The 72,089-nt window shown below is 44.5% G+C and overlaps 2 protein-coding genes across 3 annotated transcripts; one reads left to right on the top strand and one right to left on the bottom strand.

Annotated features, from left to right (window-relative positions):
* Positions 1 to 9,647: 9,647 nt before the first annotated feature.
* LOC127003687 (ribonuclease P/MRP protein subunit POP5-like) lies at positions 9,648 to 22,083 on the top strand. The gene is made up of 5 exons (XM_050870620.1): positions 9,648 to 9,789; positions 15,155 to 15,338; positions 18,451 to 18,584; positions 20,222 to 20,391; positions 21,932 to 22,083. Exons 2-5 carry the CDS (start codon positions 15,319 to 15,321, stop codon positions 22,013 to 22,015), a joined length of 408 nt encoding a protein of 135 aa, XP_050726577.1. The 5' UTR covers positions 9,648 to 9,789; positions 15,155 to 15,318; the 3' UTR covers positions 22,016 to 22,083.
* Positions 22,084 to 25,513: 3,430 nt separating this feature from the next.
* LOC127003685 (uncharacterized) lies at positions 25,514 to 57,878 on the bottom strand. Of its 2 annotated transcripts, XM_050870611.1 has the most exons (9): positions 57,526 to 57,862; positions 48,952 to 49,113; positions 42,092 to 42,250; positions 41,069 to 41,206; positions 38,472 to 38,695; positions 36,041 to 36,113; positions 33,564 to 33,642; positions 31,406 to 31,541; positions 25,514 to 27,359 (listed from the first exon to the last, which is right to left on the bottom strand). In XM_050870611.1, the coding sequence occupies exons 1-9, from the start codon at positions 57,607 to 57,609 to the stop codon at positions 25,907 to 25,909; spliced, it is 2,508 nt and encodes an 835-aa protein (XP_050726568.1). In that variant the 5' UTR covers positions 57,610 to 57,862; the 3' UTR covers positions 25,514 to 25,906. The 2 variants fall into 2 exon arrangements, with proteins under 2 accessions (XP_050726568.1, XP_050726569.1); XM_050870612.1 differs by lacking the exon at positions 48,952 to 49,113 and having other exon boundaries at positions 57,526 to 57,878.
* Between the last annotated feature and the right edge of the window lie 14,211 nt (positions 57,879 to 72,089).

The following is a 72,089-nucleotide window of genomic DNA, read 5'->3' on the forward strand; positions in this document are numbered from 1 at the left end:
CAAACATGGTTTTGAATGCCCTGCCTTAATTTATTAGGCTATTATTATTATTATATTATCCCCATCCATCGCTTACTATTCCAGCCAGACAAATTCAGAGACAACCACTGAAAAGCAGAAAACAAACTTGCTGACAATAATTATTATTATTATCATCATTCTTATTATTATAATTCTTCTTCAGTTCTTCTTCTTCTTATCATTATTGTTATTACTATTATATATCTGCGTGATACTTCAGTCACTTAACGATGATTTCGGTGTTCTACATGAAATGATAATAATAATTAAGAAAATAATAATAATAATAATAATAATAATAATAATAATAATAATAATAATAATAATAAAAATAATAGTTATTGTTATTATGATAATAATACAAAAGCATACGACATAGATGTTTCCATGACGAGCTTGTTTTGTTTCCGTCACGCACTTAGGCGTCTCCCCTCTCACCTACCTACTATACCGTTCAGCGAGATTCATGCTACAACAAACACTTAGGCGTCTCCACTCTCACCTACCTACGATACCGTTCAGCGAGATTCATGCTACAACAAACACTTAGGCGTCTCCACTCTCACCTACCTACTATACCGTTCAGCGAGATTCATGCTACAACAAACACTTAGGCGTCTCCACTCTCACCTACCTACGATACCGTTCAGCGAGATTCATGCTACAACAAACACTTACATTCAAGTTTTTAACATCACATGATAGAGTACAGTTTTTTAGCCTCAACATTATGCAAAAATATTGTTATGCCGGACGTGTTACGTGGGTTCCGTGTCGCCGTCAGGAGACTCCGTGGGAGGGAGATATGTAAACACTTTGCACAGCTTCTGTAGTTTAATATTCTTCTTTAGTAGTACACTTCACTCGGACTCTTCACTTACCACTAGCTTACTATGACTGGGACTGGCCCTCTCTCGCCCTCTTCTCCTATATATATCCAGAACAGTACAGTCTAGAATATTACAGTATATTTCAGATCATACAAGAACATGTAGCAAAAATATATGCGAGTTGGCAACACTTCCCGCCTGAGTGCCTGGCCGCCCTGTGGGCGCGGACGGCCTGCCCTGCTCTCCGCCCCTTTGCTCGTTTCTCCGGGAGCCTTCTAGAGGCTCATGGTCGCCGGGGAAGCTTCCAGCACAACACTATCCCCTTTCTTAATGGTGATCGTCCAGATCACACACTTAACTCTGTACAAACATAAGAGAATGAATCAAAAACATAATAATAGTCGTATCGCTGTGGACGCCTGCGTTGTCTCTGTCTTCTGTTCGTTGCCTCCTGCGCGTCTGTCTCTTGGTGCGCCTCGTCGTCGTCCGCTTCTGGGGTGTCCTGGAACATCTGCCGAAGCCGGGAGGTTATCTCCTCGGCTGAAAGGGGCCAGAGGCCTACGTCGTCGTCGACCTCCTCTCGGTCCTGGACGTCCCTTGCGTTTTCGTCGGCTGCTGGGTGTCTGTAGTTGTTCCAGGTGTAGTTTCCCGGACCGTGGTACCTCCATAGGTGGGTTGACGTGGACAACTTTCGCTTGGCTCTTTTCCGTTCTCCGGATTCGGTAAGTCACGTCGGAGAGGCGTTCTAGCACAGTGTAAGGCCTTCCCAGGGCTCTGTAACTTCGGAGACTGTCCTTTCTTCCTCTGCGGGTTGTAAAGCCAGACTCGGTCTCCTTCCTTGAAGTCAACGTGGCTTGCCCTCATATTGTAACCTGCGCTTCATGGCCTCCCCGGAGAACTTCAAGGCACTCGACTTGATGGTGCACCCTTCCAGCCGTTCCTCTAGTTGACGGGCAAAACTGAGGCGTCCTTGAAGGCTTTCCCCAGGCGGCCTTCCTGTCAGTAGGTCCACCGGCAATCGCAGCTCACGTCCAAACATCAGCTTTAACCGGGGAATACCCGTAGTCTCATGGGCGGTAGACCTGTAGGCGCAGGCAGCTTCTGATCCCATGAAGACTGATCATTGTTGCACTTGCTTGGCCAACTCCTGGCCCAACGTCCAATTAAACCTCTCCACCATTCCATCTGACTGTGGGTGCAGAGGGTGGTCCGGGTCTTTGATACCCAGAAGCTTGCAGCACTCAGCAAGGACTGTTGACTCAAAATTCCTTCCCTGGTCGGAATGGAGCCTGTTAGGCACACCGAAGCGACAGAAGAACTCCTCCACCAAAACCTTGGCGATGGTAGTGGCTTCCTGGTCAGGGGATGGCGTAGGCTTCGGCCACTTGGTGAAGTAATCCATTGTGACACAGATGTACCTATTTCCGTTCGTCGTCAGAGGCAAGGGTCCTGCTATATCCACTGCCACCCGTTCCATGGGGCTCCAACCTGGTATAGTTGCAGTGGGGCACGGTGACGCTTCTGGGGCCCTTCTTTGCACAGCACACCTCACACGCGTGACACCATTCTTCCACGTCCTTCCTCATGCCAACCCAGTAGAACCTTTGGCGCAGGCGACTCAGTGTCTTTACCCTCAGGTGTCCGCTGGTGATGCTGTCGTGCATTTCTTTCAAGACGCTCTTCCTGGGACTTCACAGGTAACACCGTGGACCAGTAGTGGTCAAGACCATCATGAGAGACCCAGCGTCGCTGCAACACCCGTCGTTCATCCGAAGAGTGTCCCACTGAGTCCAGTAATTTTGGTGGTAGGGCTTTCTCGAGATTACTTCCCACCCAGGTCGCGTTGACGACTGACTCAGCTACCCATAATTGGTCTCAGATCTCGGTCCTCCTGCTGCAGTTTTCCCAAGTCTTCCCATGGCACCTCCGCTGTCTGTTCCACTGTGGTGCGGCGGCACATATTCTGGACGCTTTCCTCTGGAGGCAATGTTGACACTCCGGTAGGCAGGGGCGCCGGCTCAAGCTGTCCGCGTTACCGTGTTAGTCCAGATCGGTGCACAATAGCATAGTGATGCTGCTCTAGTTTACCTATCCAGCGAGCAAGCTGGCCCTCAGGGTTTTTCAGTGACTTCAGCCACCGCAATGCAGCGTGATCCGTGTGGATGGTGAAAGTTGCACTGTACAGGTAAGCATGGAAAAGTCAAGGCTCTTGACTACTGCCAGGAGTTCTTTCCGTCACACAATAGTTTTTCTCGGCTAGGGTGAGCTTCTTGCTGAAGTAGGCCACAACCCGTTCCATGTCGGCACATGCCTGGGACAGCACTCCACCAATCCCCTCATCACTGGCATCACAATCCAGTATAAAAGGCTTAGAGGGGTCTGGGTAGGTGAGTACGGGCGAGCTGATGAGGGCCTCCCTGAGCTTCTCAGCAACCTGAGTTTCCGCTGTCCACTCAAACTTGCGCCCCTTCTTCGTCAGGAGGTGCAGTGGTGCAGCAATCGTAGGATTGAGGAGCCTTTCACAAACCTGCGGTAGTATGAGCACAACCCGAGGAAGCTCCGCAGCTCCTTCACGTTGGTGGGTGTCGGCCAGTCCCTTACCGCAGCCACCTTCTCAGGATCAGTGCGTACTCCAGCCTCGCTCACGATGTGTCCCAAGTATTGGACCTCCTTTTGGAACAGACAGCATTTCTTCGGGCTGAGCTTAAGGTGTGCAGCTCTAAACCGGGCGAAAACCTCTGATAGCCTTTCCATCTCCTGCTCGAAGGTCTGGCCAAAGACAATCACGTCGTCGAGGTAGATGAGTGCCGTCTTCCAGTGAAGTCCCTCCAGCACCCTCTCCATCAGTTGCTCAAACGTGGCCGGCGCGTTGCACAGGCCAAAGGCATGACCTTAAACTGCCACAGGCCTTGGACCGTAGGAGAAGGCTGTTTTCTTTGTCCTGTTCCGCCATTTTGACTTGGTGATACCCAGACTTCATATCCAGTGTTGAAACCACTTGGAGCCCACCAAGGCGTCGAGCGTGTCGTCGATCCGTGGAGTGGGTATGTATCCTTGATGGTGAGATCGTTGAGGGCTCGGTAGTCCACGCAGCACCTGAGGGAACCGTCCTTTTTCCTGACGAGCACTACAGCAGACGCCCACGGGCTGCTGGACCGCTCGATTAACCCTGTTGCCGGAGATCATCCATTACCTCATCCATCTCTCTTGCGACGGGCTGGTGCCATCCTTCGAGGAGCTTGTTTCACTGGCGGTGGCTACCTGTGTCGATGTGGTGCTCTACCAGGTCCGTACACCCCAAGTCCAGGTCTCCTGTGGAAAACACATCTGCATTTCTCACGAGAAGCTCCCTGAGCTGTTCCACTTTGGGGTTCCTCTAGACACTTGGAGCTCCTGTCAAACAGATCGCGCAGGTAGTCAGGCAGCTCCTCCTGGGCTTCGTCAGGTTCTCCTGCAGACACAGGTTCTTGGTTTCTGGTCGATCTCTTGGCACAACCTCACCATGGTCCCTTGTTTTATTTTCTTTGGGCTGAAGGAGACATTGGCCACGACGACAGGCACTTCCGCTGCAGCAGGGTCTACCAAAGTACTGCCTACAATCACCCTGTTTTCTACCGGGCATCGACTTCCACTCTCTACCACACACAGGCTAGCCGGGGCACCTGTAATTTGACAGGGTAACAGCATCTCCGACCTCGGAGGAATAATGGTGGTGCGCTTGACCGTCACTGGCAGGTCTTCCTTGTTCACAGTCGTCAGTGGCACCCTCCTTCCTCTTACAGTCAGCTGCTTAGCGCGGAAGTCCAGCCTGCACCTGTGGGAGACAAGATAATCCATACCTAGGGATGCAGGGGTCATCAATGTCGGCCACGCACACAGAGAGGAACTCTTCCTTTCCTCCGAGCTCAAACTTCACGTCCACTGGGCCTCTGAGCTCTGCGTAGTGTCCTGTTACTCCGCACAGTCGATGCGGCGTCTTAGGAAGCCGACGATGACTCACCACGTCAGGCCGCACCAATGTGCGTTCCGAGCCTGTGTCGATGACCACAGGCCACAACACTCCGTCAACCTTGCCCTCCACTTTGGCAGCTTGTCATGGTGGTTCTCCTGCACACTGATATCTTCGGGGAATGTACGGGACAGAATGGTCTTTGCCCCCGTTAACCAGTCCTTCTAAGTTTCCCGAGTGATGGTCACTAGTTGGGGGCACATTTTTCAGACACTCATTCTTACAGTGCCCTTTTCTCCACAGGTCCAGCACTTGGTCCTTCCCTGGGCTTCTTCTTAGCGGCACCTTCATATTCCTTCTTCCTCTTATAGCATTCTTTCTCCTTGTGACCAACCTTCTCTCAGTTCCAGGACTTTCCTTGAACCTGTCTGTGTTGCTGACAGCGCCCTTTTCGTGCCCTAAAGCCAGAAGTCGAGTCGTCCCTGAAGCTTGGACAAGCTAGGACCTAACAAAGGACTCAAACTCCATGGCACGTGCCAGAGCTTCCTGCATTGATGTTGGCTTAGCTTGTTCACTTGTATCTTCAGCTGAGGGCTGTCCAAGGCATCGATGAATTGATCACGCAGCAAAACCGTCAGCAGGTCAGGGTGGCACCTGGTATGCCTTGTGCGCCATGCTCTCAAGGTCCTGAGCGAGTTCCTGAAGAGACTCGCCGCGCCTCCTGTTGCGGGTTCTGAACCTAACCATGAAGAGCTCGTTCTGGTGCTTGGTCCCATATCGTTGCTCCAGCGTCTTTGCCAGCCCGCTGTAGCTGCCCTTTGTCGCATTGTCGAGCTGAGCAAGGACCTCCAGCGCCGCCCCTGTCCGGCGAGGGGCCAGCGGGCCCGCGCACTCTTGGTCATCCCATCCGTTCCGAGCTGCCAACAGCTCAACCTGAGCGCGGGAAGCCTCCCAGGAGACCTTGCCATCAAACTCCTGAGGCTTTTTCTAACAGGCGAACCCAGCAGACCCATGGGGCTGGCGGAACTTCTGCGGGATAAACTCTGGCGAAACAGGGCTCAAACTACCCCGGTCTTTCGTAGGAGAAGCATCTTGGGTACAAATTGCCCATGCAGGCACTGTCTGTTCTTTTACAGCTAAGCAGTCTTCAAGGGCCTTCACTCTGTCATTTACGTCACAAACTGCCTGTTCAGTACGGTTCACCTTTCCTTGCACTTCTAATATTTCTTTGTGTGTCGTCTCCGTACCACCTCCATCTCTTGTTGAAGATTTGTGTTCTTTCTCCACTTCTATCAGGCGTTGTCCCAAGTTCGTGGTTACATCAGTCATTTCTCTTCGCACTGACTACTTCCATCTTGTACTGCTTTTAAGCTGTAGCTGTAATCCTGTGAAGGATCTTCTAGCTGTTCTTTGAGTTCTTGGAGTGTTCCTTCTTGTTGTTGCTGTGCTTTTCTTGTTGTTGCTGTGCTCTTTCTTGTTGTTCTTTGAGTTCTTGGTGTGCTCTTTCTTGTTGTTCTTGAGTTCTTGGAGTGCTCTTCTTGTTTCTCCCCTGTAGTCTCAAGGCTTCCAAAAGTTCAGTCAACATGTCGTCCCTCTGGGCAGCTTGGAACGAGTCTCCATGGCGAAAACAAATGCCTACACTCCTGACACCAGTGTTATGCCGGACGTGTTACGTGGTTCCGTGTCGCCTTCAGGAGACTCCGAGTGAGGGAGATATGTAAACACTTTGCACAGCTTCTGTAGTTTAATATTCTTCTTTAGTAGTACACTTCACTCGGACTCTTCACTTACCACTAGCTTACTATGACTGGGACTGGCCCTCTCTCGCCCTCTTCTCCTATATATATCCAGAACAGTACAGTCTAGAATATTACAGTATATTTCAGATCATACAAGAACATGTAGCAAAAATATATGCGAGTTGGCAACACTTCCCGCCTGGCGCCTGGCCGCGCCCCGTGGGGCGCGGACGGCTCGCCCTGCTCTCCGCCCCTTTGCTCGTTTCTCCGGGAGCCTTCTAGAGGCCTATGGTCGCCGGGGGAAGCTTCCAGCACAACAATATGTTCTTTATAGTATGCAAATAACATCTTTGCTACAAGCACGGCAATTCATCTGCTACAGTCATATGAAACACAAGGCGCCGTCACTCACGCGTGGCTGGAGCTGATAATCAAAACTCCATCATTATCCACAGCGGCATTATATATGCCGGCATGGCTGGAGAACTGGGGGGAGCGGGCCCGGGGGTCTTGTTTCCTTGTGGGGTTCCCCCCACACACTTCTACAAATGAGTATGGCAACAAATGGGGCTCCCAAATAGACCATTTGGGGGGGCGGCGGGCCCCTTTGTTGGGGGCCTGGGGAAGGCGTCATTTTATATGACCCCAACACCCCTTCCCTTAGCTACGTCACTGAAATTAGCCATTAGACTTGAGCCTGTATCATGGTGCCCCCGTCAAGCTGTCACCCGGGGCGGACCGCCCCCCTTACTACGCCACTGCGTGTGGGCCCTGTATTTACCGCGTGATGGACGACGCGGGTTTGAATCCCCACGCTACCACCTGTGATTTTTCAGTCACCGCCGAGTGGCTTAAAACTACCCACATGCTGTCCTGAAGACCACCCATCAACCCGGACTCTAGAGGAAACCGTCCAAGTGAATCAAGAACGAGTTCCGGGGGACAGCATGAGCCAAGAGAAGATGGCGCCACTATAAACACTTGCCTGCGCCATGACGGGCTGGGGCAGAATACCATCCAGGCCCCTCAAGAGAGCCTACGGCGCAATAGGCGTAGACGTAAAAAAAAGAAAAGAAAATAAAGTGGAAACAAACCAGGATTTATGCAATAAGAATCATTAAATAAAAGAAATTGATTTTAAAAAAATCCGATTTAAGTCAAATAAATCGATTTCTTTTTTTTAGAAAAATCATGATTTTTCACCCCTGATATATATATATATATATATATATATATATATATATATATATATATATATATATATATATATATATATATATATATATATATATATATATATCAAAAGCAAAAAGTCAGCTGAGGGATATATGTAGCTATATACTCTCATTTAAGCAATTAAGAAACTTTTGGACCATACCTTAATAGGTCAGGTGAGGGGGAGTATATAGATTAATTACGGCGCCTTAATTGGGCCCAGCTGTCCGTGCCCCGCCCGTCTGCAGCCGCGTAATTCTTCTCTAATGATGTCTTCGAGTGACTGATATGTCTTCTGTCCTAAATCTGATACCAGTTCATGATGGCTTGTATCGCTGGACTGCAGGGCTTGTCTTGTCTTTATATCTGCTCCACCATTCTTCTAATGATGTCTTGGTATGTTGATCATATGTTCTCGATGTCTTTCTTCTCTGGTGCCAGTACATGATGTACATGGATGCTATCGCTGGACGCTTGTCAGGCTTGTCTTGTCTGCCCCTCCTTCCTTCTCTTTCTTGACACAAGTTCTTCTCTTGGAGTGGTCATATCGATATGTTGTTCTTTCTAAAAATTGATACAGTTCATGATGGCTTGTATCGGTGGACTGCAGGGCTTGTCTTGTCTGCTCCACCCTCCTTCTTAATTCTTCTTTTCCGCTTTGTATCAATGTCTTTTTATTTTCCATATAGGTCCTTCCTTATTTTTAATTGGTACTTATTTACACTTCCATACTCCGCACACTTAATACTCCACTGGGCACACTTATTATGTACTTCACTTTGCTGTTTCTTTTCTTTAATTGCAATCAACATTCAAGAGGTTAATTGAGGAAAAAGCAATAATTTTACGTAAAAGAGTTAAATTAAGACCTCTTAGGCTTCCGATTAGGGCTGACAAGATAGCTGAAAAAAACCCGGTCACTTTAATTAAGATGTCGTTGGTTATTATATAAGAAATTAAGGTTAAAGGAGCTAGTTTTTGGGTTGGCGAGACCGAGCTTGTGGCCAAGAAGACTTTGCCCGGCCGGTATTTCGTTGTCAAGGCAACAGGTTCGGCAAACAAAAACCAATGATTAACCATTTAAACGATAATCATATATATGAAAGCAGTTTTGGGGGCAAAACGTAAGAGCAAGAAGTACGACAATCCAACGTTACCAGATTATCGTACTATCGTATATACCAGTTTCTAGGCCATAGCTATTGCCAAAAAACACCAATAATTAACCATTTAAACGATCATCATATACAAAGGCAGTTATTTGGGTGATGAAAGCAGTTTTGGGGTCGGAAATCGGCAAACGTAAAGAGGCAGAGTACGACAATCCAACCTTACCAGATTATCGTACTATCGTATATACCAGTTTCTAGGCCATAGCTATTGCCAAAAAACACCAATAATTAACCTTTAAAACGATACTCATATATAAAGGCAGTTATTTGGGTGATGAAAGCAGTTTTGGGGTCGGAAATCGGCAAACATAAGAGGCAGAGTACGACAATCCAACGTTACCAGATTATCGTACTCAGAGCCTCGTATATACCAGTTTCTAAGCCATAGCTATTACCAAAAAACACCAATAATTAACCATTTAAACAATAATCATATATAAAGGCAGTTATTTGGGCGATGACAGCAGTTTTGGGGTCGGAAATCGGCAAACATAAGAGGCAGAGTACGACAATCTGGCAACGTTGACTGTGAGAGGAAGAAATGTACCATCTCAGCCTGTTTCTGTTTGGATTTCCTAGGATGAAAAATGTTAATCATATTCCCTAACAACATTAACACAAAAACCCAGCCTCCTTCCCAACATAGTGTATAGTATTTAGTAATTTTAGCATTGTTTATAGGGCGTAAAGTTTTTGATGAGTGCGGGAGTGCCATGACAGGCTGGTGTGGGTGTGTCCCGGGGCCAGGACGGTCGGGGAGGACAGGGCCTGGCACGAGCAGCGTTGAGGGGGCCTTGCAGCGTTATCCTGGCGGCACCCTGACTCTGAGGCACTCTGAAGAAGTACTTGGAGCTCTTTAACAGGTATGAGGTCCTTGCCGGGCAGGGGGGGAACTCAGCACCCTTGCTAAACAGAGGGGGCCTGGATCTTACCTAGACGGGGTCCAGGAGAAGGGAACCCCACAGGCGGCAACACGCCAGCAGAATGTATATTTGCGTAATTACTCTTAGCACTAAAACTATTAAGCCACTGCTGAAAGGATATTTGCGTAATTACTCTTAGCACTAAAACTATTAAGCCGCTGCTGAAAGGATATTTGCGTAATTACTCTTAGGACTAAAACTATTAAGCCGCTGCTGAAAGGATATTTGCGTAATTACTCTTAGGACTAAAACTATTAAGCCGCTGCTGAAAGGATATTTGCGTAATTACTCTAAGGACTAAAACTATTAAGCCGCTGCTGAAAGGATATTTGCGTAATTACTCTTAGGACTAAAACTATTAAGCCGGTGCTGAAAGGATATTTGCGTAATTACTCTTAGCAATAAAATTATTAAGCCGCTGCTGAAAGGATATTTGCGTAATTACTCTTAGCACTAAAACTATTAAGCCGCTGCTGAAAGGATATTTGCGTAATTACTCTTAGGACTAAAACTATTAAGCCGCTGCTGAAAGGATATTTGCGTAATTACTCTTAGGACTAAAACTATTAAGCCGCTGCTGAAAGGATATTTGCGTAATTACTCTTAGGACTAAAACTATTAAGCCACTGCTGAAAGGATATTTGCGTAATTACTCTTAGCACTAAAACTATTAAGCCGCTGCTGAAAGGATATTTGCGTAATTACTCTTAGGACTAAAACTATTAAGCCGGTGCTGAAAGGATATTTGCGTAATTACTCTTAGCAATAAAATTATTAAGCCGCTGCTGAAAGGATATTTGCGTAATTACTCTTAGCACTAAAACTATTAAGCCGCTGCTGAAAGGATATTTGCATAATTACTCTGAGGACTAAAACTATTAAGCCGCAGCTGAAAGGATATTTGCGTAATTACTCTTAGCACTAAAACTATTAAGCCGCTGCAGAATGTATAGGGTAAGGTAACCAGTAGGTACGCAAAAAATCGGCGATTTTTTTACACTCTGACCTGTACCCGCTATACTATTTAAGCAAACTACATCAATTATTGTTTGCAAATAAAGGAATGGCTATAGTTTCATGTGGTACAAGCATTTTTCGAATAAGATTTAACTGTACAGAAAAAATGGTGTATAAAGTTATGTAAATGCGTTTAGGCCTACCCCTACCCATTAGGTACTCACCCTTGTCCAGTAGGTACTCATTAATTTATAACTAAAAAACTACAACAGCTAGAAGAGTCTCCTTTGGATATTTTATTCATTCAACCTCCCTTTATATGTTAGTTTATTTGTTTTTGGTCATAGCGTTTTTCTGAAAACCTAGTTTTTTTGCACATTATGCTAAAAAAAAGGCCAGACTATTCGTCCTAGAACAACGATATGCATATCACTGGAAAGAGCTTGATTTGCGCTACAATGTTTAGGGATTAGATTTTCTATTTTCCATTTCATTCATCTACAATTAGTCTGTGAAAAATTAATTTACCGAAATTAGTGCGTTGCAAATTTTGCACTAACTTTTAATGGCCCTAATTCGACTAATTAGAACTCATTCAAAAATTTGCCTCCTAAATCTTTTAGAGAAAATCAAGCCCTTTCCACTGATATATATATTTTTGTCATAGGATAAAATGTGTAGTCTGTTTTTAGGTTTAAGGAAAGTTTGTTTAGTTTCGCACTAATTTGGCTCTAATTCGATAACTAATTGCCCAATTCTAATGAAATTTTATGGGTACATACAGTGTAGGGTACCCTATAACTGTGCCACATTTCAGTTGAATCGGATAATAAATACGGAATTACTAATCGGCAACCAGCCGGTTCCCTTAATCAAGTGAAATGTATATTGTAAAGGAAAAACTTTAGTTTTAGTGAATAAGAATATAGGACTTCCTTCAAACAAAATAGCAGTTATCACTTTACAATTTGAAGTGGGAGATAAGTATTTCCTTTATAGAAGTAGTAAATGCAAATCCATGAACACGGCCCCTGCACTCTGGATTTGGGGGTTCTAGTACAGCTAGCTCACATGCTCTGTGAGGATATGATAGTTCCGCGTAGTCTGGGACGACGAGAGTACCTACTGGACAACATGCACTGCGTACCTACTGGACAGCCAGTGGGGTAAGTTTGATGAGGTGGCACACAGACAGTTTTCACAGGACAGTGCTTCTTGTTCTCATATGCCATAGAGCTTGAGTTGTATTGCTGTGGATTGTGGCATACGTCTCTAGCAGTCATTTGAAAAAATGCGTACCTACTGGTCAAGTCTTGATTTCCTTGTCCAGTAGGTACGCACCTTTTTTCCAGTTTATAGATATGTACTGGAATAAAACCAACACCTATTTCTTGAAGTTTACCCTCCCAAATCAACCTGCAAAAAGGAAAAAGAAAAAAAAAATACACCGGAAACAAGGCAGACAACAAAAACGAAATTTGCAATCCTTAGCATTTCCCTAAGAAAACTACCACATTTCCTAATTGCATTCTTTTAGGGTACATAGTTTTTATGATATACATGTTATTTGTGGGATACTTCTGTATATGATGGAGGGATGGTTGAAGTATAATATGATATGAAGTTTGTTGATTTTGCTTTGGTCTTTTTTTGTGGGGACATTTTTAAATGCCAAATGCGTACGTACTGGACCACTGCGTACCTACTGGTTACCTTACCCTATTTGTGTAATCACTCTTAGGACTAAAACTATGAAGCCGCTGCTGAAAGGATATTTACGTAATTACTCTTAGGACTAAAACTATGAAGCCGCTGCTGAAAGGATATTTGCGTAATTACTCTTAGCACTAAAACTATTAAGCCGCTGCTGAAAGGATATTTGCGTAATTACTCTTAGCACTAAAACTATTAAGCCGCTGCTGAGAGGATATTTGCGTAATTACTCTTAGCACTAAAACTATTAAGCCGCTGCTGAGAGGATATTTGCGTAATTACTCTTAGCACTAAAACTATTAAGCCGCTGCTGAGAGGATATTTGCGTAATTACTCTTAGCACTAAAACTATTAAGCCGCTGCTGAGAGGTGTGTTGATTGCATTAAGTAAAGACTATTCATAAAATATTTGACATGTATATAAGTGAAATAAGTATTTATATTTCTGTAAGTAGAATAAAGTAATTTAGAGTTGATATTTTCAGTGACAAGAGTGTTTAGGAACTATAGTTAAAAATGACATCATATGAAATTATATATGAGGATACATTGGTATTAGTATGTAGGGGTTAATATCCGTATAGTCTTTGACCAAGGTACTCTGCTAGTTTTCTCTTTAATACAGTTAAGGGTGTTGACAGGATAACTGAGTCTGGCAGGCCAGAAATCGGTTCTTTTGGGTGGGGGAGCATATTTAAACCACTCTAACCGAACTTTATTTAACGTAACCTCTAACGGGGGGCTTCGATCCCTTTGACCCTCCAGCTAACCAGGGGGGCTGTGCCTCCCCCTGGACCCCCCCCACATGTATGATGCACCGGTAAAACTAGAGAAGTACAGTGGTATGTGACCTTAGAAAGGTTATTATTCTCGTGGGGCAATATTGGAGGTGCGTGGTGAATGTCCATATTTACTCAATAATGTAAGTGTTAACTATGAAAGAGGCGCCTAGGTCCCTTTCTTCAACATTAGCCATTATGACGGTAAATGCAGTCACGTCCACACGTTACGCACACTACGGGACGAGGTAGAACACCGTGATACCAAAGAATTTTCAACGCTTCTTTGTCGTCTTTGTACGCTTTATTAATCAATGCATACTCAGTGAGGAAACAAGCTGAACATAAAGACTCACAATGGATATTTCACAGTCTCATCAAGGCCACAGTCTAATAGACTGGATGTGTTACAAGAGTTTAATGAAAAGAAGCTAGCTTTTAGTGAGTCATACTTGTCTTGGTAAAACTCTAGAATCACACCCAACTCACTCTAAAAGTTAACACATTATTTGTTTAGATTGTATTTGCTAATCATCACTCTGGTAACCGTTTCCATAATTAGTATTTGTTTCTGAGATTTTGAAATGTGGGGAAATTTTACTATTTCAGCAGTGATAGGTTAGGTTACTTCTTTTTTTTTTTTTTACATCAGAGGACATGGCTCAAGACCCTTCTCTCTCTCTCTCTCTCAACCTATCCACTCTAGTACCCCCTCTGGTCCATGAGCAGGGTCCCATCCGTGAGCTTTTGTTCACGGTTGGGGCCTACTTTTTTTTTGTACTCTTGTTGCCCTTGAGCCATGTCCTTTGATGTAAAAACAAAACAAAAGTAACCTAACCTATCACCGCTGAAATAGTAATATTTCCCCGCATTTCAAAATCTCAGAAACGAATACTAATAATGGAAACTGTTACCAGAGTGATGATTAGCAAATACAATCTAAACAAATAATGTGTTAAATTTTAGAGTGAGTTGGGTGTGATTCTAGAGTTTTACCAAGACAGGTATGGCTCACCAGAAGCTAGCTTCTGTTCATTAAACTCTTGAAACACGACCAGTCTGTTAGACTGTGGCCTTCATGAGACTGTGAAATATCCATTGTGAGTCTTTATGTTCAGCTTGTTTAGTCACTGAGTATGCATTGATTAGTAAAGCGTACAAAGGCGACGAAGAATGCACAGTGGGGCAATACAGAACAGCAAAAACATTAATTTGCCTGGTTTTGTTCTAGTTTGTCCACTTGTGATCTCTGTGAGCTGTGAGTGAAATATAGAAACTGAGCATGTTGAACCAGATCTCTGTGAACAATTTTTCGGCTGCGGCGGCAGGTGCAAAAGCAGCATTGAAAAGTCAATCATTTAGTGATTTCAGGAGAAAAATACTGTCTTCTTAATAAACTGCATCAGATTTTGTCCAGAAATAAGCAGTCAGCATCTCAAAATTATTAGGCTACCCTCTCGTGAATAATCCCCGATGAATAGATATAGGGAGCTTCTTGGTAGGTTCAGGGGCTTCGTGGTGCAGTGGTTAGCACACTCGCCTCACAACCGAGAGATCCCAGGTTCGATTCCCGGGCGGAGTGTAAAAATTTGGGCGGCTTTTCCGATACCCTACGCCCCTGTCCACCCAGCAGTGTACCAGGTATTAATCGGGGGTTGTGTCCCGTCTCCTTGGATCTGTTCCCTTCAATAATTCCTTCCTCTTCTGTCTCTCTCCGGCATATGACCACAGATGTTGCGCCGACTAAACAAAACTTTCCAACTTTTCCCCTTCTCCTATAATTCCTTCCCCTCCTGTCTCTCCGGCATATGACCACAGATGTTGCGCTGACTAAACCAAACTTTCCAACTTTCTAGTTTGATGTTGAACCTTGGACCTGAGGTGATGCCTGGCTAGACTCCCTGCTCCGTGGCCCCAGCTATCATCACTTGGTTGGACGCTGCCACCAGGGCGAGTAGCATCTCCCAGGCCATCACAGCCCACCACCAACACCTTCAGTACCGACAACGACAGCAACAACATGGTCAGGTTTAAGAGAAGGTGCGTTTTCCCAGTTTCTGATTTTTTTCTTTCCTGAGAGAGCTGCATGAAGATTCTTTTTCTATTCTCTCTGAATATATCACGTCTTCTGTAATTGAAAACCAAAGGCCAAGGTTTTGACAAGAATATGTGGAAGTTATGCCCTTTTCCTGAACAACTAACAAATACCTAGAGTGAATTGATACCATAAATTCAGGTCTGGTTTTCAATTACAGAAGACATTATGGGTCGTATTACAAGACATTTCCCCGCCCAAGAACACATATTTGCCAAGGCTTTCGTAGGAGCTGTGGGCATTTCCAGGGGTAGTTTTATGACCCTGGTGGTAGTGTGACCCTTCCTCTGTACCATGAACTTAAAGAAACACATATTTGCCAAGGCTTTCGTAGGAGCTGTGGGCATTTCCAGGGGTAGTTTTATGACCCTGGTGGTAGTGTGACCCTTCTTCTGTACCATGAACCTAAAGAAACACATATTTGCCAAGGCTTTCGTAGGAGTTGTGGGCATTTCCAGGGGTAGTTTTATGACCCTGGTGGTAGTGTGACCCTTCCTCTGTACCATGAACTTAAAGAACCACTCATTAAAACCCGATTGATCCCCTCTTTGACCTTTAGAAATAGCTGATGTGATATTGCAAAGTGTCTTGTAATACCAGCCTATATATTCAGAGAGAATAGAAAAAGCGTCTTCATGCAGCTCTCTCAGTACTGCATACTCTGATGTGGATTTTGTGTTGAATTCAACACGGTCAGCCGAGTTAATGTATGATTTATGACAGCTATGATGATACAATACTTCTGTGGCAGGAAAATTAATACCACTTATTTTTGCCAACATAGCATCATCCTTCAGAATGATTGCAGCATCTTTAACCCGGTAGCAGCGACGGGCCAAATTTGTGGCTTTACTGTGTTGCAGCGACGGGCCAAATTTGTGGCTTTACTGTGTTGCAGCGACGGGCCAAATTTGTGGCTTTACCGTGTAGCAGCGACAGGCCAAATTTGTGGCTTTACCGTGTAGCAGTGACGGGCCAAATTTGTGGCTTTACCGTGTAGCAGCGACGGGCCAAATTTGTGGCTTTACCGTGTAGCAGTGACGGGCCAAATTTGTGGCTTTACTGTGTAGCAGCGACGGGCCAAATTTGTGGCTGTACCGTGTTGCAGCGACGGGCCAAATTTGTGGCTTTACCGTGTAGCAGCGACGGGCCAAATTTGTGGCTTTACCATGTAGCAGCGACGGGCCAAATTTGTGCCACGATATAAACCCCCCAAAATAGATGATACATAATCTGATCACAAATGCTTTGATATATATTATGAAATGGTTTGTGTGAGGGTGATTTTTTCTCATTTTTCTCGCTTGGAGGGACCATTAAGAAACATGATCCCCGCTGCTACCACCACCACCGGGTTGAGGATAGATTTTCTGCTGTTTCTGTTAAGCTAGCTCCCAACTCTTCCTTTTTCCCTTTTGCTCTCTTTTGAACATGTCCACAAAACAAACATGATCTTTGAAAACCCCCAGTTGGGGAGGTACTCTGATGATGAACATTGGAGTGCAGTACACTGTGAAATGTTGACCCTGCTCTTTCAGTCTCACTGTCTCCTGATTTATGGAGTCTCGTTGTACTAGCTGTTTTTGTTCTTTTCCAGGTTTCATTATCAAAAGACTTTACTTCTTCCTTGTTCTGATGACCGATGTGTAAAATGCAGGACCTTATCTTCTGGTTGCTTGTCATCTTTGGCATCACAATACAGTAATTCGCCATGCATAGGAAGGATTGGCGTTGAGTTATGTGGATATCTCCATTACTCCATCACACCTGCAATAAATGAAACTCAAAATTAAATTTATTCTGTGTAAAGTAGTTTACAACAACAAGCATATTGAAGCACAATACTCCTGTAATAGTAATTACAACAAATAGGTCACACATTTACTGTCCTTTTCTTCATTTTCTCTAAGTTTTTAAATTTCATTTACTCTTTTATTCCTTCTCCTCAAACCTGGATGTAACTGTGACCATAGTTTTGATTTCTTTCTTAGACCATCAAGTAAATAATCATATCAGAAGGTTGTATAAGGAAACACCATTCGAGGAGGAGCCTTTATTGTGACAACGTTTCGCCTCTCTTGGCTTTATCAAGTGAGAAGCCTTTATTGTGACAACGTTTTGCCTCTTGGCTTTATCAAGTGAGAAGCCTTTATTGTGACAATGTTTTGGCTCTCTTGGCTTTATCAAATGAGAAGCCTTTATTGTGACAATGTTTTGGCTCTCTTGGCTTTATCAAATGAGAAGCCTTTATTGTGACAATGTTTTGCCTCTCTTGGCTTTATCAAATGAGAAGCCTTTATTGTGACAACGTTTTGCCTCTCTTGGCTTTATCAAGTGAGAAGCCTTTATTGTGACAACGTTTTGCCTCTCTTGGCTTTATCAAGTGATAAAGCCAAGAGAGGAGAGACATTGTCACAATAAAGGCTTCTCCTCAAATAGTGTTTCCTTATACAACCTGTTGGCTAGTCCTGCCTGTTCACATTAGAAAGTTATTCAGTTTTGTTTTTATGTATAGCACGAAGCATGGGAGTTCTGGAGTCTCTAAGCCTCGGGTGTTAGTAGCCTGACTTGTTTGTATTATAAAAGTTTTGATCTAAATTTTAAGAAATTTTTCAAGTGCTGGTGAAAAAATGTGCTTCAGAACAACAATATATTTAATTACTCCAAATTTTATTTTACTCAGGAAACCCAAGACACATTTAGGTAACTACATATATTGGCATCATCCAGGTGAAATTTGACCACTGTTGGTCCATTAGTTAGGTTACAGTGGGCCAAAACGTGGGAGTCAAATATTTCCCTCACTGCACCGCATGGTCCAACATATATGCCCCTGCCACAACATGTTGGCCGGGCTGTGACCAGTAAGAAACAGGTTTCTTATACTCTCATGGGATGTACTTTTCAAAAATACCATCAAACCTTTTGGCCTCAGAAGGGTGATTAAAACCCCCCCTAGCTTTCTATTTAAGTGTCTATTCATCATGTGTTGGTGTGTGTAGTGATTCTGTCTGTGGTTGGGTTTGCGTGTGTTCATGTGTGTGTGTCTCGCTGCAGGTACCTGGTGGTCGAGGTGGTGCCGGAGGGGGACGGAAAGGTGAGGATCAGCAATCTGCAGGAGGCGGTGCTTCAGGCTGTCAAGCGGATACATGGGGACTATGGGGTTGGTGCCGTCACTGCTGGGTTAAGCGGTGAGACTCTTCCATTCATTGTTTTTTTGGGGGGCTTCGTGGTGCAGTGGTTAGCACACTCGGCTCACAACCGAGAGAGCCCGGGTTCGATTCCCGGGCGGAGTGGAAAAATTTGGGTGGCTTTTCCGATACCCTATGCCCCTGTCCACCCAGCAGTGTACCAGGTATTAATCGGGGGTTGTGTCCCTTCTCCTATAATTCCTTCCCCTTCTGTCTCTCTCCGGCATATGACCACAGATGTTGCGCCCACTAAACAAAACTTTCCAACTTTCATTGTTTTTGGTCTGTGGTGACTACAGGAGGAGGGTATCAGGGCACCTCTCCTCCCAAAATTGACCTATCTTTCAGCCACTCCTCTAACTCTTTTCAGAAACAGTGAGTAGCGGGCTTTTTTTTTTTTTTTTAACATTTGTTGCCTTTTTTATGCCCTTGAACTGACTCCTCTGCTGTAAAAAAAAAAAAAAAAAAAAAAAAAAAAAACCTACTTGAGGCTAGCCCTAATAAATCACTTCAGGTTGATAGTTTGTAACGCGCTCTATTCATGAATGATCTTACGTCTACGCCTATAGCGCCAGTAGGCTCTCTTGAGGGGCCTGGATGGTAGTCGGCCCCAGCCCGTCATGGCGCAGGCAGGTGTTTATAGTGGCGCCATCTTCTCTTGGCTCATGCTGCCCCCCGGAACTCCTTCTTGATTCACTTGGACGGTTTCCTCTAGATTCCGGGTTGATGGGTGGTCTTCAGGACAGCATGTGGGTAGTTTTAAGCCACTCGGCGGTGACTGAAAAATCCCAGGTGGTAGCGTGGGGATTCAAACCCGCGTTGTCCATCACGTGGTGAATATGGGCCCAGCACGCTACCACTCAGCCACAGCCTGTATTTAGGGTTCACAGCAAGGAATGAGGCCAGCAAGCTAGACCCTTAGTTAATTTCTGAAGGCTGTTAACCCTCTCGTGCACGAAGATGCGTTTCACGTCATCAAGGGTAAAAGGTCCTGGCGCACGATGACGCAGAACGCGTCATAACAGTTTAAAAATTTGATTAAAAATTAAGTTTTCAGTGAAAGTGCGTCAAATTTGGGAGCGTCATTTGTTAGGATAAGTTTCTTTATGGTAACATATGGCAACCTTTCTGAGGAGCGTAGATGAGGAGTGGATGGAGGAGGGGTCGGTCACCTCAAAAAAAATAGTTTTCTTGGTGTAACTCAGGAACTAATTGGCGTATGAGGATTTTGAGGATACCATAAGAATCATCACTAAATTCTGCTTCGAAACATATATTCGGCTAAAAAAGTTGGCCCACAAAATTTCGAGCTAGCTAGCGAGGGAAGAGTTGGTACTTAGGATTTATTGTCTATAATACTCTATACAGAGACTTGAAACGAGTTTGTATTGTTTATTTTCCTCTGTTTTTATTTGCGCATGTTCTGGTACAAGTCTTAATGAAGCCATTGATACCAAATTTATTGGGGTACGATATATCTGTGAGGGTAAAGTACAGCCAGGAATGTAGAGTATCGCGGCGGCATGTGGGTAGTTTTAAGCCACTCGGCAACAAAACACTATTACTATTAAGTCAACCTTTACTAACAAGAAAGTACGTCCCTTAGGCTTAGATGTCTCATTGTTACTGTTTTCCAGTGAAGTACCTCAACCCTGAGACGGGCGCAGCCTTCATCAGCTCTGGCCGAGGTCCTCACCGCCTGGTGGCCTCGGCCCTCCCCTTCGTCACACAGGTGGGCGGCAAGGCGGCCACCGTGCGCTCCCTGCACCACGCTGCCTCCATGCGCCACGGCTTCATCTTCCTCAAGGTTTGTTGCTGGCCATGTGCTTCACACCTTGCTTTCTATTAACCCGGTGGTGGTGGTAGCAGCGGGGATCATGTTTCTTAACCCCTTCAACACGAAGACGCGTATACTGTGTCCTTGCGTGCCCTGTACCATATCCAAGGACGCTCATACTGTGTCCTGGCGCACTTTAGCCAATATACAAGTCATTTTATCTCTATATTTATGCTTACATCTCAAAACTAGCAATTAATTTATGTTTCTTTATGTGCATCATTTAATTCTGCATGTTTTCATATATAATACATGATGATTGTGTTGAGTTTATGGCTGAAAACTTGTTATATTCAATAGTGACATCTGAAATTTGGCGCGCGCGGTGATCTCGGATGCGGCACGGGGCGCTGTTTTGGCCCAGCCGTAGTGAAGGGGTTAACCCGGTAGCAACAACGGGCCAAATTTGTGGCTTCACCGTGTAGCAGCGACAGGCCAAATTTGTGGCTTTACCGTGTAGCAGCGATGGGCCAAATTTGTGGCTTCACCGTGTAGCAGTGACGGGCCAAATTTGTGGCTTTACCGTGTAGCAGCGACGGGCCAAATTTGTGCCATGATATAAACCCCCCAAAATAGATGATACATAATCTGATCACAAATGCTTTGATATATATTATGAAATGGTTTGTGTGAGGGTGATTTTTTCTCGTTTTTCTCGCTTGGAGGGACCATTAAGAAACATGATCCCCGCTGCTACCACCAACACCGGGTTAATGATATTCTAAAAACCTGGTGTCTCTTCTAACTTGCCATTATTGTTGAAAAGTATTTTGGAAGTCATTAGTGACATTATCCAACTGTACTTCAATTTGTTTTCTACCTTCATATATATGTTTCATAAGAGGAGAGTTTCCACACCCTGGCTTAGGTTGTGCTGGCAAGGACTTGTACAGGTAACTCTCGATTTACGCGAGTTTTGTGTCCTTGAAGAGGTCATTGTGTAAATCCAAAACAATGTAGTAAATCCAACAAGAGGTAGGTTTGTACCTTTATTGCCTACTGTATCACTCTGACTCCTCTCCCTCCCGTGGTTCCTCCTCTGGCTGCCCTTCCCCTCGTGGTAGCACAGCAGTGAGGGTGTTGTTGTTGTTGTTGTTGAGTAGCATGGGTACTGTATTGTTGTTCAAGTGGCGCGCAGGAAGAACTGAGCTCAGCTGTGTGGCCGTGTGAGTCCAGTTGCGTGAGACATCTGGTGGACACTCCATAAAATATCGTATATAAGTGAAAAAAATGTGTAAATTAAACATTTATTTGGATTTTGGACCACGCGTTATTTAAAAAATGCGTAAACCAAACTTGCGTAAATTGAGAGTTACCTGTATCTCTTTTCCTGTGTGTGTGTGTGTGTGTGTGTGTGTGTGTGTGTGTGTTACCTGCAATAATGTTTCCTTTCATGTGGTGTAATTCAGTGTCATGTTTCTTAGTAGGTATTATTATTAAAACTCGCGTAAATCGAGAGTTACCTGTATATCATTTGTCTGAACAAGTTGCGTCTTTCCTCCTGCCACAGAAGTACAATGAAGACAAGCTGAAAGAGATGGAACAGAAGCTGCCCGCCGCGGAGAGGGAGCGCTGGACCCTGGCTGTGAGCTGACACATACAAGCAGGTGGTAGACAGTCATGTAGGATCTTCCATTTTCAGTAAATCATCGCTCAATATTACGCTGAGGCCATTCTTTAAGTCTTTACCTTCTTCCAAACTGTGATTTGGTGTAACTTATTCCTAATCCAAAAGATTATTGTTTTTATGCTACCAAGGTGCCTTGGTAGCATAGTTCAGTACAATGGGGAGTTTTGCCAGGAAGTCTTACGGTGGACCCTCAAACTCTCGTAACCTACACAAATAACGATGGGAAATTAAAAGTTATCATTAACCCTTTCAGTACGGTGACGCCGACGTCAGCATCATCATATGGAAAGGGTTAGTCCTCTTCTAAACCTCTTAATCCTTTTCCATTTCCTCTTAATCCTCTTCTACACCTCTTAAGAGGAAATGGAAGAGGATTAAGAGGTTTAGAAGAGGATTAATCCTCTTCCATTTCCTCTTAACCCTTTCCATACTGTGACACCGATGTCTGCGTCACTGTATTGAAAGGGTTAAGACTGTTATTCATTGATGTTTCTTTCTTTTTCTTTTTTTTTTTATTTTTTTTTACAGCAGAGACAGCACAAGGGCCCCAAAAAAGGTAACAATTATAAAAAAAACCGCTACTCGCTGCTCCTGTAAAGAATCCAAAGAGGTGGCTGAAAGAGTAGTCAATTATGTTAGAACTGTTGTCATCGGTCGGAAACTACAAAAAAATGCAATGCGGTGAGTACGCTAGTTTGGCAACACTGCGCTCAGCCGTGGCATCATTGTTTACTGATCCCTTGAAAGGTACCTGTGTAGTGCGGCGACTATGCCTGATGAACGAGCCTCCCATAACCCACTTAGCCAGTGGGGTATCTCTTTGGCCGACTCGGTAAGGAGTGGCTCTCCCGTCACGCTGGTCGCGGGTTCAATCCCAGGCAGCCGGGGAATACCCTCTCCTGGTCTTGATTAATTTCTCGTGTGTTTCGGTACACGCAGAGGACGTGTTGGGAAATAGAAAGGAAAATAAGCTCTCGGGGCATGACATGCAGCACTGCTCGTCTTCCACCCCGCCATCAAGTATTAGTGAATTCTCGACTCTCCCCTTTGTGTTAATATTCATATGTATATCCATATACATCCAGTATATTATTGATTAATTTGAGTGTTTGCCGGGCCCTTGGAAGGCCTGTTTGTGGCTGTTCCCAGCGGTACACACGTACAAACTTTATACCCATTACCCCTCTGCCAGTCTCCACCATGTTTGTTTACTCCTCAAAGCAGTAGCCTCGAGTCTCTAAGGAGGACCAGTTCTGGCAGGTCACAGTAAGTATCAAGCATTTTAAATGTAAAATATTGGGATTTAGGGCCGCTTTCACAGTCACTTTTGTTTGTTTTGATCATTACCAATGGCGGCGATCGCCGCTATAGTATTTCCACTTGAAACTGGACGATGGGGTAGTGGCGGCTGCGGCATTAGCCTCGCCCCACACTTTGCCACACACTCTCAACACCTCTCACTTCCTCTGCAGCTGCCACTACCCAGTGAACGCTACACTATGGACCGGAAACTTGCCCCAGCCCTGTCATTAAGCCGCGAATTTTGGAAAATCAACCGCTTTGGTGCGAATCGCCATAACTCCCTTATTTCTGGGGCTACAGAAATTTTTTTGGTATCAATCGACGGGAACATGAAAGGGATGTATTTTGTAATAAGCCGCCGGGCTCAAAAAGGTAAATAATTGAATAAATTCACAAAAAAACTATTTTTGAGTTCTCAACCTTAAAGCCCACTCATTTTTAGAGAATTCCAAAAACACTTATTTAACAAATAATTTAGCCCTGCCAATGTGTTTTCCAATATGATGCATAACATTTCCCTACTCCCAGTAGTTTCGTCACAAAGAAATAGGGTTGAATACTAAATAAAACAAAAAATAACATGTATAATAAGGCGCTTAACATAGGTTGATTTATATAGTGAAATGACTATTTAAAAATAGTAACTTTTATATAGATATCTTTAAATATTTTAGATTTTGACAAACTCCAGACACTTTGTTGTTTTTGTCTAGTGTGGCCTTGTTATTGCCTCTAGAAGGCTGTACTTTGGCATGTAGCCCCTCTTGGCAATGTTGTTTGACCAGCTCGAAGGATTTTTTGATAGCTCAATTCCAAGTTTGTTGTCGAGCCGTCACAAAATAGCCCGTTTTTCGGCCCTTTTGCTGCAATTTGGACACGTCCTAGTTTTTTGCTTATAACTTTATTTATTTAGTGCTTTCCACTTTTTTTTCTGATTATTAATCTGTATTAATAGAGCTTTCATTTGCCACCAAACACGCCTTCCCAGCTTCAGTAGTTTTTGCTCGAGCTTGACCAGAAGTCACGACGAACATTCGCCGAATCTGACTCATTTCACGCGCCGCGATGAAAAACCTTCCTCACGCCACAAAAATTAATATATCTGCATAAACATTCATATATGAACACTCCAATATGTTGACTATCTTGTATTAAAAGCATTTTTAGATATCTATATAAAAAGTTACTATTTTTATATAATCATTTCACTATATAAATCAACCTATATTAATTGCCTTATTATACGTTATTTTTTATTTTATTTAGTATTCAACCCTATTTCTTCCCATTTATGAATAATACATTTAATTTGCTTTATTTTGATACAAAATATGTATGTATATATATGTATGTTTACGTACATATATATACATACATACTGCGTAATAGGAAACCGCGCCTTATGAATCTGCGTCATACGCGACTTGACTGTGTGTGTGTGTGTGTATATATATATATATATATATATATATATATATATATATATATATATATATATATATATATATATATATATATATATATATATATATATATATATATATATAGTTACTATTACTTCCTCCATTTGAACATTCATCTTGTCATCTTGTGATTCATTAAATTTTGATTCTTTTGTAAAAACTTTTTGAAACTTCTTGTTTAGTAGCTCAGACATGTCTTTGGGATCTTCAATTATCTTATTTCAGTCTTTCTATTTTTTCCTTAGGTGTGTGTGTGTGTGTGTGTGTGTGTGTAATATTAATTGTCACAAAACACACACTCCCTCCCTCTCAGTGTTTCCCATTCTGGATGGTAAACAAATATCTTAAAATTGTTTCCCAATCGTTGTTTCCAAACAATCAGAAACGCTTGGGAAGCAGTTTGGGAACAATATTTCTTAAGTGTCCTGGTGTGGACAGGAGGCCTCAAGAGGTAGCTTAGTGGTTCTGTGCAGTGTGTCAGTGTCTGGCTCCAGCAGGTTACCTTATATCAGCGAGAAGAGAAGAGTGTCGGCAATGTGCTATACAGGTCTTGGGCAGCTGATTATGTACTGTTGAGGTTCATTGCACTAAGGGTTGACTATAATAATAATAAAACAATAAGAACAGCAGTAATATGAAAACTAATAAAAATAATCATAACAGTAAGCTTAACAGGATACTGGAGCATTTTTATATCTTTTTAATTTTTTTATTCAACAACATACAGTGTTTACTGACCCTCTTTCATTTGTCTCAGGCAGCACGAGTACAACCTGAAGACATAGTTTCCCCCACAGCTTAGGTCACCAGTAGCGTAAGTTAAGGGTAGTAATTTCCTCTTATTTCTCTCTTTACTGTAAAATTTCCATGTCCCTTTCTTCCTTAAAGGCACATGGTGTTCTCTTCTAACTATTTCCTGCTGGCACGGAGAGGTGGGTGGGGAGGAGCCTTCATCTATTCTGTCCTGTAGCGGTAGTAAACAGACACCCTCGCCATATACCGACAGGTCTTCTGGTGTCTGTTATTCCTCTGTATAATAACTGAATCATGTGGTAATATTGTCCTGAACTTGAGGTAGAGGTGCGGGTGTTTACATTGTCCAGCCAGCGTTGCCGTCACCGCTAGTGTCCACGGAGGCGGCGGCTTTGTCCAGCAGGGCCTGTAGGGCGGACGGCAGCTCAACGTCATCACCGCTATCCTTTGGCTCCTTCCTCCACAGTCTAAATCGCTCCTTCTTCCTTCCCTTCGCTGGAGAGCTCGGTTCGCCTACAAGTTTCCCTCCCCCGCAGTCGTTTCTCCACTCCTCCAGCGCCAGGTCAAGCTTGTCATTGTCACTGTCATAGTCGCTGAGGTCGAGGTCAAAGCTCTCGTCATCATCGTAATCCTTTTTGTCGTCTATATCGTCTACCGAGGTGGTGAAGGAGTTTGCCGTAATATTGGTTTCTTCGTCAAAGCTCTCGTCATAATCCTTTTCGTTAATTTTTTTGTCTAGATCGTCGACCGAGGTGGTGGAGGAGTCTGCCGTCATCTCTGTGGTCAATGCGTTATTTTCAGCTTCCCTCGGTTCTTTCGTTCCTGCCGTTTCTTCCTGCGCTTCCGTTCTGTCTACCGAGGTGGTGGAGGAGTCCGCCGTCATCTTGGTTTCTTTCCCTGCGGTTGACGTGTTATTTTCTTGCGTTCTCTCGACTTCCCTCTGTTCTTTTGTTCCTGCCGTTTCTTCCTGCGCTTCCGTTCCGGCACTTTTCTTTCCATCCGCTTCTCTCTGGCTTCTTATTTCCTTCCGCTCTCTCTTGTCCACTCTCTTCTGCATCTCCGTTTCTGTTCTTCCTCTCTCGACAACTTCCTTCTCCACTTCCCTTTCTTTCCTTTCCTTTCCACATCGTTTTTCCTCCTCTTTTCCCTTCTTTTCCCGCTTTTTCTCTTCCTCCTCCTTGCCTTTCTTCGTCTCTTTCCTCCCCTTCTGAGTGGCTGTGCACCGTCTGTTCAAGTGCATTTCCTTTATATAGGCGTCCAACTGGTCCAGAGGCACTATTTCCTCAAGGGTGTCATCTGCGGAAGCTTGGGAACACTGCAAATTGGGAAGGAGCGGGCTACTCTCCTTCATATCCCTCTCATCTTCCTCTTGTAGGTCATTCTCTTCAATCTCTTCCTCACTACTACTTATCTCATCCACACTCATTCCACTGTGAACGTGTGTCAGATTCAAATCCACGCTTTCCCTTTCAGTCTCAGCGATCACATTTATCTCATTCCCGTTTACCCCATTCATCTGCACTTCCCCATCACCGGCGTCCCTGGTGTGTGAAGGAGGCTGGGGAGCAGTGAGCGGCCCTAGGAACTTCGCCAGCCTGGGGTCACGTGAAGCATCCTCCTCCTTCACGTAAGACAACCCCCCTATGCCGGCAGGAGGCGTGTACCCTTCCATCAGCTCTCGTGCGGCCAGTGGTAGGTCTGTGAGGGGCGCTGCATCTCCTGTCTGGCCGCCTTGCCCACTATTGTCCACCAATCGCCGCTCCAACTCATTAACCCGGTCGACCAAGACTCTGCAAAAGTGTGGTACGATTAGGGGACGGTGGTACTAGTAGTTAGTAACAGAAGTAGGTCATAGTAAAGTCACAGTAGCTGACTACCAAACCCTGGCTCATCAAATTGTCTTCACAGGAACGTACTCTCAATGTGCAACGACCCACACATCACACCCAGCCACACCTCACCAAACATCACAACTTGCCACACCACACCTTGCTACACCCAGCTACACCACACCACACACGGGCCTAAACGTAACTGGGTGGGCGACTACCCACCTACAAAAATAAATTGCCCACCCACTAAATTGATTTCACCCAAAAGGTAAAAAAAGAAAAAATGGGGGGAATGACTCTGGGGTGTGTGTGTTTGTGTCATTTTACTACGTAGCTCTACCTTGACATTACGCTGCCATATGCACGAATCTCACTCACTACACACACACACACACACACACACACACACACACACACACACAAGCCCAGGCCCTGTAAAACTACAACTAGGTAAATACACACACACGTATACGTATGCATATGTACATACATATATAATATAATTATAATGTGTGTGCATGTGTCACAAGGAATGTGATCATTTTATACTAGGTCCAGATTCTGACGTCTGAGTGTTGTTCAGACGGTGTTTGCAGTTGGACAAGTAAAGACCATAAAAGTCATGTGACTAGCTATCATTATAGTGTCCTTGATTTTCATCAGTCAGCTCGCTATATAGCCGACACCAGTGATTCTCAAAGTGTGCCGCCATTATCTCCTTGGTGTGCCGCAAAAATTTGGGTGGGATTTTGATTTGTGTTCATAATATAATGAAACTATTGTAAATTGTAAGTTATATTTATCAAGGGTGACTAAATATAATATGAGTTATATATATATATATATATATATATATATATATATATATATATATATAAATATATATATATATATATATATATATAGATAGATAGATAGATAGATAGATAGATAGATAGATATAGATATAGATATAGATAGATATAGATATAGATAGATAGATAGATAGATATAGTAGAGCCCCATTTAGTGCGAAAATTAGGTGGATGAACGCGGTCGCGCTAACTGAATTCGCGCTAATTGAATAAAGTAACCAATATGAAAAAAGTTATTTGGTGCACACGTGGGTCTGACTTTTTGGTTTGATAATCACTCAAAATACGCAATCATCAGTTATCGAGCTGTGATAGTGACTCTTGCGGCCCAAGGTGTCGGCAAGTGGGTGTGACAAGAGTTCGGCCCCAGCAAAGGTTCAGCGGGCAGGGTGTGGGCGTGTGTGGGTGTTGTGCCCGGCCAGGCAGACATCACACTCATTATTATCGAGTGTGTTACAGTGACGGTGGCCACTCAATCAATAGTGATGCCTTGTCTCATCTGCCCCGCCGCGGCAGGTAATAGTGGCGCCCCGCAGGGCTGACACAGCGAAGCTCACGCCCGTGGCGACTCCCCAAGGATGGCGATGGAGGCGGCGGCGGGGCTGGGACACGGAGTGTGGCAGTGGCTGCTGCGGCACCACACACGGGCGGCGAGCTGTGCACCGCCCCCAGCGGGATGCGGCAGGTGAGGCGGGCAGCCTCCGAAGGGGGCCAGGGGGGGCAGGACGACGTTAGGGAGCATGAGAGACTGGGACCGTGTGGGAAGTGGTGGTGGGGGGCTGTGTTGTGGTGTGAGGCAGGCCACCCAGGCCACCGCGCATCATGGTGGCTTGGCGCAATTTTCAAAATTCAGTCGTGGTAGCTGCTCGCACTAACTGAGGCTTTCGCACTAATTATTTTTTTTCTTGGTAGATGGTGGCTCGCGCTAATTGCGGTTCGCACTAATTGATCTCGCGCTAAGTGGGGCTCTACTGTGTGTATATATATATATATATATATATATATATATATATATATATATATATATATATATGTATATATATATATATATATATATATATATATATATATATATATATATATATATATATATATATACACACACACACACACACACACACACACACACACACATATATATAAACACATTAAAGGGCAGGTGTGCTGCAAAAATATTAATTGTTTGTTAGTGTGCCGTCATACTAAATAGTTTGAAAACCACTGCCCTACAGTCTACTTGTGTAATAGCCCTGATAATTCATGGGTGTCAATTGTGGGGGGGACATGTCCCCCTCACCTTTCAGACTGAGGGGATAGAGTATCCTCCACACACACACTTTTCATGGTAAGCTGTCCATTACTAAGGTGTAATAATCAAGTCAACACTTAATCATAAAATGTCACATTAGAAAAAATGAAGCTTATTAATGTCTGCCGTGAATTAAGTAAAAGATAACTTAAAAAGTTTTATCAAATAATATTTTCATTATGTATGTACAATTATTTATAAATTATACATAAAGCTGAAATAAGTGTACATTATACACGTATGATCTTTAATATGCGATGACTAACTCAGTAACAAAAAACACACACACACAAAAAAAATAATAAATCAGTGCCCACCCACTAAAAAATTCTTAGGTTTAGCCCTGACCACATCACACCCAGCCACACCATACTTGACACCTAGCTACACTGAACCCAGCCACACCTCATCACACCCAGCCAGCCATACCACTCATCACACCAGGGATGGAGTATATTTGTATTCAGTGTTCGTATTCAAATGCGTTTGAATACTGTATTTGCTGAGTAAGAGCAGATTAAGGTGGTTTGTACATGTGAGGATAAGAGGAGAAGAACACATCCTGAGATGAGCACTGAACTTTGAGGCAGAAGACCAGCAGGAAGGCCAAGGAAGATGTGGAGAAAGGTAAAGGTGAGGAAGATATGAGGAGGCTGAACATCACGGAAGAAATGGCTATGGACCGGCAACAGTGGAGGAGGCTCATATCCCCCCACCACCATTGGGAAGAAATGGACGTTAAACAATGATGATGATGATAACCGTATTTGGGTGTATTCATATTCGAATAAATATTAATAGAAATCAAAGTATTCTCATTCATATTCGTAGCTTCCTGCTGGGCGGACGTTTAATCGCAGTGTATAGTACAGGGTTCCCAGGCTGTGACACATTGGCTGGATTCTGATTCAGTTGCCCCGTGCCAGTGTGGACGCTGAATGTGTGATCATGACCTCATCTTACTGTTGCATAACTTCAGAACAGTTCTACATACGTAAGGTATCGGAGAAGCTGCCCAAATTTTTTCCACTTCGCCCGGGAATCGAACCTCGGCTCTCTCGGTTGTGAGCCGAGTGTGCTAACCACTGCACCACGAAGCCCCCTGTAAAAGTCTGGGAATGGCAGTGGTCCCTGGACAGTAGTGATTTCTAATGGCCAGTTTGACAGTCCACCCCAGTCATTGTTGTAAGCGCCCAAACCAATCCATATATCCACCACAATGATCCGTTATTTCCACTCAAAACCAGATATACTATTAAAGAAATTTCCTGTGTGGTTTTCTGAAATTCACTCCTTTTTGTATCAACGACAAACACTAGAACTAGAAGGAATTTCGTTGTATTTTGTGTGGTTAGGGAGCTTACGAACTTCCTGTATTGGACTGTAAGGGCCGCTTTCACAGTCGTTTTGTTTGTTTTGATCGTTACCAATGGCTGTTATCGCCGCTATAATATTTCCACGTAAAACTGGCAGAAGGGGTAGTGGCGGCTGCGTGGTTAGCCTAGCCCCCGCACCTTGCCACACACTCCCAACACCTCTCGCTTCCTCTGCAGCCGCCACTACCCCATAGGTCAGTTTCACGTGGAAAACTATAGCGTCGATCGCCGCCATTGGTAACGATCAAAACAAACGAAGTGACTGTGAAAGCGGCCCTAAGACTGGCCTTAATTCCTGTACTTTTGTGTTTTCCTGACAGGTGCTCATCATCCTATTAGTTATGGAAATAAGAACATAAGGAGTCTGCAAGAGGCCAATAGGAGTTGAGTGTAGTAGTAACAGTAACAATGGCATCTGTAGACCTGTAAGTATTGCTAGCATCGAAAGTTATTTGTTACACTCACCTGTTGGCAGAGCGCTGGGTGCGGAGTGCCCTGGACCGCTGGCCAAGAGCATCCACCAGTGCCACACAGAGCGAGCGCAGGTCATTCTCAGCCGAGCCGCCCATCTCTCCACGGTACTCCTGGAGAAGCTCACTCACTGCCACAGACAAGGAGACAATGTTTGGTTTAGTGGGCGCAACATCTGTGGTCATATGCCGGAGAGAGACAGAAGGGGAAGGAATTATAGGAGAAGGGAACAGACCCCAGGAGACGGGACACAACCCCCGATTAATACCTGGTACACTGCTGGGTGGACAGGGGCGTAGGGTACGGGTAACTCTCGATTTATGTGAGTTTGGTTTACGCGTTTTAAATAACGTGGGGTCCAAAATCCAAATAAATCTTCCTGCACGCCACTTGAACAACAATACAGTACCCACGCTGCCACGCTACTCAACAACAACACCCTCGCTGATGTACTACCACGAGGGGAAGGGCAGCTAGAAGAGGAACCACGAGAGGGAGAGGAGTCAGAGTGATACAGTAGACAATAAAGGTACAAACCTGCCTCTTGTTTGATTTACATTGTTTTTGATTTACATGACCTCTTCAAGGACACAATACTTGCGTAAATCGAAAGTTACCTGTATCGGAAAAGTCGCCCAAATTTTTCCACTCCGCCCGGGAATCGAACCCGGGCTCTCTCGGTTGTGAGAAGACAGGGAGACAAAGCCATGGGTCGAGAAAGGGGTCAACATATGGTAGCAATAAAACACTCAAAATGGTCCTAATGAGCACAAACTTGAGGGAAAGAGACAGAAATTTTTTAAAAGAATTGTTGAGATACAAATGCTTTGTTTGAAAGGTGCAAAAGCCTGTAGGTCAAATGCCTTCAAAACCTACCTTGGTGTTGTGCTGTGCAAGCATGGAGGAGTGGAGTGAGAGTGTTAGGCAGAGAGCATTGCATGGGGAGGCAGGCATCACAAAACAGTGGGGAAAAAACAATGACATGATTCAAGAAACGATGCAGCTTAACCCGGTGTTGGTGGTAGCAGCGGGGATCATGTTTATTAACGGTCCCTCCCAGCGAGAAAAATGAGAAAAAATCACCCTCACACAAACCATTTCATAATATATATCAAAGCATTTGTGATGAGATTATGTATCATGGCACAAATTTGGCCCGTCGCTGCTACACGGTAAAGCCACAAATTTGGCCCGTCGCTGCTACACGGTAAAGCCACAAATTTGGCCCGTCGCTGCTACACAGTAAAGCCACAAATTTGGCCCGACGCTGCTACCGGGTTAAGCAACTTACCACACAAGGCTAGACTTAAACATATAAATCTACATTCTCTAGAAGGGCAAAGGGTGGTAGGAAACATGATGCAAGTAAATAAGTGAATGAAATGCTTTGATACAGGTGATGTTAATAAGGTTCTGGTGGTAAGAGAGCCGGATAGGATATGTAGTGATGGGTTTAAGTTGGATAAATTCAAATTCAACAGACACAGGCTGGTTAACCAATAGACTGATGGATGAGTGTAACAGACTTGGCACTTGTGGTGAGTGCCAATATGATATAGTACATTCATGAAATTGAACCTGTCTAGTTGGAAAGTTTGGTTTAGTGGGCGCAACATCTGTGGTCATGTGCCGGAGAGAGACAGGAGGGGAAGGAATTATAGGAGACGGGAACAGTTGGAAAGTTTGGTTTAGTGGGCGCAACATCTGTGGTCATGTGCCGGAGAGAGACAGGAGGGGAAGGAATTATAGGAGAAGGGAACAGTTGGAAAGTTTGGTTTAGTCGGCGCAACATCTGTGGTCATATGCCGGAGAGAGACAGAAGGGGAAGGAATTACAGGAGAAGGGAACAGGCCCCAGGAGATGGGACACAACCCCCGATTAATACCTGGTACCCATTCACTGCTGGGTGGACAGGAGTGTAGGGTATTGGAAAAGCCGCCCAAATTTTTCCACTCTGCCCGGGAATCGAACCCGGGCTCTCTCGGTTGTGAGCCGAGTGTGCTAACCACTGCACCATGAAGCCCCCATTGAAAGTGGAAATAACTGAAAATCAAAAGGCTTGGTTTGACAATAACAAGGGAATGAATGCATGCAATGACTAATAATGAGAGAACAGCAAAGGAGGGAACACGAGGGGAGTGCCAAACTTTACCTTGCTTTGGGGTGACAATCAGGTTCTCGGATGTACCCAGCTTGAAGGAGCCCTGTGTCCGGCACCTCTCTAGGGCTGACTGTTAAGGTGAATGGGAGGAAGATGAGATGGAAAAGATAGAAAATACCAAAAGAAGGAATTAACAGAGCATGCCTTTCAACTACATTACAAAATTAGTAGGTGAGTCAACATAATCTACTCATGCTCATCCTTATACTGTCCAAACCCCTTATGCAAGAGTTAACCAGCATCTTCACTCTTTCATCCCTATACTGTCCAAACCCCTTATGCAAGAGTTAACCAGCATCTTCACTCTTTCATCCCTATACTGTCCAAACCCCATATGCAAGAGTTAACCAGCATCTTCACTCTTTCATCCCTATACTGTCCAAACCCCTTATGCAAGAGTTAACCAGCATCTTCACTCTTTCATCCCTATACTGTCCAAACCCCTTATGCAAGAGTTAACCAGCATCTTCACTCTTTCATCCCTATACTGTCCAAACCCCATATGCAAGAGTTAACCAGCATCTTCACTCTTTCATCCCTATACTGTCCAAACCCCATATGCAAGAGTTAACCAGCATCTTCACTCTTTCATCCCTATACTGTCCAAACCCCTTATGCAAGAGTTAACCAGCATCTTCACTCTTTCATCCCTATACTGTCCAAACCCCTTATGCAAGAGTTAACCAGCATCTTCACTCTTTCATCCCTATACTGTCCAAACCCCTTATGCAAGAGTTAACCAGCATCTTCACTCTTTCATCCCTATACTGTCCAAACCCCATATGCAAGAGTTAACCAGCATCTTCACTCTTTCATCCCTATACTGTCCAAACCCCTTATGCAAGAGTTAACCAGCATCTTCACTCTTTCATCCCTATACTGTCCAAACCCCTTATGCAAGAGTTAACCAGCATCTTCACTCTTTCATCCCTATACTGTCCAAACCCCATATGCAAGAGTTAACCAGCATCTTCACTCTTTCATCCCTATACTGTCCAAACCCCATATGCAAGAGTTAACCAGCATCTTCACTCTTTCATCCCTATACTGTCCAAACCCCTTATGCAAGAGTTAACCAGCATCTTCACTCTTTCATCCCTATACTGTCCAAACCCCATATGCAAGAGTTAACCAGCATCTTCACTCTTTCATCCCTATACTGTCCAAACCCCTTATGCAAGAGTTAACCAGCATCTTCACTCTTTCATCCCTATACTGTCCAAACCCCATATGCAAGAGTTAACCAGCATCTTCACTCTTTCATCCCTATACTGTCCAAACCCCTTATGCAAGAGTTAACCAGCATCTTCACTCTTTCATCCCTATACTGTCCAAACCCCATATGCAAGAGTTAACCAGCATCTTCACTCTTTCATTCCTATACTGTCCAAACCCTTATGCAAGAGTTAACCAGCATCTTCACTCTTTCATCCCTATACTGTCCAAACCCCTTATGCAAGAGTTAACCAGCATCTTCACTCTTTCATCCCTATACTGTCCAAACCCCTTATGCAAGAGTTAACCAGCATCTTCACTCTTTCATCCCTATACTGTCCAAACCCCTTATGCAAGAGTTAACCAGCATCTCCACTCTTTCATCCCTATACTGTCCAAACCCCTTATGCAAGAGTTAACCAGCATCTTCACTCTTTCATCCCTCACGCTGGTAAACTCTGGAACAATCTTCCTTCATCTGTATTTCTTCCTGCATACAGCTTGAACTCTTTCAAGAGGAGGGTATCAGGACACCTCTCCTCCCGAAACTGACCTCTCTTTCGGCCACCTCTTTGGATTCTTTTTTAGGAGCAGCGAGTAGCGGGCTTTTTTTTTATTGTTTCCTTTTTTTGTGCCCTTGAGCTGCCTCCTTTGTTGTAAAAAAAAAAAAATAAAAAAAATAAAAAAATAATAATAATAATAATAATAATAATAATAATAGTTAGTATCCATATTTCTCATAGACAGGCTATGGAATTGAAACTGCTTCAAATATAACCATTTTGTCTGTTTGGGCTAAAAATAAAAGAAAATGGCATTATGATCCCCCATCATCAAACTTTTGTAACAGAGAAAGTTGGAAAGTTTTGTTTAGTGGGCGCAACATCTGTGGTCATATGCCAGAGAGAGACAGGAGGGGAAGGAATTATAGGAGAAGGGAACAGACCCCAGGAGACGGGACACAACCCCCGATTAATACCTGGTACACTGCTGGGTGGACAGGGGCGTAGGGTATTGGAAAAGTTGCCCAAATTTTTCCACTCCGCCCAGGAATTGAACCCAGGCTCTCTCGGTTGTGAGCTGAGTGTGCTAACCACTGCACCACGAAGCACCCATTTTGTAACAGAGAAACTTGTTAACTTATATTCAGCTCTTTAATCACAAAATGAAATAATGTAAATGAACTCTTACAACATCCTGCCCAAATAACACCCAAAATGGTTACAATTATAATGGTAGGATCAAACACAGACCTTGTATTTTGCTGAGTTGCTCCGGGCCAAGGCCACGTCTTCCTCAGCCTGCTTCAGCCTCTGCTGCAAGTACCTGGAGGTGGCAAACCCGAGCACATTACAAAATATTACATTTGACATGTTCACTGATGCAAGAGATCCATAAAGTGGACTGGCAGAGCTGCTTTGCTTACTACTTGATTAACAAGATAAGAGAACACCCCGTGCTGGGGTACCACAGGTCAAAAAACTTTTTTTCTCCAGGTTATGAAAACTGTAGGACTCCCGGTGTTGTGTTCCTGGCTGTCCTCCCACAGGCTCAGAAGCAAAAGTAAACAAACAAAGACTTGCTGATAAACAGAGCTGTTCTCACGCATCCCCCGACAGCATGGCAATGCTCACTTCGCTTGCCAGCTCCCCCACCTCATGAACCTATGATGCCCCCTTGCCCCCCCCACCCCCCAAAAAAATAAAATAAAATAAAAATAAAAAATCTGCCAAAATTACGGGCCTGCATATGCACATCAAGACAGTTATGTTTTTTTTTTAAAATGGCAAGATGCTATTTCCCATAAATTTACCCTTGAATCACTGCATGCAGGCTATATGTTGGCTCAGGAACACAACACCTGTCTTTACAGCACACAGTTCTGTGATGATATTTGGGTAAACACTCCTGTCCTCCCGTCCTTGAAGCCAAAATTGTGCCCGTGTGGCGAGCCTGTGGTTCATCCGTGCCAGAAGTTCTCATTGTCACCACTGCACGGCCAACCCACCCATCTAGACTCCGACCACATAAAAACGTGGATCGAGTAACAACAAACACACACACACACACACACCAGACTCATTAGGAACCATGGCAGATGTTTCTGACAAACAGAAACGACTTCACCATTTCTTGAGTGTGTTAGGCAGTATTTGGTGAGTGGCTCACACGAACCAAACCTCCTAGCTCTTGGCAAGAAGAGAGCAGTCGTCTCTAACACTGCTCTCTTCTTGCCATTGGGTGTGCTTGGTTTGTAGGAACCACTCAACAAATAAGTTCTAATACACTCAAGGAAATGGCAAAGCCATTTTTGTTTGTAAGGAACATCTGCCATGGTTCATGATGAACTTGGTGTGTGTGTGTGTGTGTGTGTGTGAGTGCATGTGTTTGTTTACTCAATCCACGTGTTTATGTGGTTGAGTCAAGATGGGTGGGTTGGCCTCTCACGCGCAGTGGTGACAATGAGAACTGGCACGGAGGAACCACAGGCACGCCACACCCACAACAGCTTCTTCCTTCCATTTACCTGCAGCAACAAGTCCATAACTTGGGTAATGGCAGCACAAGCCCTTACTTTAGCAGACGACGCCATGTCAATACAGGGCAAGTGCTTTGTTTACGTTGTGGATGTGGATACGGGCAACCGACCTTGGCCGTGTGTGACGCACACCAGGAAAAGTTGGAGTTGCCGGTTGCCCAAGCTGCTGCCAACGCAGTGGGAAGAAAAAGGCCCAGTGTGACGCCGGTTACGGTCAACAGACAACTCGCTCCCGGATGGGTGTACAGGCGTTGCCCTTTGCTTTAGTTCACAGAAGTAAAGCAAAATTCTTTGTATATCTTTGGATGCTTTATACAGTAAACCCCAACACTATCCAGCCCTGTGTTTCTAGCATCCCTAGTATGTTTCTGACAAAAATCTGACCAAATATAAAAACACTGCGTTGATCTCTGCCTTGTGTGTGTGTGTGTGTGTGTGTGTGTGTGTGTGTGTGTGTGTGTGTGTGTGTGTTTACCTAGTTGTGAAATACAGGAAAAGAGCTGTACCAGGCTCGTGCTGTCCCGTCTCCATAATGCTTATTATCCAGTTTGGCTTTAATAAATTCATGAATCGTTTTTGCACACACAGTCTCCTCGTCAAGTCCGTTCCATGTTGTTATGCTTCTGTATGGAAAACTGTATTGTCTCTCCTACAGTCGCTCTTCTTCAGTTTCTTACCATTGCCTCTTGTCACACTTCTGTCACGTACCACTAGGTCTTCCCTGTTCAATTTCTCCAATCCCTCTTGTATCCTGCACAATGCTATTAGGTCCCCTCTCTCTCTTCTGCTCTCCAGTGTTGTTAGTCCCAATTTCTCCAGTCTTTCTTCATAAGTACGTTCTCTCAGAGTTTCCGGTAATTTAGTCGCTGCTCTTTGTATTCTTTACAACTTTATAATTTCTTTCTTCAATCTTGGTGACCACACTAATGCTGCATATTCCAGTCTTGGACGTATCATCCATGTTATGAGTTTCTGCACCATTTCTTCATCTAAATATGTGAATGCTGCTTTTATGATTCTAAGAAGATTGTAGGTTTCCCCAGTTATCCGGTGTGTGTGTGTGTGTGTGTGTGTGTGTGTGTGTGTGTGTGTTAGACAAACAGATTTCACCACACTCCTGAACAAGCCATGCCGTGACCTCTGACCTGTTTTCGGTGATGATGGCGTCGAGGTCAACGATGCGTTTGGGTGGGGTGGGCGTGGCGGTGCTGGTGTTGGTGGTGGTGGTGGTGGTGTAGTGGGGGCTGCTGAGGATTGTGTTGAGGATATAGTTGAGGCGATGTAGCTTGTGGTGTGTGGCGTCCAGCTCCCGAACCAACTCCTCCCTCTCCTCCACCAGCCCCCGGACATCCCCCTCCAACGCCTGGCACTGTGGGGGACGACGGGGGAAGGAAAGGGGGTTAGTGGCATGGGGGAAAGGCACTTAAGTCAATGTTATTAACCGTGTAGCAGCGACAGGCCAAATTTGTGGGTTTACTGTGTAGCGAAAGTTTTGTTTAGTGGGCGCAACATCTGTGGTCATATGCCGGAGAGAGACAGAAGGGGAAGGAATTATAGGAGAAGGGAACAGTTGGAAAGTTTTGTTTAGTGGGCGAAACATCTGTGGTCATATGCCAGAGAGAGACAGAAGGGGAAGGACTTATAAGAGAAGGGAACATTTGGAAAGTTTTGTTTAGTGGGCGAAACATCTGTGGTCATATGCCGGAGAGAGACAGAAGAGGAAGGAATTATAAGAGAAGGGAACATTTGGAAAGTTTTGTTAAGTGGGCGCAACATCTGTGGTCATATGCCGGAGAGAGACAAGAGGAAGAAATTATAGGAGAAGGGAAAAAGTTGGAAAGTTTGGTTTAGTGGGCGCAACATCTGTGGTCATATGCCGGAGAGAGACAGGAGGGGAAGGAATTATAGGAGAAGGGAACAGTTGGAAAGTTTTGTTTAGTGGGCGCAACATCTGTGGTCATATGCCGGAGAGAGACAGAAGAGGAAGGAATTATAGGAGAAGGGAACAGTTGGAAAGTTTGGTTTAGTGGGTGCAACATCTGTGGTCATATGCCGGAGAGAGACAGAAGGGAAAGGAATTATAGGAGAAGGGAACAGTTGGAAAGTTTGGTTTAGTGGGTGCAACATCTGTGGTCATATGCCGGAGAGAGACAGAAGAGGAAGGAATTATAGGAGAAGGGAACAGTTGGAAAGTTTGGTTTAGTGGGCGCAACATCTGTGGTCATATGCCGGAGAGAGACAGAAGAGGAAGGAATTATAAGAGAAGGGAACAGTTGGAAAGTTTTGTTAAGTGGGCGCAACATCTGTGGTCATATGCCGGAGAGAGACAAGAGGAAGAAATTATAGGAGAAGGGAAAAAGTTGGAAAGTTTGGTTTAGTGGGCGCAACATCTGTGGTCATATGCCGGAGAGAGAGACAGAAGGGGAAGGAATTATAGGAGAAGGGAACAGTTGAAAAGTTTTGTTTAGTGGGTGCAACATCTGTGGTCATATGCTGGAGAGAGACAGAAGGGGAAGGAATTATAGGAGAAGGGAACAGTTGGAAAGTTTGGTTTAGTGGGTGCAACATCTGTGGTCATATGCCGGAGAGAGACAGGAGGGGAAGGAATTATAGGAGAAGGGAACAGTTGGAAAGTTTGATTTAGTGGGTGCAACATCTGTGGTCATATGCCGGAGAGAGACAGAAGAGGAAGGAATTACAGGAGAAGGGAACAGACCCCAGGAGACGGGACACAACCCCCGATTAATACCTGGTACACTGCTGGGTGGACAGGGGCGTAGGGTATCGGAAAAGCCGCCTAAATTTTTCCACTCCGCCCGGGAATCGAACCCGGGCTCTCTCGGTTGTGAGCTGAGTGTGCTAACCACTGCACCACGAAGCCCCCATGAATAGACAGAGGTTACTGGAATAATTAAGGGACAAAGGGAGGTAGTACATAGGTGTTGGTTAAGAAAGCCAGCAGGAAAATTAATATATAAATACACTCTCATCCATATTAGTTTCCCTTAAAAATGTTTCTATTTCTTTCATAAATTACCGAACCCAAAAGTGACAGCCTCCTCCTCCTCCTCCTCCTCCTCCTCCTTTCCTTCTCTTCCTCCTCTATTTCTTCTCTTCCCTTCCTCCTCCTCCTCCTCCTCCTTTCTTTCTCTTCCTCCTCTATTTCTTCCCTTCCTCCTCCTCCTCCTCCTCCTCCTCCTCCTCCTTTCTTTCTCTTCCTCCTCTATTTCTTCTCTTCCCTTCCTCCTCCTCCTCCTCCTCCTTTCTTTCTCTTCCTCCTCCTCCTCCTCCTCCTTTCTTTCTCTTCCTCCTCTATTTCTTCTCTTCCCTTCCTCCTCCTCCTCCTCCTCCTCCTCCTTTCTTTCTCTTCCTCCTCTATTTCTTCTCTTCCCTTCCTCCTCCTCCTCCTCCTCCTTTCTTTCTCTTCCTCCTCTATTTCTTCTCTTCCCTTCCTCCTCCTCCTCCTCCTCCTCCTTTCTTTCTCTTCCTCCTCTATTTCTTCTCTTCCCTTCCTCCTCCTCCTCCTTTCTTTCTCTTCCTCCTCTATTTCTTCTCTTCCCTTCCTCCTCCTCCTCCTTTCTTTCTCTTCCTCCTCTATTTCTTCTCTTCCCTTCCTCCTCCTCCTCCTCCTCCTCCTTTCTTTCTCTTCCTCCTCTATTTCTTCTCTTCCCTTCCTCCTCCTCCTCCTCCTCTTCCTTTCCCCCCCCTCCTCCTCCTCCTCCTCCTCCTCTCCCCAGCTTACCTTAGCACTCAGCTCCTCCATCTGCGAAATGAAGCGCTCCCGTTCCTGCAGGGCCAGCTGGGTGAGTGCCGTGTTGGCCTGGCTGCCACGCCGACCCTCCCCGCCCCCCCGCCACCGCTGCACCTCCTCCCGCAGGACCTGAAGGACAGAGACGGTGAGCTGAGGGAACAGGAACAAGAATGCACAGTAAAGTTGTAAAATTTGGTTTAGTGGGCGCAACATCTGTGGTCATATGCCGGAGAGAGGCAGAAGGGGAAGGAATTATAGAAGGTAACAGACCCCAGGAGATGGAACACTACCCCCGATTAATACCTGGTACACTGCTGGGTGGACAGGGGTGTAGGGTATCAGAAAAGCCGCCCAAGTTTTTCCACTCCGCCCGGCAATTGAACCCGGGCTCTCTTGGTTGTGAGCCGAGTGTGCTAACCACTGCACCACGAAGCCCCCTGAGCGTAGATGAGGAGCTTTGAGCGCTTTTTATGTGTTAGTCTACTCTGACGGGAGAGGAAAAAAATAGTTTTCTCGGGAACTAATAGGCCTATGAGGATTTTGAGGATATGTACTTTTCCGAACTTACTGGAACAACTTTTTAACCTTCCTTCACTGTCTCAATTTTGATCCTCGTCCTCCCTCCCTTCTATGCTCTCTCTCTCTCTCTCTCTCTCTCTCTCTCTCTCTGGTCCAGTGTAACACGATTGACTCCTTTAAAAACAAGCTCGACCGTCACTTCCTTCAACTTAATATTAACTAGAGTTGAAATGCAACGTTTTGGAGCCATCTGACTAATGTAGAATCACTAAGGTTTAAGGACTGACCACCTAGTCTGGACCATGGGGTCTGTGTGGTCTGATTTTCTATGTAAATCTATGTAAATCTCTCTGTCTCTCTCTCTCTCTCTCTCTCTCTCTCTCTCTCTCTCTCTCTCTCTCTCCATATTCTCCTTTTCTTTTTCTTCTTCTTCTTCTTCTTCATCTTATATCTATTCCTTTCCTTCATCTTCCCCTTTCTATCTATGTAAATTACCTTTGTGTCGGCCTGTGCGTCGTGGAGTCTACATCTGAGCTCCGCCGCCTCCTGCCTCAGCGCACGGCTCTCCTCCTTGGCCTGACAAAGGAGCTGGGCCAGACTGGTGCCGTCCCCCACACTGAGCATGGCAGAGCGGCCAGGGTCGGACAGTGTCGCCTGAGGGAAGGAGAGGAGAGAGAGGGTCATGAGAGAAGAGTGGGGGATGGATGGAGAGGGAGGGAAAAGTTCGAATGTTTTGTTTAGTGGGCGCAACATCTGTGGTCATATGCCGGAGAGAGGCAGAAGGGGAAGGAATTATAGGAGAAGGGAACAGACTCCAGGAGACGGGACACAACCTGGTACCCATACACTGCTGGGTGGACAGGGGCGTAGGGTATCGGAAAAGCCGCCCAAATTTTTCCACTCCACCTGGGAATCGAACCCAGGCTCTCTTGGTTGTGAGCCGAGTGTGCTAACCACTGCACCACGAAGCCCCTAGAAAGAAGAGGGAGGGAGGAAAGGCAAAAAGAAAGGAAATGAGGGAGGACAGATATATAGAGACAGGGAGGAGAAGGAAAAGAGTGATATGAGAGTTGAGGATAGAGGTGGTGGTGGTGGTGGTGGTGGCAGTAAGGGTCATGTTACAAGATATATCACTGCCCAAGGACACGTATTTGACAAGGCTTTCATAGGAGTTGTGGGCATTTCCAAGGTTAGTTTTATGACCCTGGTGGTAGTGTGACCCTTCCTCTGTACCATGAACCTAAGAAACACATATTTGACAAGGCTTTCGTAGGAGTTTGGGGCATTTCCAGGGGTAGTTTTATGACCCTGGTGGTAGTGTGATCCTTCCTCTGTACCGTGAACTTAAGAAACGCATATTTGACAAGGCTTTCGTAAGAGTTTGGGGCATATCCAGGGTTAGTTTTATGGCCCTGGTGATAGTGTGACCCTTCCTCTGTACCATGAACCTAAGAAACACACATTTGACAACGCTTTCATAAGAGTTGTGGGCATTTCCAAGGTTAGTTTTATGACCCTGGTGGTAGTGTGACCCTTCCTCTGTACCATGAACCTAAGAAACACATATTTGACAAGGCTTTCGTAGGAGTTGTGGGCATTTCCAGGAGTAGTTTTAAGACCCTGGTGGTAGTGTGACCCTTCCTCTGTGCCGTGAACCTAAGAAACACATATTTGACAAGGCTTTCATAGGAGTTGTGGGCATTTCCAAGGTTAGTTTTATTGTGACCCTTCCTCTGTACCATGAACCTAAGAAACACACATTTGACAAGGCTTTCGTAGGAGTTTGGGGCATATCCAGGGTTAGTTTTATGGCTCTGGTGATAGTGTGACCTTTCCTCTGTACCATGAACCTAAGAAACACACATTTGACAAGGGTTTCATAGGAGTTGTGGGTATATCCAGGGTTAGTTTTATGGCCCTGGTGGTAGTGTGACCCTTCCTCTGTACCATGGACCTAAGAAACACACATTTGACAAGGCTTTCATAGGAGTTGTGGGCATTTCCAGGGGTAGTTTTAAGACCCTGGTGGTAGTGTGACCCTTCCTCTGTACCATGAACCTAAGAAACACATATTTGACAAGGCTTTCTTAGGAGTTGTGGGCATTTCGAGAAGTAGTTTTATAACCCTGGTGGTAGTGTGACCCTACCTCTGTAACATGAACCTAAGAAACACACATTTGACAAGGCTTTCGTAGGAGTTGTGGGCATATCCAGGGTTAGTTTTATGACCCTGGTGGTAGTGTGACCCTTCCTCTGTAACATGAACCTAAGAAACACACATTTGACAAGGCTTTCGTAGGAGTTGTGGGCATATCCAGGGTTAGTTTTATGACCCTGGTGGTAGTGTGACCCTTCCTCTGTACCGTGAACCTAAGAAACACATATTTGACAAGGCTTTCGTAGGAGTTGTGGGCATATCCAGGGTTAGTTTTATGACCCTGGTGGTAGTGTGACCCTTCCTCTGTACCATGAACCTAAGAAACACACATTTGACAAGGCTTTCGTAGGAGTTGTGGGCATATCCAGGGTTAGTTTTATGGCCCTGGTGGTAGTGTGACCCTTCCTCTGTACCATGAACCTAAGAAACACATATTTGACAAGGCTTTCGTAGGAGTTGTGGGCATTTCCAGGAGTAGTTATATGACCCTGGTGGTAGTGTGACCCTTCCTCTGTACCATGAACCTAAGAAACACATATTTGACAAGGCTTTCATAGGAGTTTTGGGCATTTCCAGGGGTAGTTTTATGACCCTGGTGGTAGCGTGACCCTTCCTCTGTACCGTGAACCTAAGAAACACATATTTGACAAGGCTTTCGTAGGAGTTGTGGGCATTTCCAGGAGTAGTTTTATGACCCTGGTGGTAGTGTGACCCTTCCTCTGTACCATGAACCTAAGAAACACATATTTGACAAGGCTTTCGTAGGAGTTGTGGGCATATCCAGGGTTAGTTTTATGGCCCTGGTGGTAGTGTGACCCTTCCTCTGTACCATGAACCTGAAGAAACACTCATTAGAACCCGACTGACCCCCTCTTTGACCTTTAAAAATAGCTGATGTGAGAAACGAGAGTCTTATAATACCAACCTAAATGTGTTAGTGGCATTAGGGTCATATTAGCAAGGATTGGTATAGTAATGGCTGCATGGTACAGATGGTTTGGACATGTGAGGAGAAGAGAAGAAATATATTAACGAGAGGTTATTCAGAGGAGCAATGTTATATTAAATGATCCCAGTCACCCATCGCACTCATGTTGTAAAATGTTAACATCTGTGCAGGGCTGAACTTATCGGTATAGGGAGTCGTATATTCCGTCAAGTATCAGGATATTGAATAGGATTTAGCTGCTGTAAAAGAAGGCAGCACACAGGAATATCCATGAAACATCCATAAAACAGTCATTCAGAACCAACCAGACAGTTGATTGTGTTCAGTCTGTGCCTAAAACATCTACAAAACAGTCATTCAGAACCAATCAGACAGTTGATTGTGTTCAGTCTGTGCCTAAAACATCTACAAAACAGTCATTCAGAACCAACCAGACAGTTGATTGTGTTGTCTGTGCCTAAAACATCTATAAAACAGTCATTCAGAACCAACCAGACAGTTGATTGTGTTCAGTCTGTGTCTAAAACATCTATATAACAGTCATTCAGAACCATCCAGACAGTTGATTGTGTTCAGTCTGTGCCTAAAACATCTATATAACAGTCATTCAGAACCAACCAGACAGTTGATTGTGTTGTCTGTGTCTAAAACATCTATAAAACAGTCATTCAGAACCAACCAGACAGTTGATTGTGTTGTCTGTGTCTAAAACATCTATAAAACAGTCATTCAGAACCAACCAGACAGTTGATTGTGTTGTCTGTGCCTAAAACATCTTTAAAACAGTCATTCAGAACCAACAACTTGAGTGTGCCGGGATAATCTTGGCCTTAACTCGTGAAGCAGGCCACGGTAACTCCGGCCCCGTGACGAGTGAGGTAACAGTCCGACCCTAAACCCCAACACCAAACAGTTACACTCATCAACCTCAATAACACCTAAAAATCCGTAACAACAATATAAAAAACGTTGACCTCGATGTTCGTTACTTAACTGTTCCTGCGAAAGGCACATAGGAATATCAGCAATGTGTGTTTTATTAATGTGTGTTTTACGTAAAGTATGATTAGAATTGTATACGTAGATATGACTGTGTGATCTTTTTAAACATATATTTCTAGATATGACTGACAGTGTGATCTTTTTTAAACTTATATATTTCTAGATATGACTGACAGTGTGATCTTTTTTAAACTTATATATTTCTAGATATGACTGACAGTGTGATCTTTTTAAACTTATATATTTCTAGATATGACAGACAGTGTGATCTTTTTTAAACTTATATATTTCTAGATATGACTGACAATGTGATCTTTTTTAAACTTATATATTTCTAGATATGACTGACAGTGTGATCTTTTTAAACTATTAAATATTTCTAGATATGACTGACAGTGTAATCTTTTTTAAACTTATATATTTCTAGATATGACTGACTGTGTGATCTTTTTTAAACTTATATATTTCAAGATATGACTGACAGTGTGATCTTTTTTAAACTTATATATTTCTAGATATGACTGACAGTGTGATCTTTTTTAAACTTATATATTTCAAGATATGACTGACAGTGTGATCTTTTTTAAACTTATATATTTCAAGATATGACTGACAGTGTGATCTTTTTTAAACTTATATACTTCTAGATATGACTGACAGTGTGATCTTTTTTAAACTTATATGACTGACAGTGTGATCTTTTTTAAACTTATATATTTCTAGATATGACTGACAGTGTGATCTTTTTTAAACTTACATATTTCAAGATATGACTGACAGTGTGATCTTTTTTAAACTTATATATTTCAAGATATGACTGACAGTGTGATCTTTTTTAAACTTATATATTTCAAGATATGACTGACAGTGTGATCTTTTTTAAACTTATATATTTCTAGATATGACTGACAGTGTGATCTTTTTTAAACTTATGTATTTCAAGATATGACTGACAGTGTGATCTTTTTTAAACTTATATATTTCAAGATATGACTGACAGTGTGATCTTTTTTAAACTTATATATTTCAAGATATGACTGACAGTGTGATCTTTTTTAAACTTATATATTTCAAGATATGATTGACAGTGTGATCTTTTTTAAACTTATATATTTCAAGATATGACTGACAGTGTGATCTTTTTTAAACTTATATACTTCTAGATATGACTGACAGTGTGATCTTTTTTAAACTTATATGACTGACAGTGTGATCTTTTTTAAACTTATATATTTCTAGATATGACTGACAGTGTGATCTTTTTTAAACTTATATATTTCAAGATATGACTGACAATGTAATCTTTTTTAAACTTATGTATTTCTAGATATGACTGACAGTGTGATCTTTTTTAAACTTATATATTTCTAGATATGACTGACAGTGTGATCTTTTTTAAACTTATATATATATTTCTCTTTTCTACTGTGGCAAACACTAGACAAATTCTCTGTAAGAGCAATAAAGTATTACTATTATTATTATTATTATTATTATTATTAAGACATCCTGAGACGTGCACTGAACTTTGAGGCAGAGGGCAGAGGACCAGCAGGAAGGCCAAGGAAGACATGGAGGAAGATATGAGGAGGCTGAACACCACGGAAGAAATGGCTATGGACCGGCAACAGTGGAGGAGGAGGCTCATACCCCATCCAACCCCCCAATAAATGGACGTTAAATTGGGTAGGTGGTGGCTGAGTGGTAGCGTGCTGGGCCCACATTCACCGCGTGATGGACGACGCGGGTTCGAATCCCAACGCTACCACCTGGGATTTTTCAGTCACCGCCGAGTGGCTTAAAACTACCCACATGCTGTCCTGAAGACCACCCATCAACCCAGACTCTAGAGGAAACCGTCCAAGTGAATCAAGAAGGAGTTCCGGGGGGCTCATGTCCCATCCAACCCCCCCGCCACAGGGAAGAAATGGATGTTAAACGATGATGGTGATGATGGTGATGATGAGTACCCCATAATGTGCAACTGTTTGACATATATGAATAAACTTTGCAAAGGTTATTGAAGAGTTTGTATTTCCATAAACAGTTGAGGCCTGACCGTGCCAACCAACGCCAAGGCAGTCACACAGCACACTGGCCTCAAGCCACACACACACACACACACACACACACACACACACACACACACACACACACACCTTGGGAAATGTAAAAATATAGAGTTTGGTAGGAGTGGTAGAAGATGTAAATATGATTATAAGATGGGAAGTGAGATAATATGCAGAGGAGTGGAAGAAAAAGATTTGGGAGTGACTATCTCAGAGAACATGTCACTGGACAAACACATCAACAGGATAACGGGACAAACTATGAATTTGCTGAGGAACATAAGGACGGCATTTGTGTATTTGGACAAAGAGATGATGAAGAAAATAATAGTTACAATGATAAGGCCAAGGTTGGAGTATGTAGCAGTGGTCTGGTCTCCTCACGAAAAGAAGAATATAAGAAAGCTGGAAAGAGTACAGAGAGCGGCAACTAAGATGGTACCGGACCTTAGGGATTGGACTTACGAGGGGAGACTCAATAGCATGGGGCTCACAACCCTGGAGAGAAGAAGAGAAAGAGGAGACCTGATAGCGGTGTATAGGGTGGTGAGCGGGGTGGAGAATCTAGACAGAGAGGACCTGTGTGTGTGTGTGTGTGTGTGTGTGTGTGTGTGGAGCGAGAGAGAAACGAGAGGACACGGAAAGAAATTGAGGGCGACCACGTGTAGGCGAGATGTCAAAAAGTTTAGCTTCCCAAACAGAAGCATTGAGCTGTGGAATGGACTGGAGGAGGAGGTGGTTTGTGCAAGAAACATTCATGATTTTAAGGAAAAGTTGGATAAGAGAGGATATGGAGACGGGACAGCGCGAGTGTAGCTCTTTTCCTGTATGTCACAACTAGGTAAACACACACACACACACACACACACACACACACACACACACACCAGGAACACAAGAGGACACAGTAAAAAAATGAGGAAGGGAAGATGCTTGAGAGACATAAAGAAATATAGCTTCCCGCAAAGAAATACAGAGGTTCGGAACAGACTAAGTGAGGATGTAGTATCAGCGAGGAGTGTGCAAAGCTGTAAGGAAAAGTTGCATAAATGTAGATACGGAGACGGGACCACACCAGCGTAAAGCCCCGGCCCAGTAAAACTACAACTAGGTAAATACACACAACCTTATGAGCCCTTAGGTGTAAACATCCACAGTGAAGCCAACATGCTCTCACCTTTGCCGGGGTAAGTGGTAGGGGGCGGTGCAGGGTGGAGCTGCCGCCCTGCTCCGCCAGTGTTCTGAACTTGTCGCGTTCCTTCTGGCACTCCTGCAGCTCGGAGCGCAAGATACCCACAGCGGCACTCTTGCTCTCCACAGCTCGACGCAGCACCCCAACCTGTGGCGTCAAAGTTAGTCGAGTTTGTAGCGAAGAAAATAATTGGTCTTAATAATCAATAAGGATGCATTCTTAGGTGTTTGCGTCAATAAGTATATGAAACAGCATTAACCCGGTAGCAACGACGGGCCAAATTTGTGGCTTTACCGTGTAGCAGCGACGGGCCAAATTTGTGGCTTTACTGTGTAGCAACGACGGGCCAAATTTGTGGCTTTACTGTGTAGCAACGACGGGCCAAATTTGTGGCTTTACTGTGTAGCAGCGACGGGCCAAATTTGTGGCTTTACTGTGTAGCAACGACGGGCCAAATTTGTGGCTTTACTGTGTAGCAGCGACGGGCCAAATATGTGGCTTTACTTTACTGTGTAACGACGGGCCAAATTTGTGGCTTTACTGTGTAACAACGACGGGCCAAATTTGTGGCTTTACTGTGTAACATGACAGACCAAATTTGTGGCTTTACTGTGTAATAACGACGGCCAAATTTGTGGCTTTACTGTGTAGCATGACAGGCCAAATTTGTGGCTTTACTGTGTAGCAACGACGGCCAAATTTGTGGCTTTACTGTGTAACAACGACAGACCAAATTTGTGGCTTTACTGTGTAGCATGACAGACCAAATTTGTGGCTTTACTGTGTAGCAACGACAGGCCAAATTGTGGCTTTACTGTGTAGCTAATGACGGGCCAAATTTGTGGCTTAACCGTGTAGCAGTGACAGGCCAAATTTGTGGCTTTACCGTGTAGCAGCGACAGGCCAAATTTGTGGCTTTACCGTGTAGCAGCGACAGGCCAAATTTGTGGCTTTACCGTGTAGCAGCGACAGGCCAAATTTGTGGCTTTACCGTGTAGCAGCGACAGGCCAAATTTGTGGCTTTACCGTGTAGCAGCGACAGGCCAAATTTGTGGCTTTACCGTGTAGCAGTGACGGGCCAAATTTATGGCTTTACCGTGCAGCAGTGACGGGCCAAATTTGTGGCTTTACCGTGTAGCAGTGACGGGCCAAATTGTGGCTTTACCGTGTAGCAGTGACGGGCCAAATTTGTGGCTTTACCATGTAGCAGTGACGGGCCAAATTGTGGCTTTACCATGTAGCAGTGACGGGCCAAATTGTGGCTTTACCGTGTAGCAGCGACGGGCCAAATTTGTGGCTTTACCGTGTAGCAGTGACGGGCCAAATTGTGGCTTTACCATGTAGCAGTGACGGGCCAAATTGTGGCTTTACCGTGTAGCAGTGACGGGCCAAATTTGTGGCCTTACCGTGTAGCAGCGACGGGCCAAATTTGTGCCATGATATAAACCCCCCAAAATAGATGATACATAATCTCATCACAAATGCTTTGATATGTATTATGAAATGGTTTGTGTGAGGGTGATTTTTTCTCATTTTTCTCGCTTGGGGGGACCATTAAGAAACATGATCCCCGCTGCTGCCACCACCACCGGGTTAAGAGGAGAGTATCAAAATGCCTCTCCCCCTAAACTGACCTCTCTTTTTGCCACTCTCTCCTAAGCTCTTTTATATAGGGGCAGTGTTTAGTGGGTTTTTTTTTCTCATTATTACTTTTCTTTGCCCTTGAGCTGCTTCATTTGCTGTAAAAAAACAAAAAACAAAGGAAGTTTAATTTAACCTGGTAGCAGCGGGGATCATGTTTCTTAATGGTCCCTCCAAGCAAGAAAAATGAGAAAAAATCACCCTCACACAAACCATTTCATAATATATATCAAAGCATTTGTGATCAGATTTTGTATCATCTATTTTGGGGGGTTTATATCATGGCACAAATTTGGGGTTTTGGAGTTTTTGAGTGGAGGAAAAAGTTTTGTTTAGTGGGTGAAACATCTGTGGTCATATGCCGGAGAGAGACAGAAGGGGAAGGAATTATAGGAGAAGGGAACAGTTGGAAAGTTTTGTTTAGTGGGTGAAACATCTGTGGTCATATGCCGGAGAGAGACAGAAGGGGAAGGAATTATAGGAGAAGGGAACAGTTGGAAAGTTTTGTTTAGTGGGCGCAACATCTGTGGTCATATGCCAGAGAGAGACAGAAGGGGAAGGAATTATAGGAGAAGGGAACAGTTGGAAAGTTTTGTTTAGTGGGTGCAACATCTGTGGTCATATGCTGGAGAGAGACAGAAGGGGAAGGAACCATAGAAGGGAACAGACCCCAGGAGACGGGACACAACCCCCGATTAATACCTGGTACACTGCTGGGTGGACAGGGGCGTAGAGTATCGGAAAAGCCGCCCAAATTTTTCCACTCCGCCTGGGAATCGAACCCGGGCTCTCAGTTGTGAGCCGAGTGTGCTAACCACTGCACCACGAAGCCCCCTTGGGTGGAGGAGCATATCTAAACTATACTCCAACCAAACTTTACATAACCTAGCTTATAATGGAGGGGATTCACCCCCCCTCGACCCCTGGACTCCTCACTTGTATAATGCGCTGGTAAAACTAGAGAAGTACAGCAGTATGTGGCTGTTATTATTATTATTATTATTATTATTATTATTATTATTATTACTGAGGCATCTGGCAACCCTACAGTCCCTGCTCCCACCACCACCATGGCGGGCGCGACTGACGTAATTATTTACAAAAAAAAAATATATATATATATCACAAGAACGAGTGATTTGCGATGGCAGAGCAATACGGCATGTTATGTATAATGTATGTATAATGTATAATGTGTTGTATGGACACTAAAACTTCATACAACACCAAGGCATTAGTGGCTATGAGACAGTGGGTGCCAATCTAGAGCAATGGCCCACAGTGGGGATAATCTTAAGAGTAGCGGCTCCTAGCGGGCGCACGTTTAGGGCGCGGTGTGGTGGTGATTACAATGTCAATGTGAGTGTTTGTGATCGTGTACATAAGTGTAAGTCTGTATGTGTGATTGTAGCTGAAGAGGGTCCAGGTTTATCTGTTGCTTGAACCATGTAATTTTTATTTTTTTATTTTTTTTTACAACAACGGAGACAGCTCAAGGGCACAATAAAAAGTAAACAATAATAAAAAAAAAGCCTGCTACTCGCTGATCACAAAAATAATCCAGAGGTGGCCGAAAGATAGGTCAATTTTGGGAGGAGAGGTGTCCTGATGCCCTCCTCTTGAAAGAGTTCAAGTCGTAGGCAGGAGGAAATACAGATGAAGGAAGATTGTTCTAGAGTTTACCAGCATGAGGAATGAAAGAGTGATGATGCTGGTTAACTCTTGCATAAGGGGTTTGGACAGTATAGGGATGAAAGAGTGGAGATGCTGGTTAACTCTTGCATAAGGGGTTTGGACAGTATAGGGATGAAAGAGTGAAGATGCTGGTTAACTCTTGCATAAGGGGTTTGGACAGTATAGGGATGAAAGAGTGGAGATGCTGGTTAACTCTTGCATAAGGGGTTTGGACAGTATAGGGATGAAAGAGTGAAGATGCTGGTTAACTCTTGCATAAGGGGTCTGGACAGTATAGGGATGAAAGAGTGAAGATGCTGGTTAACTCTTGCATAAGGGGTTTGGACAGTATAGGGATGAAAGAGTGGAGATGCTGGTTAACTCTTGCATAAGGGGTTTGGACAGTATAGGGATGAAAGAGTGGAGATGTTGGTTAACTCTTGCATAAGGGGTTTGGACAGTATAGGGATGAAAGAGTGAAGATGCTGGTTAACTCTTGCATAAGGGGTTTGGACAGTATAGGGATGAAAGAGTGAAGATGCTGGTTAACTCTTGCATAAGGGGTCTGGACAGTATAGGGATGAAAGAGTGAAGATGCTGGTTAACTCTTGCATAAGGGGTTTGGACAGTATAGGGATGAAAGAGTGAAGATGCTGGTTAACTCTTGCATAAGGGGTTTGGACAGTATAGGGATGAAAGAGTGGAGATGCTGGTTAACTCTTGCATAAGGGGTTTGGACAGTATAGGGATGAAAGAGTGAAGATGCTGGTTAACTCTTGCATAAGGGGTCTGGACAGTATAGGGATGAAAGAGTGAAGATGCTGGTTAACTCTTGCATAAGGGGTTTGGACAGTATAGGGATGAAAGAGTGGAGATGCTGGTTAACTCTTGCATAAGGGGTCTGGACAGTATAGGGATGAAAGAGTGAAGATGCTGGTTAACTCTTGCATAAGGGGTTTGGACAGTAAAGGGATGAAAGAGTGAAGATGCTGGTTAACTCTTGCATAAGGGGTTTGGACAGTATAGGGATGAAAGAGTGAAGATGCTGGTTAACTCTTGCATAAGGGGTTTGGACAGTAAAGGGATGAAAGAGTGAAGATGCTGGTTAACTCTTGCATAAGGGGTTTGGACAGTATAGGGATGAAAGAGTGAAGATGCTGGTTAACTCTTGCATAAGGGGTTTGGACAGTATAGGGATGAAAGAGTGAAGATGCTGGTTAACTCTTGCATAAGGGGTTTGGACAGTATAGGGATGAAAGTGAAGATGCTGGTTAACTCTTGCATAAGAGGTTTGGACAGTATAGGGATGAAAGAGTGAAGATGCTGGTTAACTCTTGCATAAGAGGTTTAGACAGTATAGGGATGAAAGAGTGAAGATGCTGGTTAACTCTTGCAAAAGGGGTTTGGACAGTATAGGGATGAAAGAGTGAAGATGCTGGTTAACTCTTGCATAAGGGGTTTGGACAGTATAGGGATGAAAGAGTGAAGATGCTGGTTAACTCTTGCATAAGGGGTTTAGACAGTATAGGGATGAAAGAGTGAAGATGCTGGTTAACTCTTGCATAAGGGGTTTGGACAGTATAGGGATGAAAGAGTGAAGATGCTGGTTAACTCTTGCATAAGGGGTTTGGACAGTATAGGGATGAAAGAGTGAAGATACTGGTTAACTCTTGCATAAGGGGTTTGGACAGTATAGGGATGAAAGAGTGAAGATGCTGGTTAACTCTTGCATAAGGGATTTGGACAGTATAGGGATGAAAGAGTGAAGATGCTGGTTAACTCTTGCATAAGGGGTTTGGACAGTATAGGGATGAAAGAGTGGAGATGCTGGTTAACTCTTGCATAAGGGGTTTGGACAGTATAGGGATGAAAGAGTGAAGATGCTGGTTAACTCTTGCATAAGGGATTTGAACAGTATAGGGATGAAAGAGTGAAGATGCTGGTTAACTCTTGCATAAGGGATTTGGACAGTATAGGGATGAAAGAGTGAAGATGCTGGTTAACTCTTGCATAAGGGATTTGGACAGTATAGGGATGAAAGAGTGAAGATGCTGGTTAACTCTTGCATAAGGGGTTTGGACAGTATAGGGATGAGCATGAGTAGAAAGTCGCATGCAGCGGGGCCGCGGGAGGGGGGGGAGGCATGTAGTTAGCATAATAGTGTTTGGGTAAATGTTAAGAATAGCGGCTCCTAGTGGTGCACATTTAGGGCACGGTGTGGTGGTGGTAATTACAACATTTCCAGCACGTCCGACGGGGTTTTGACAAGCAGACAGGCGTGTTTATGTCACAAGGTGTATTTTTCAACGCTGGCCTCACGATTTCTTCCAAGTCGATGGGCGATGAGACTGCGAGCTCTGGGGCAGTGGCGTAACAGACTGACTGGAGGCCCCTGGACAAACTTTTGCTCATGAAGTTTTGCCGGAGGCTGCCGGTAAGCGAAGCAGCGCCATGGCCCGCGGGATGTATAAAAAAAAAAAAAATAGAAAAAATCACAGCTCACACTTTTCAGTAGCAAAGCAGTCTCATGGAAAACTGATCAAACCTTTAGTATGTGCACAGTTCTTTGGTGGTTAGTTTATTATTATTATTATTATTATTATTAGGTATTATTACTATTAGTATTATCGTTATAGCAAATTATATTAATATAATTTCAGCCTATTACATTAAAATTAACATGGGTAACCTATTATATTATTACAATTACTATACCCTATTACATCATTAATATATCCTTATGTTATATCTTATACAGGTAGCCTATTATATTAATATTATTTTAGCTTATCATATTAACATTATTATTATTGCCTATTATAATATTATTAGTGTGTTCAGATAGCTGGGAGCTGTACCTATTCGGGATGAAGTAATGAAGGAAACCGGCAATAGTAACTATTAATTATGTTATTTCTAGTTGTCAACAATGTAATATTCATGCAATAAATGATCAAAATCGACTACGTCAGTCAGTCATGATGCAGCAAACGGAGAAACATACAGGCTCAGCACCTCGTGGGTGGCACCTGGTGGTGTAACTTTTGGTGTCGTGCATCACAACGCCAGCTGATCAGTTTCCCGCATGGACCACGGCCACATCATAATATATTTATCGTGCGTAGTCAAGTTTTCAAGTCACGGATCCGCAGAGGGACACATTTGGGCGGTATAGTATGCGGGGGTTGTGCGGGGGGCTCAGGAGACTGGGAAGGGATTATGATTTGGGTTAGGACAAAGGATTAGGGTGAGGATTGGGTACAATCTCCAGGTCTTTTAAACATGCAGCCCTTGCATTATACGGTTTATACCACAACACAAATCCAACAAGTCCATTATAATCAGTATTCAGCACAAAAGTTGTTAGAATATCAGGATCCTGCCAGGCAACACAACACTCAACACACCGCTGCAAAGCTCATCACACTTTGTACGTGGCAATGACCGGGGTTTTGTCACTTTCTGGCCGACAATGATCACTCGTCATCATACAGCATGCTGATAAAACACAACACAATGCTTGTATTCACTATAATATCAGTCAGTCGGATTCTTACCCATCAGCACATAAGTTATTAAAATACAGAACCCACCATGAACCATGCCGTGCACCGAGCGGCCATCAGCCAGCCGTGTTTCTCATTTCAAGGATCAAGTCAACACTGCAAAACTCATCACACATCATGTCTGTGGCAACAACCGGGTTCTATCACTGTCTGACAATGACATGACATTTCACTCTGAAAACCGTGAAAAATACAGATCCCACACAGTGACAGTACCGTTCAAACACGCGGGTCGGGAACAGCTGCTAATGAGACTAAATGAGTTATGATTCCAGTGTTGCTTGTCGCAGTGTTGAGACATTACTTGTTGTGTTTTAGCTAAAATGAAAATATTATGAAGGGAGAAGCAGTAAATTTAGTTAAAGTAAAGAGATATTTTCACATTATTTTGTTGGTTTTATTTCTTTTACTAATTTGTGTTTTAATCATTGCCTCATCGGGGGCCCCATGAACGCCCAGAGCTGCAGCCTCCATGTAAATCCGCCTCTCTCTCTCTCTCTCTCTCTCTCTCTCTCTCTCTCTCTCTCTCTCTCTCTCTCTCTCTCTCTCTCGTTCCAGGACCTCCGAGGCCCCTGGAGTTTGTGCCCCCTGTACTCTCTCTCTCTCTCTCTCTCTCTCTCTCTCTCGTTCCAGGACCTCCGAGGCCCCTGGAGTTTGTGCCCCCTGTACGCTCTCTCTCTCTCTCTCTCGTTCCAGGACCTCCGAGGCCCCTGGGTTTGTGCCCCTGTACTCTCTCTCTCTCTCTCTCTCTCTCTCTCTCTCTCTCTCTCTCTCGTTCCAGGACCTCCGAGGCCCCTGGAGTTTGTGCCCCCTGTACTCTCTCTCTCTCTCTCTCTCTCTCTCTCTCTCTCTCTCTCGTTCCAGGACCTCCGAGGCCCCTGGAGTTTGTGCCCCCTGTACTCTCTCTCTCTCTCTCTCTCTCTCTCTCTCTCTTTCGCTGAACTGAGAGGCCCCTGGATTTTGTGCCCCCTGCACTCTCTCTCTCTCTCTCTCTCTCTCTCTCTCTCTCTCTCTCTCTCTCTATCGTGCGCGGACCTCCGAGGCAGCTTGAGTTTGTGCCCCCTTTTCTCTCTCTCTCTCTCTCTCTCTCTCTCTCTCTCTCTCTCTCTCTCTCGTTCCAGGACCTCCGAGGCCCCTGGAGTTTGTGCCCCCTGTACTCTCTCTCTCTCTCTCTCTCTCTCTCTCTCTCTCTCTCTCTCTCTCTCTCTCGTCCCAGGACCTCCGAGGCCCCTGGAGTTTGTGCCCCCTGTACTCTCTCTCTCTCTCTCTCTCTCTCTCTCTCTCTCTCTCTCTCTCTCTCTCTCTCTCTCTCGTTCCAGGACCTCCGAGGCCCCTGGAGTTTGTGCCCCTGTACTCTCTCTCTCTCTCTCTCTCTCTCTCTCTCTCTCTCTCTCTCTCTCTCGTCCCAGGACCTCCAAGGCCCCTGGAGTTTGTTCCCCCTGTACTCTCTCTCTCTCTCTCTCTCTCTCTCTCTCTCTCTCTCTCTCTCTCTCTCTCTCTCGTTCCAGGACCTCCGAGGCCCCTGGAGTTTGTGCCCCCTGTACTATGGGTGTTGCGCCACTGCCCCGGGGTGCAGGAAGGGAACAGCCCCGCGGACCGCTACACCCTTGTGACAAACACGCCTGGCCGCTCGTCAAAACCCCGCGTTGCCCCGCAGTACAGCCCTGCCGCTGGTTACCTCGTTCTTGAGGTTCTCCAGCTCCTCCTCGGGGGTGACGATCTGCAGCTGTCGAGGCTTCCGCTGGACGCCCACACGAGCCATGGCCGGGCGTGCAGCAGGAGGGTGGGCGGCGAGGCGTCACACCTGTCAACAACAACAGCTGGCCGTCGTCTGCACCACCGTTGCCAGATTATCGTACTCATAGCATCGTATTTACCGGTTTTTGACGCATAACGATAGCCAAGAAACATCAGGAATTAACTATTTTAACGATAAGTATTAATGAATCTTGTTATTGGGGACCAGGAGACAGTTTGGGGTCGGAAGTCGCTAAATATAAGAGTCTGGGTACGATAATCTAGGCGGGAGATAAGGGCCATACCATAGAGTGCACCCAAAAGAGTGTCGGGCCGCCATCTTTAGGCCCACCTTAACTGAGCTGCCCCCTCACACACAGACTTATTTAATTTTACATTCTACTAAAATTCTACATAAATTTGATTACTTTCTCGGAGGACAGCACTATACTTTCTCTGCGGACAGCAGTATACGTGAGCCGTGACTTAGACTTATTTAATTTTACATTCTACTAAAATTCTACTTAAATTTGCTTACTTTCTCGGAGGACAGCAGTATACGTGAGCTGTGACTTTGTTAACTTCTTAAAACTAAGGTATAGGAGCCGGCACATTGAATTGAAATAGGATAGTTACAAAAAAATAAAATCTCTATTGTACAAAAATAAAAACATATTGAGGTTGTAGCGTTCTCTGCGTTCTCTGCAAAGCAATAGGGCGACCAACAATAATCATCAACAGGGGAAGGAAAAACCACAAAAATATTAATTATCCTGTCTAGTTCTTCAACAAGGGGGGGGGGGGGGATGGTTCACAGGGAAATCCCACCGCAAAAGCCACCATATGTAGCTTTCTCTTTCTATCTATTGTCTTCTTGTTCATGGGTGTCGCTACATCCCTTATTGACGACCACTATGGTTGCGATGGTATGTGGTAGCGTGGTAGTCGTCTACATTCCCGAGCGCTGGTCCCGGATGGTAAGGCCTCAGGACAAGTGAACACTCGTTCCGAGGTTTGTGACCAGAAGGGCGTTACTTGTTGTGTGATTAATTATGGAAGGATTTCCGTGTGAGCCACGTGTGAGACAATATTAAGAAACTGGATGGTGATAATGTACTATGGGGGGGCGTGTGTAAGGGTTCAGTAATCTCAAATGAGCGGGAAGACAGGCTCCAAATGATGACTCACAGTAAGGTTGTATATAAATATGTATTTGGTTTCATTTTCAAAGGTTAGCGGAGTACTAAAATGAATGACTGACAGGCTGTATGCCTCTACTCTAACTAGCTACCGGCACAAGGGAGATTTGGGGAATACTCATAATGCTTAGCTCTGGTTGCTGGAGGAGAGGCAGGAGCCGGCGTGAGCGTCGGGCTCGGCAGGGGACGTCCACGATGGGAATGGGCGGTCCTGGTGATGGACAGACGGGCGCCAGTTGGTGTGGAGAGGCGGGCGCTCGTCGTGATGTAGGGAGCAGCTTGGGGCAGTGTTTTGGGGGCCCGACTTCTTCCCGCTTCTTGTTGGTTTGTGGTGGTTTTCGGGGGGCTGAGTGGAGAGATGGACACCTCTCTCACTCAACTCCAACTCGCTGCCTTTCTTGCTTCCTGCTGCTCGTCTCCTGACTAGCCCACCTCACACAGCAGGCCGTGGGTGGTGTGTGGGTCGTGGGGCTGAGTGGGGAGATGGACACCTCCCTCACTCAACTCCGCTCTTCCCTGGCAGCCCTCCTCGCTTGCCTGCTGCTCTTCGTGATATCTCGCTGCCTTCTCTGTCTGCTGTCCGCGGTCCTCGTCTTCTCACGTCTCTCAGCTTCTGGTGTTCTTCCTCACTGGCCCGTGGGTCTCCTTGTCCTCGCCTTCTCGCCTTTGCACCTCGCTAAGCTCCTCCCCCTTCTTCACGTGACTCCCTCTCGGCATTACAATTAAACCCTACCTACCTAACTAGCTAGCTAGTTATTGGTTTCTTGGGGGGTTCGAGGCTTTGAGATTAGGGATTTCAGTAACTCTCGTTCATATATTTGCTCATTCGCTCGCCGTGTTATCTCCTCATAACCTTTTACGCACTTAAATTCCTTAGCCACCCATTCACTCCCTCACTCATTCACTCTTTCACTCATTCACGCTCCCACTCGCTCACACTTACTCACTCTGTTACTCACTGTCTTACTCACACTCTCGTTCATTCACGCACTCGCTCACACTTACTCACTGTCACTCACTGACTTACTCACATTCTCTCGTTCATTCATGCACTCGCTTACACTTACTCACTCTGTTACTCACTGACTTGCATACCCTCTCGCTCACTCACATTCGGACCGTTACACGGCTCCCTCCTTCCTGAGATTGAAATCCCTTTCTCAAAGCCTCGAACCCCTGGGTAACATGTCTAAAAACAATTACATTACTACTCACTCCATAGAAAACATTTAGTTACATCATATATAAAACATCCTACTAAACATTAAAAAAAAAATACATTACTAGATTATTTAAGGGTCAAAAAAATTGTTTTCAATCGCGGCCAACCATATTACTACATTATTCCAAGATATAGGCACGAGTGCCTTGGGGTCTCATCAGGACCCGGCATCCTGGTAGGGTGTCAGGTGGGTACCTCCCACCTCCTCCTGGCATCCGGGTTGCGTGGTAGGGCCTTTCCAGCCCCTTCTCCACACCTTCTGCAGGGAGCCCAGGTCGTCCCAGATATTCCTGGTGGGGTTGACGAGGTTCTTCTGGGTTCCCATGCTTCCTCGGGTTTCGCTGACCCTGGATGCGGGAGAGATTTCCCAGTGCCGCTCTGCACTGCAACAAAGAGGGTTCATTACTGTCCTGCACCGCATAACTCTGTCCCAGGAGCCTACCTAAACTTCCTCTATTGGCCTTCGGGGCGGCCTTCTTTCCCTCGCGGGACGTTGTTCAACTTCGTCCTCATCACTATCGTCCACCGGTGGTACGAGTACTTCCTCCTGTTCGATGAGGATTTGTTCTTTCCCTACGTATGGTTTGATTTTTTCCGCCGCACGTTGTATTTGTGTTCCATTGAAAACATTCTCCAGCACATATGCACTTCCATCCCTAAGTATTTCTTTAACTTTGTACGGACCTAACCACTTCACTCCCAACTTCCGCTGTACCGAGGACTCACCTTGTTCCTTTTTCACCCAGACCAAACTGTTAAGTTCTACCCTCTGATTAGTTCTCCCTCGATTAGCCTTGTCTCGCCACCTTTGTGCTCTCTCCCTATTAGTTTCTTTAACCACCTCATGCGCGATTTTTACGTCCGCGTCATCATCGTCTTGTGGTAAGGGCGCACTTACATTTCGTGGCGCGTAACGAGAGAACATAGTTTCTTTAACCACCTCATGAGCGATTTTTACGTCCGCGTCATCATAGTCTTGTGGCAAGGGCGCACTTACACTTCGTGGCGCGTAACGAGAGAACATAGTTTCTTTAACCACCTCATGAGCGATTTTTACGTCCGCGTCATCATAGTCTTGTGGCAAGGGCGCACTTACACTTCGTGGCGCGTAACGAGAGAACATAGTTTCTTTAACCACCTCATGAGCGATTTTTACGTCCGCGTCATCATCGTCTTGTGGTAAGGGCGCACTTACACTTCGTGGCGCGTAACGAGAGAACATTAGGTGGAACGGTTGCTCCCCGGTGGTTTCGTGCACTGCCGCGTTTAAGACTGTCTGGCACTGCCCGAGATAGTTTGGCCACCGGTGTGTGTGTCCTCGGCACAACGTAGCTAAGACTGATTTCATTGTTCTGTGCATCCGTTCTGAGATAGAGTTGCCTTGGGGATGGTAAGGAGTGCTGAACACCAGTGGGTGCCCATTCTGGTACATAGGTCTTTGACAATGGTTGCGTGGAACTCGCGTGCATTGTCCGTTAAGAGCACTTTCGGTGCCCCAAAATCTCCCATGTACGTTTGCAAACCCTTCACTACCTCCTCCGCTAACCTTGATCTCATCTTTATAAATTTTACATACCTAGAGTAGTGATCTATAAGCGTCAGGACATATCGATGTCCGCTGTTGCTCGTGTGCATATCTGTGATGTCCATACTAATTCTCTCAAGGGGTTTATTACATGGTGGAAGCTCTTGCCATTGCATTTGAAGGCCCCTAGCAGTTTTGAGTTGCTGACAAGTTATACATTCTTTAATATGTTTTCTCATATCTGCTCTCAAGTTGGGCCAGTAAAAATAGTCTTCTGCCTTGAGGGCAGATTTGAGAAAACCTAAATGACCCGACTCTCTCTCATGTGCAAAACTTAGAGCCTGCCGCCTTAATTCATTTGGTATTACCAGGGTGTACAATATGGTGTTGTCTTTCTTCCTGCGGGTGGAGTATAATATTTCATCCTCGCTGTTAAATTGTGCGAGGGTTGCCCTAGGGTATTTTGAGCGTGGGATACATCCTCCCTCTAAATACTGTCTCATCTCCCTCCACCTTGGTTCCTGCATTTGCAGCTGGCTAAACTCTTCCCTTGTTCTTACCAGAAATAACTCACTTTGGCCGCCCCAGGGTCTTATGGGTCTTACTGGGCGACTTAATTGGTCAGCCACCACGTTCTTTTTCCCCGATTTGTAATCAATTTAAAAATGGTAATCCTTCATTTCTAAAATCCACAGATTCATGCTGGGTGATTTAGTTTTCTGCCTAAAGATGGAGACTAGCGGTTGGTGATCTGTCCGCACAAATACTTTCGTGCCCCACAGGAAATGGTGGAACTGGCGACATGCCAATACTATATATAGCTAAAGCTTCCCTGTCGGTGGTGGAATATCTCATTTCTGCCGGACGAAGCTTTTTCGAGCAATACCCGATGACTCTGGGCAGATTATCATCATTCCTCTGCATTAACACAGCACCCACATGAGTGAGGCTGGCATCGGTTTCTAAGATGAAATTTTGTCGTATCTGCTCGTCCTAGGATGGCGGCGGCTATTAATTTTCCCTCGAGTGTCTCGAACGCTTGCTGACAATCTGGCGACCATGAAAATTGTACTCGCTTCTGGGTTAAGTTAGTTAAGGGGGCGGCTAGTTTAGAGAAGTTCTCTATGTGTCGTCGGTAGAACGAACACATTCCTAGAAATCGGCGGGCTTCTTTAACGGTTGTTGGGGCTTTCATTTTCTCAATTGCTTCGATGTTTCTAGGGTCCGGTCGATATCCTTCCCGAGAGACTACATGCCCTAAGAATTTGACTTCCTTTTGCCCAATGTTACATTTTGATAGGTTTAACTTGATTCCTACCCCTCCCATGTGCTCGAAGGTCTTATGGTGTCTACTGAGAAGGGTTTTAAAGTCAGGTGCACTTATGATCATGTCATCTAAGTAAGTCTTTATCCATTCCGCCTTTAAGAGGGGTGCAAGGCCGGTTTGTAACTGTCTACTAAAAATAGCTGGGGAACAAGACAAGCCAAAGGGTAACCTTTTAAATCGGTATAGATTAATCCCCTCAGTAAATGTGGTTAAATCCCGGCTTGGTTCATCTAAAAGCACTTGATAGTATGCATCTTTCATATCTAAGGTGGCATAGTATTGCTGTCCCGACACTCTCTCTACTAGTTCCTCGAGTTTGGGAAGAGGGTGTATGTCCACTGCTAATTGGGTGTTAACCTTGAGGTAATCTAGGCACATTCTTTTCTCGCCGGACGGTTTACTAACCAGAACTATTGGTGACAACCAGGCGGCGGTAGATGGTTCTGTTATGTCTCTCTGCGCTAGGTCCTCTATAATCTCTGCTATTAGCTCCTTTGCTTTTTCTGGGTATCTATAAATGGGTGCCCTGCATGGTGCGGGATTCTCGACATTACTGTGGGCTGGGGGCGCTGTTATCAAGCCTAACTCATTTTTGTCTACCATAAATAACAACTCGTGGTGCCGTATTATTTGGAACAATTTCTGTTTCTGTTCTTCATCTAAGTGAGTCCAATCTCTTTCGCTTCATATGGTGTTTAATTTGTCTCCTCTGGACATTTTCCCGGGGACCGCGTCATTTTCGGGCCCCGTTGACTCACTGATCGTGGTTGTTAAGCATTTTGCCTCCGGAAACTCTTCAAGGTTACTGTTTATTATTTCATAACGTGCCAGGAATACCCCTTGATGTAGTGTTAGGTCTAATTTACTATTATTGATCATTGGAAGGAAGATGTTTTTTCCTCGGTTACCTCCGTAATGAGAGGCAACCCTCCTTGCACGTTCTTATGTTCCGGGTCAACCACCAGGGTAGTACCAGGTGCTTCATCCACTTTGATTTCCTTCATAGCGGCACTGAAAGGTGGTAATTTTAATTTTGTCTCACGAAAGCTTTGGCCGGGGAAGATTTGTTGGTGGCAATGGATTGGATCTTTATGTGCGTCACCTTCCCGTAGCGATGTTCATGATATTTAAGTGGGTATGTGACATTATTCCAGATAATTTTCTTGTTTCGGTGGTCAAGGGTTAGGGTTACTCTTCCCAGGGCATTCACGCCCAACAACAAGGCTGGTTCTAAGTAATTATCGGGTACGATGGCTAGGGGTACCTCTAAAGGTTGGTTGTCACCGCCTATGATGGAGGTAGTGCATGGTTTGCCCTAGGATTCTGAGTTTCTTCCCTGTGATACCCTGTAATTGCGGGATGGTTTTTCCTGTAACTACCTTGAGATTGAGTTGTTGCACCACACTCTTTGATTAGTGACATTTCGCTACCAGTGTCGAGCAGGGCCTCTAGCATATGGCTTTTGATGTTGACTGCGATTATTGGGGACCTGCTGGCTTGCGCCAGTCACCGTGTCTGAAAGGTCTTCCTCCCTGGACAACCAGGGTACCCTCTTCGGCAGTTCATCCTCAAACAATCAAAACACGAACCGGGAAGCGGATTCTTAAAACATGACTGCACGTCGTGTGTTGTGGACCTACAATACGGGCAGTGCACGGATGTCCTTCTCTCTCGAGGTGGTTTCTTTTGCTCGTCCCACCGCTCTAGTCTGCGCTCGATTCGATCGAGATAGGAGGCTAAGGCGGCAGGTTCGGCCAAGGATTCAGCCTGCGGGGATGTTACTGGCGATGCTCCCGTGCCTGATGCACCAGCTGGAGGAGCGTCGTCCTTCACCATAAAGACACCGTCTTTTTTCCTTGCTAGGGCTACTAGTCGCTCCACCTCTAGTTTTTGCATAAAGGTGTCGAGTGGCACATGATTATCCATATATAACTCTAGCCTGTCCCTATTATCTCGAGGCATTCCCTTTAGCAACTTTGTTTTTATCAACTTTTCCCTCTTCGGCACTTCTCCTGGATTTGATTTTACCTCCAGGAGGGCGAATTTGCATTTAAGTTGGGTGACAAAGTCAGTCACATCGTCCTCGTATGAATATTTTAGATCATTTAAGGCATCGAATACCTTTCCTTTACTTTGATCCGTTAGCGGGCCATGCTTCATAATGCTTTGGATATAAACTGCTAATTCCGCGTCTACCCGACTCAAAGCTATTCTTTTTCGATCTTCCCCCCGTGGGGTGCACTGTTCGATTTGGGAAAGAAATACCTCTAACCTACCTCCTCCTTCTACTCCCTTCAAGTGTCTTCTTTCGAGGACGGGTGTGTCCCTTGGTTTAAGTAGTGGTTTGGTAGGAGAGTCTTCTTGGCTTCCACGTAATCGGTCCACTAATTCTAACATTGATGTTTTGAGAAAATCTACCTCTTCCACGAGTTCCCCCATTCTCATCGCGTCACCCGCTTGTTCTTCTTTCATAGGCTGCGCATTTGACCTTCCAGGCTCTTCCCGGTCAGTGTCAGTACGCTGTCGGTCTGGGCAGTGGTCACTTTCCCATGGACCTAACAGGTCAGCTATCTCTTCCTTTACAGTTTTCTCCATTGTGTCAAAGTTTCCTAAGTTCCCTCAGCATCAATATTTACAGTTTACTAAAGAGAAGAGAACAATCAAAGCAAACCAATAAAACAAATATATAAAACCCATAAACTCAAACGAAACCACCTTCGAACACATGAGCAAGGGAGGTTAAGCACTTGTTTGCTCGTGATAATTACCGCGCCATTGCAGACTACCACTTCCATTACTCTGCGAGACACTTACCACGCGCACGCTCCTTCCACCTCCTCCCTTTCCTCCTCATATACTGCCTGAATGCAGTCATCCTCAAAGAAATTCCCGGCTTTGGCTCCTGGTGCACGAAAAATATCTATTCGGATTTCTTGTTCCTCAACCTCTAACTCCCTCGGAATATGGCTATGCCCCACAAGTGCTACTCTGAACATGTTCTCTGGTGTTATGAACACCGAGAGAGAAAAACAAGTAAATGCAAAGACATAAAAAAATGTTAAGACTGCAAAGCAATAGGGCGACCAACAATCAATCATCAACAGGGGAAGGAACCCCCCCCAAAAAAATTATTAATTATCCTGTCTAGTTAACTCTGCTTCAACAAGGGGGGGGGGGGGTCACAGGGAAATTCCACCGCAAAAGCCACCATATGTAGCGTTCTCTTTATATCTCTATTGTCTTCTTGTTCATGGGTGTCGCTACATCCCTTTTTGACGACCACTCAGGACAAGCGAACACTCGTTCCGAGGTTTGTGACCAGAAGGGCGTTACTTGTTGTGTGATTAATTATGGAAGGATTTCCGTGTGAGCCACGTGTGAGACAATATTAAGAAACTGGATGGTGATAATGTACTATGGGGGGGCGTGTGTAAGGGTTCAGTAATCTCAAATGAGCGGGAAGACAGGCTCCAAATGATGACACTCACAGTAAGGTTTTATATAAATATGCAAGGGCGGATCCAGCCTTGAGTTTTGGGGGGGGCCAACTGTTCATCGACGACGGACTGTACACATGGAATTAAGTCACATCGGATTGCATTGTGCTTTTCAGGGGCATAACTCAAGAATTAGATCCAGAATACTTTTGGTCTTTATTAAGCATATATTAATATATAACATATAAGAATCACAATAATCACATCGTAATATTTAAAAACATTGCTTTCATCAGCCTTGACCTTTTTTAATCTTGACAACCCCGTCTTCTTGCCTCCATATGTAAATTTTGACCTTTACCATATACACTTGTCATGCGATATAATAAATAATAATGAAATGCTCAGATGCAATTATGTTTGCTCGTGTTTGCTTTGCTCGTAGTATGGCTTATAGGCCTATTTCTATCATCATAACTGAAATCCCCACGTCTAAATGTCATACATGTACGAGCGTATTAAAGACAATAGACCCCTAGCCCGAGGTTTATGGGCTAAAGATTCGACAGCGCACGCCCTGAGTAAATTCTATATTTAGAAGTCCTTGCTGAAGCTCAACCTTGGTATTTTCCCTAATCGCTGATTGGCCGAAGAGGCCTTCCTTCTCAGCGCTTAATTCCGATTCGCTTGTGCATTGAGGCCATAGAATTGGATTTTGTTTTATGTAGTAGAGCGATGCAGTATCGACTATCGAGTTCTACATGATATGTATATGATTGAGGGAGGCTGACAGTATCTGTAACGAATTTCTTTAGGGGGGGCCAAAACATACTCTCAGAGCGTTTGGGGGGGGGCCATGGCCCCGTGGCCCCCCCCCTGGATCCGCCTATGTAAATATGTATTTGGTTTAATTTTCAAAGGTTAGCGGAGTACTGAAATGACTGACTGACAGGCTGTATGCCTCTAATCTAACTAGCTACCGGCACAAGGGAGATTTGGGGAATACTCATAATGCTTAGCTCTGGTTGCTGGAAGAGGAGAGGCGGGCGCCGCTTGGTGTGGAGAGGCGGGCGCCGCTTGGTGTGGAGAGGCGGGCGCCGCTTGGTGTGGAGAGGCGGGCGCCGCTTGGTGTGGAGAGGCGGGCGCCGCTTGGTGTGGAGAGGCGGGCGCCGCTTGGTGTGGAGAGGCGGGCGTCGCTTGGTGTGGAGAGGCGGGCGTCGCTTGGTGTGGAGAGGCGGGCGCCGCTTGGTGTGGAGAGGCGGGCGCCGCTTGGTGTGGAGAGGCGGGCGGGCGCTCGTCGTGATGTAGGGAGCAGCTTGGGGCAGTGTTTTGGGGGCCCGACCTCTTCTCGCTTCTTATTGGTTTGTGGTGGTTTTCGGGGGGCTGAGTGGAGAGATGGACACCTCTCTCCCTCAACTCCAACTCACTGCCTTTCTTGCTTCCTGCTGCTCGTCTCCTGACTAGCCCGCCTCACACAGCAGGCCGTGGGTGGTGTGTGGGTCGGGGGGCTGAGTCTCTTTGTCTACCAAGTTTCTCTGTCTGCTGTCCGCGGTGCTCGTCTCCTCACGTCTCCCAAGCTTCTGGTGTTCTTCCTCACTGGCCCGTGGGTCTCCTTGCCCTCGCCTTCTCGCCTTTGCACCTCGCTAAGCTCCTCCCCCTTCTTCACGTGACTCCCTCTCGGCATTACAATCAAACCCTACCTACCTAACTACCTAGTTATTGGTTTCTTGGGGGGTTCGAGGCTTTGAGATGAGGGATTTCAGTAACTCGTTCATATATTCGCTCATTCGTTCGCCGAGTTATCTTCTCATTCACTCCCTCACTCATTCACTCCCTCACTCATTCACGCTCCCACTCGCTCCCACTTACTCACTCTGTCACTCACTGTCTTACTCACATTCTCTCGTTCATTCACGCACTCGCTTACACTCACTCTGTTACTCACTGTCTTACTCACATTCTCTCGTTCATTCACGCACTCGCTTACACTTACTCACTCTGTCACTCACTGTCTTACTCACATTCTCTTATTCATTCACGCACTCGCTTACACTTGCTCACTCTGTCACTCACTGTCTTACTCACATTCTCTCGTTCATTCACGCACTCGCTCACACTTACTCACTGTCACTCACTGTCTTACTCACATTCTCTCGTTCATTCACGCACTCGCTCACACTTACTCACTCTGTTACTCACTGTCTTACTCACATTCTCTCGTTCATTCACGCACTCGCTCACACTTACTCTGTCACTCACTGTCTTACTCACATTCTCTCGTTCATTTACGCACTCGCTTACACTCACTCTGTTACTCACTGTCTTACTCACATTCACTCGTTCATTCACGCACTCGCTCACACTTACTCACTCTGTTACTCACTGTCTTACTCACATTCTCTCGTTCATTTACGCACTCGCTTACACTCACTCTGTTACTCACTGTCTTACTCACATTCACTCGTTCATTCACGCACTCGCTCACACTTACTCTGTCACTCACTGTCTTACTCACATTCTCTCGTTCATTCACGCACTCGCTCACACTTACTCTGTCACTCACTGTCTTACTCACATTCTCTCGTTCATTCACGCACTCGCTCACACTTACTCTGTCACTCACTGTCTTACTCACATTCTCTCGTTCATTCACGCACTCGCTCACACTTACTCTGTCACTCACTGTCTTACTCACATTCTCTCGTTCATTCACGCACTCGCTCACACTTACTCTGTCACTCACTGTCTTACATTCTCTCGTTCATTCACGCACTCGCTCACACTTACTCTGTTACTCACTGTCTTACTCACATTCTCTCGTTCATTCACGCACTTGCTTACACTTACTCACTCTGTTACTCACTGTCTTACTCACACTCGTTCATTCACGCACTCGCTTACACTTACTCACTCTGTTACTCACTGTCTTACTCACATTCTCTCGTTCATTCACGCACTCGCTTACACTTACTCACTCTGTTACTCACTGTCTTACTCACATTCTCTCGTTCATTCACGCACTCGCTCACACTTACTCACTCTGTTACTCAATGACTTACTCACATTCTCTCGTTCATTCACGCACTCGCTCACACTTACTCACTCTGTCACTCACTGTCTTACTCACATTCTCTCGTTCATTCACGCACTCGCTCACACTTACTCACTCTGTCACTCACTGTCTTACTCACATTCTCTCGTTCATTCACGCACTCGCTCACACTTACTCACTCTGTCACTCACTGTCTTACTCACATTCTCTCGTTCATTCACGCACTCGCTCACACTCACTCTGTCACTCACTGTCTTACTCACATTCTCTCGTTCATTCACGCACTCGCTCACACTTACTCACTCTGTCACTCACTGTCTTACTCACATTCTCTCGTTCATTCACGCACTCGCTTACACTTAATTACTCACTCTGTTACTCACTGCCTTGCATACCCTCTCGCTCACTCACGTACATTCGGACCGTTATAAGGTTTGTTAACAGAAAAAGGAATGTAAATACTGGTAATATTCTCGAGTAGGTACGCAATTACCTAAATCACCAGCTGGCAGCAAACTCACACACTGTACTGCCTGGGGGTTGGGATGGCATGCTCCTCCCTTCTCCCTTGTTAATTGTTTACCTGCAACAGTAAACTATCAATCAATCAATCAACTTTGGGTACAGGAGCGGTACATATCTATCTGGATGAAGAATGCAGCGTCCTTATATAACCTCCCCGATCAGCTGCTTTTCTTGCCCATTGCTCTCTCTCCTGCTCATATTTATTTCTATTGGTAGCCGGCCGGAAATTAACCCTAGAATGGAAAACGTACTTTGATGTTTGGCACAAAAATGGTGTATTGTAAGCGGCCATTTTGACATGTTGGAATTTTTTTGGGGGTGTGTGAGTAAACATTAACCTGATTGATTGATTGGTAGTTTATTGTTGCAGGTAAACAACAAGGGAGAAGGGAGGAAACCTTTGTACTTCATAAAAAAAACTTTATTCGGTGATGCGTGATAATAAATAAATAATGCGTTTCCATGACTGTTGAAGGTTTGTAGAAAGGATATATGAAGAGATACTGATGTTTCATAAGGCAGGTAATGAGATACGGACCTAAAACGAATCTTAACCGCGTCCATGTAACCAGATTATTCAATGAGTAGGACTTAACTTAATTGGCAGCATTTCTTTGGCGTGAGGACTTAATTCATTACTTTCATCACGGTGCAAGCAGGAGAATCGCCCTTTTCCCTTAATTGTGTCACTCAATATATGGTTTCCTGTATCCTCCCGAAATTGACCTCTCTTTTTGGACACTCCTTTGACCTCTATTCAGGAGCAGGAAGTAGCGTTTTTTTTTTATATATTTTTCTTTACGCCCTTGAACTGTCTCCTTAGCTGTAAAAATAATAATTCAGTGCCATTGTGAAAAAAAACACTGTAAATGTCCTTTTTTTCCATGTTTTCTATATTATAAGTAAGCTTAGTGGTTCGGTTCTGCTTCGTCACAACATGAGAGGCTCGGGACAATGAAGCAGAGAGAGGAGTTTCTTAATTGTCTTTCTTAATTGGGTCTTTCTTAATAGTCTTTCTTAATTGTCTTTCTTAATTTGGTCTTTCTTAATTGGGTCTTTCTTAATTGTCTTTCTTAATTGGGTCTTTCTTAATTGGGTCTTCCTTAATTGTCTTTCTTAATTTGGTCTTTCATAATTGTGTCTTTCTTAATTGTCTTTCTTAATTGGGTCTTTCTTAATTGTCTTTCTTAATTGTGTCTTTCTTAATTGTCTTTCTTAATTGTGTCTTTCTTAATTGTGTCTTTCTTAATTGTCTTTCTTAATTGTCTTTCTTAATTGTCTTTCTTAATTGGGTCTTTCTTAATTGTCTTTCTTAATTGGGTCTTTCTTAATTGTCTTTCTTAATTGGGTCTTTCTTAATTGTCTTTCTTAATTGTGTCTTTCTTAATTGGGTCTTTCTTAATTGTCTTTCTTAATTGTCTTTCTTAATTGGGTCTTTCTTAATTGTCTTTCTTAATTGGGTCTTTCTTAATTGGGTCTTTCTTAATTGTCTTTTTTAATTGTCTTTCTTAATTGTCTTTCTTAATTGTCTTTCTTAATTGGGTCTTTCTTAATTGTGTCTTTCTTAATTGTCTTTCTTAATTGGGTCTTTCTTAATTGGGTCTTTCTTAATTGGGTCTTTCTTAATTGGGTCTTTCTTAATTGGGTCTTTCTTAATTGTCTTTCTTAATTGGGTCTTTCTTAATTGTCTTTCTTAATTGTCTTTCTTAATTGTCTTTCTTAATTGGGTCTTTCTTAATTGTGTCTTTCTTAATTGGGTCTTTCTTAATTGTCTTTCTTAATTGTCTTTCTTAATTGTCTTTCTTAATTGGGTCTTTCTTAATTGTCTTTCTTAATTGTCTTTCTTAATTGGGTCTTTCTTAATTGTCTTTCTTAATTGTCTTTCTTAATTGTCTTTCTTAATTGGGTCTTTCTTAATTGGGTCTTCCTTAATTGTCTTTCTTAATTGTGTCTTTCTTAATTGGGTCTTTCTTAATTGTCTTTCTTAATTGGGTCTTTCTTAATTGGGTCTTTCTTAATTGTCTTTCTTAATTGTCTTTCTTAATTGTCTTTCTTAATTGGGTCTTTCTTAATTGTCTTTCTTAATTGGGTCTTTCTTAATTGTCTTTCTTAATTGGGTCTTTCTTATTTGTCTTTCTTAATTGGGTCTTTCTTAATTGTCTTTCTTAATTGTCTTTCTTAATTGGGTCTTTCTTAATTGGGTCTTTCTTATTTGTCT

This window comes from Eriocheir sinensis, chromosome 26, assembly GCF_024679095.1.
Source record: "Eriocheir sinensis breed Jianghai 21 chromosome 26, ASM2467909v1, whole genome shotgun sequence".
Lineage (NCBI taxonomy): Eukaryota > Metazoa > Arthropoda > Malacostraca > Decapoda > Varunidae > Eriocheir > Eriocheir sinensis.

What these genes read in the sequence shown, in the direction of transcription:
- LOC127003687 (XM_050870620.1), top strand. Translation starts at nt 15,319, where the DNA reads ATGGTCAGGTTTAAGAGAAG. An exon ending in ATGGTCAGGTTTAAGAGAAG is followed by an intron (nt 15,339 to 18,450) that starts GTGCGTTTTCCC and finishes GTCTCGCTGCAG; the next exon opens with GTACCTGGTGGTCGAGGTGG. An exon ending in ACGGCTTCATCTTCCTCAAG is followed by an intron (nt 20,392 to 21,931) that starts GTTTGTTGCTGG and finishes CTCCTGCCACAG; the next exon opens with AAGTACAATGAAGACAAGCT.
- LOC127003685 (XM_050870611.1), bottom strand. Translation starts at nt 57,609, where the DNA reads ATGGCTCGTGTGGGCGTCCAGCGGAAGCCTCGACAGCTGCAGATCGTC. An exon ending in TACCACTTACCCCGGCAAAG is followed by an intron (nt 42,251 to 48,951) that starts GTGAGAGCATGT and finishes TCCTTCCCTCAG; the next exon opens with GCGACACTGTCCGACCCTGG. An exon ending in ACCCAGCGCTCTGCCAACAG is followed by an intron (nt 27,360 to 31,405) that starts GTGAGTGTAACA and finishes ACACTTTTGCAG; the next exon opens with AGTCTTGGTCGACCGGGTTA.